At 37.0% G+C, this 69,295-nt stretch overlaps 1 protein-coding gene across 1 annotated transcript; it reads left to right on the plus strand.

The window, feature by feature from the left end:
- Positions 1-79: 79 nt before the first annotated feature.
- Positions 80-43,675, plus strand: LOC107290997 (zinc finger protein GLIS3; the record flags this gene model as incomplete). The annotated part of the gene is made up of 7 exons (XM_015819947.1): positions 80-241; positions 5,411-5,521; positions 16,296-16,437; positions 26,075-26,222; positions 32,497-32,642; positions 41,770-41,952; positions 43,346-43,675. Coding segments are annotated over 7 exons (1,017 nt in total), but the record flags the coding sequence as incomplete, so codon positions are not given.
- Positions 43,676-69,295: the final 25,620 nt, after the last annotated feature.

The raw sequence follows: 69,295 nt of genomic DNA on the forward strand, positions 1-69,295 counted from the left end.
TACAGTAGGCAGCTTGTGTGCAAAAAAGAGAAAAAAATTCCCTTCCTTCAAATCTTAGAAATATTATTTTGTTTCCCAGTTCGAAGGCTGCAAGAAGGCCTTTTCTAGACTAGAAAATCTGAAGATTCACTTAAGGAGCCACACTGGAGAAAAACCTTACCTTTGCCAGCACCAAGGCTGTCATAAAGCATTCAGTAATTCCAGCGACCGAGCCAAGCACCAGAGGACGCACCTGGACACTGTAAGGGAAGAATGTGATTTTAGATAATATTTTGCTATCCTGACTGATGTCTTGCAGACATATTGTTTATTAAGTGCGCATAGAAATGGGGACTTAACAATGGAACCACTGTAGAAGGATGTTTGCACATGTTATTCAGGTTGTTTTGAAATTCAGTTCTTGTTATAAGAAAAGAGATCATTGTGACAGAACTTTCTTTTTATAAGTCTAAGAGGCTCAGGCTGCCTACTATATACAGCATTTTGATACTGTAAGTTGCAGATTAGTTTTGTTGTGATATAGGGCAATGTTCTCCAGTTCGCTCACCCATTTCTCTTTCACAAATCCATCAGCCAATAAACAAAGCTTTCCATATATCACATTAAGGTAGCCTTTCTCAACCTTCCCCTCCCCCCTTGAGGAACCCTTGAAATAATTTTCAGGTCACAGGAAATGCCTGCTTAAAAATATTAATATCTGCAGCTCATGATACATTAAACATAAAAAAGGTTTTCTTCACAATCTCTTGCAGAACCCCTCACAATTTCTCACAGAAGTCTTGAGTATATGGAACCCCAGGTGAAAAAGACTGCATTAGGACATCCAGATACTCACTCCTAAAAGTTCATGGCTGCTTCAAAGCCCCGCATAGGACATGTTTTAATTGCCTAAAGAGATATGCAGAAAGCTTAAAGAGGAGTAGATCTGAATGCAGAAACAGAGGCTACAGTATATTACTGCATAGTTATTAAATAAATAAATGTGACATAGTGCTTCCTCTCATACATACCATGCCAGAGGTGGTGCAAAATTGAGACTGAAGACCATGGGTCCTGCTATAATAATAAACCCTTTATTATCAAAGTATAACATGTATACAGTGAAATTTGGCTAAGCCTCCCTCTGTGCCCTCCCTCATCACAAACTCACGGTGACTACAACCCCCCCCAACTTATTTTATTATAGAAAATAAATTATGCTCTTATGTTTAGAGGAAAGATAGATGGAAAATATAGATGGGCATTTACAGGCATGTAGTTCATAAAACAACAGAAGCACCCTTCTGAACCCAACGCCTTGAAACATTGAGCGCTGTGTCCTGTAGGTAGCCTGATGCTGTCACAAAGATACTCCCAATGACATTTGAACGGAAATGTGCCTGCGCAGAAGGCTGTTCTGTTGAGATTATTCCTGAAGCAAAATGGAAATAGTCCTGAACAAGGGATCTTCCTTTAAGCATACATATTTATTTATTTGTTTGTTTGTATTATTTTTACAAACAACCCAAGGTGGTGAACATACTCAACATATCTTTCTCTATTTTTCCCACAACAACAACCCTGTGAGATGAACTGGGCTGTGAGAGATTGACTGGCCCAAAGACATCCAGCTGGCTTTCATGGCTAAGGCAGGACTTGAACTCACAGTCTCCCACTTTCTAGGCTGGCTCCTTAAATGCTAGACCAAACTGGCTCAAATGATGCAACTGTAGAGTACCTTTATTAGGTCACAACACATCAACACTTCAAAAGCAGTTCTTGGAATGATTTCATACAGCTCTTATATATACTCAAAATATTTGGGAATTTCTATAATACAAGAGTATATAGGGAAACAATGAGAGTTATATATGTATGCTAGATTTTGAAATCCCCAAAATTATTTCAGATGTACCAAATAATTATAGCATAGCCCTTCTTTTGGTTCAATCTTATTACTTGAGGTGTATATTTCATGCCAAAACTTATCTGAGTATGTTGCTTCATGCTGTATCTATGAGATATACAGCTGGGAGCACATTTGCATTAGTGTTGAAATTTTCATTTGGGAACCATAACATTGGCTATCTGAATGGACCAAATTAGAGCTGGCTGTGATTTTGCTAGTGCTGCTTTTTTGCAAAAGCTATATAAATATATCTTTGTGAAAGTAATACTAGAAAGTTGCAGTAAAAAAGAAAAGGTTGAAGATATGTTTAGCTGGGCTTTGATTTAGGCTTCTGTTTTTTTAGGCTTTAGCTGGGCTTTTTGATTTTCCTTTCAGGAAAATAGATATGCCATCAATTGCAATTACAGGAAGAAAATGTATTCTATATATTATGTTATGAGGCATATATGCGCTGTGAGTACATACATCGGACCTAAAAATCAACAGGAAGGGTCTGGTCCAGAGGGGAAAAAAAACCCTGAACAACATCATAAACCAAGGATATAGGGAATGTTACCCATGAAGACAATTGGGACGATAGAAACAACTCTTAGAAATTAAACCTTAAAATGGAGTATGTTCTTAAAAAACAAATAAGAAATGTTGACTTTTTCATTTTCCCCCCAAAGAGATTGTTCATAGCCATGATGTTTTAATTAGTGCATGGATATTTCAAAAAAAGTTTTTATACTTTCTGGAAAATTGTTATATGACTTTTAAGATATTTAAGCTTTAGCATGTAGCATTTGTGCTTCTTTTCCTTCTCACCTGCCATATCCCAGACTAACCTTTCCCCTTCATTCTCTCTTTCTGAAGCAGGTTTCCTCTGTATCTCTATGTCTGGGACTTTACTACAACTTCTTTACCTCAACTTCTAAAGAAATATATTTTCTGACTAAACTAAAGTTTTATATGAGGGATGCATAATTGTAAGTACAAGTAGAGATGGCAGAGAATTTATTTGATCAATATGTAAAATGCATGTCCACAGGGTATGGTTATAAAAGCTAAAATGATGGATGCCACAGTGCAATCGAAACTCTACCTGGCTTTTATATGCATTGCACACGACTCCCATAAAACAGGTCAAATTTCAGTCACACTGTTGGCAGTTACCAATGAGATAACCATTCTGACAACCACTTTTTGATCAGAACTAAAGACCCTGCTGAATGTAAAATAAGTCCTTTCTGCCGCTGCCTTTTTTCACTGATGGCATATTTATTCCACTGGTACATGGTCGTGTAGAAGGTTTATCCTTACTCAACCATATTGAACTTTGTTTATATATAAATACTACATAATAACCCGGCTCAAAATTTTTACTCATCCATTTCCCCAAAATGCAAGCATGATTATATGAGCCATGGTAGCATAGTGGTTAGAATGCAGTATTGCAGGCTGACCAGCTAAAGGTTGACTCATCCTTCCATCCTTCCGAAGTCGGTAAAATGAGAACCCAAATTATTGGGGGCAATATGCTGACTCTGTAACCTGTTTAGAGAGGTCTGTAAAGCACTATGAAGTGATATGTAAGTGCTATTGCTATTGCTCAGAAGTTAAGCACTTTCAATGATCCCATAGTCTGTAGGCTTCCTGGAAATCATCAGGAATAAAACCTTTGGACCTGGAGCTGCAGCAATGAAATCTTCCATGGGATTTGGAACATTTTTCAATTGGTGCAGAATTTAGCTGCACATATAGCTAGAGCATCCATTTTTGGAGACTCTTGTCCCAAGAGATGAATCAGCATGTGTAATGTTAGGACTATGGGTTTTCCATAGTGAAGGAATATATGAATAAAAGTTTTGAATTGAGTTTTCAATGAGGGGGAAAAAGTATTTGATCCCCTGCTGATTTTGTACGTTTGCCCACTGACAAAGAAATGATCAGTCTATAATTTTAATGGTAGGTTTATTTTAACAGTGAGAGACAGAATAACAACAAAAAACCCCAGAAAAACGCATTTCAAAAAAGTTATAAATTAATTTGCATTTTAATGAGTGAAATAAGTATTTGATCCCCTACCAATTAGCAAGATTTCTGGCTCCCAGATGTCTTTTATACAGGTAATGAGCTGAGATTAGGAGCACTCTCTTAAAGTATAAAAGACATTTATCCACAGAGGCAATCAATCAATTAGATTCCAAACTCTCCACCATGGCCAAGACCAAAGAGCTGTCCAAGGATATTAGGGACAAGATTGTAGACCTACACAAGGTTGGAATGGGCTACAAGACTATTGCCAAGCAGCTTGGTGAGAAGGTGACAACAGTTGGTGCGATTATTTGCAAATGGAAGAAACACCAAATAACTGTCAATCTCCCTTCGTCTGGGGCTCCATGCAAGATCTCACCTTGTGGAGTTTCAATGATCATGAGAACAGTGAGGAATCAGCCCAGAATTACATGGGAGGATCTTGTCAGTGATCTCAAGGCAGCTGGGACTATAGTTACTAAGAAAACAATTGGTAATACACTACGCCTTGAAGGTAATACAATACTCCTTGCAGTGCCCGCAAGGTCCCCCTGCTCAAGAAAGCACGCGTACAGGCCCATCTGAAGTTTGCCAATGAATATCTGAGTGATTCAGAGGAGAACTGGGTGAAAGTCTTGTGGTCAGATGAGACCAAAATTGAGCTCTTTGGCATTAACTAAACTTGCCGTGTTAGGAGGAGGAACGCTGCCTGTGACCCCAAGAACACCATCCCCACCGTCAAACATGGAGGTGGAAACATTATGCTTTGGTGTTTTTCTGCTAAGGGGACAGGACAACTTCATAGCAGCAAAGGGATGATGGATGGGGCCATGTACCGTCAAATCTTGGTGAGAAATTCCTTCCCTCAGCCAGGGCATTGAAAATGGGTCGTGGATAGGTATTTCAGCATGACAATGACCCAAAACACATGGCCAAGGCAACAAAGGAATGGCTCAAGAAGAAGCACATTAAGGTCCTGTAATGGCCTAGCCAGTCTCCAGGCCTTAATCCCGTAGAAAATTTGTAGAGGGAGCTGAAGGTTCAAGCAGCCAATGTCAGCCTCAAAACCTTAATGACTTGGGGATGATTTGCAAAGAGGAGTGGGACAAAATCACTCCTGAGATGTATGCAAACCTGGTGGCCAACTATAAGAAACGTCTGACCTCTGTGATTGCCAACAAGGGTTTTGCCACCAAGTGCTATGTCATGTTTTGTGAAGGGGTCAAATACTTATTTCATTCATTAAAATGCAAATCAATTTATAACTTTTTTGAAATGGATATTTTTCTGGATATTTTTGTTGTTATACTGTCTCTCACTGTTAAAATATAACATTAGAAATATAACATATAAAATTAAAAATGTTCATTCTCTTTCATTCTAGCTATCTTTTTCTGTGCCAGAATCTTCATGGTCTTTCTTTTTTTGGTTTTATGAATGATATTTGCAGTATTGCCATTTCAAAATGTGCAACCTTGTAACTTGTTATTTCTTTTCATTTTTTAGAAACCTTATGCTTGTCAGATTCCTGGCTGCACCAAACGATACACAGATCCAAGTTCTCTAAGAAAACATGTAAAGGCCCATTCTTCTAAAGATTTGCAGGCCAGAAAAAAGGTAACCTTTATAGACTTCTCTGCCAAGTGAATCATGTGCAGCTCTAAAAGTCATATGAAAAGCACCTGTAATAACACAGCCATTAACAGAAACAGTTTTCGTTTGCACACTGATAATGATGAATAGAGAACTTACATTCTAGCAGAATAGTTTCTAGCCTGCATGCGTTAGCATGTTGCAAGTGGCAAACTTTTGCATCATTTTACAATTAAAACCCCCCAAAATCTGCCATTGTCCATTTACAATTTTTTCTACTATATGTGTATGTCCCTGTGTGTACATAAGTGTGTATATGTGTGTGTCTATATATATAAATAATACCTTGTATACTATTTCCTCAAATACATACATTGTTGTATGTATAATTTTTGTACTCATCTGTCCTCAAGATATACATTTTATATAATTTTTGAGTCAATATTTGAAGAGACATTGGCAGACTCCATGAATTAAGCAATTGTTTTTGCCACATCAGATTCCATCATACCATTTCATTTCAAAAGAAATCCGCAACAAATCTCTTCAACATTGGCTTCCAATTCTTTCTTATGACTATAAAACAATGCATCCCTTATGTCTAAAAAGTTATTTATTATTGCTTTAGACATGTGGTTCTGCTCTATATATTGAATATTGTTTTCCCTACAGGCTCATGTTAGTTTTTTTTACTATTCTGTAGCCTCTCAGTCCATCAAAGAATGAAATGGGATGGGATAGAAGACTCAGTTTAGCTTCAATTATTTAGGATAATGTGACTTCATTCTTGTTTTGCTTTTGCATTCTTTTAATCTTTCAGCTGACATTCAGAATATATTTGCTGAACAAAAAGAAAAGAGGATTCATGTTAGTGATCAAAAGAGCGTGAAAATATCTTGGAAGCTATAATGTGTAATATTAATGTTATAGTATACTTAATGAAGTCTTAAAAATGACATTTACTTCATGCTTCATTCTTTGAAATATTTTCTTGTATAATAATAAAAAAATGCAAGGAATAATGAAAGTCAGAATAAAAGTTATTTATGTCTTTAATTAAAGAACAAAATTGACTTAATGAAAAAGGTTTTGTTTTTTTTTACAAAAATGGGAATTCATCAAAAAATAACCATAAAAATTCCAAGGTGATAAAAAGCTCAAAGAAGTAATAGATCCAGCCCTAGGGAACCATTCAGCTGAACAGAATGAGATCCTTTGCTGTTACACCCAGTTAGTCATGGATTTGTTTAATATAGCCTGCTTGACTGCCTCTAATCCGCTTTCTTAACCTTCCCTTTGCTCATAAAATGACATTATTTTCTCTCTTAAGATATAGCTTGTCCTTCAAAATGCCATGAACATATTAGAAATTCAAGGATATATGCCAAAACCCATGTTCTTACTTCACGAAATCTTGGCAAGACCTTAATGATAAACATGGGTATAGATTCCAGTGCAGCTGATTTTCAGTAATTGTGTCAGCATGTGGTTATGCTGATATTGCCAGTATCCTAGTGAATCATTATAGCATTTTGCTTTTCCTTCTGGGAATTCAGTTGAGCCTTTAGTAGAAATGTAGAATGAACACCACATACCATGCATAGTTAGGACTAGTACAATGAATGCATACCATATCCAAGGAGATTATAGGAAAGCTAATGAACTTTGTTTTTGCAGGTAATGTGTCTTCCCTATGGATGCATCTAAGAGCCTTTTCAGTAGGGTTAATCATTTACTCCAGTTTTATAATTAGATGCTATGAGAAAAAATAAATGATGTAAATAGATGCAAGCTTATTCGAAGGATTGCCAGCAATTGATTTTTCCTTGATCAGCATCATGTCTATGTCTATGTCTGTTGGTCTGGTTAAAAGCATCAGCATTGCATTCTCTTTTGTAGTGTATTGTGATCTTGCACTAATGGGGGGCAGCTTGTGGCATGCACTTCAAATACCTATATTATTCATCTCAGGCGAACCTGATTCTAACGGATCTTGTACAAGATAACCTGCAACCTGAATCCAGGTCTGTAGAAGATAAAAAATTGCCCTCCAACAGTGGCACTATTATTATAGTCAGTGTTTAGATTAATATCTTATATTTCCTAAAGGAGTATAAGGTGATTTGTTTGTATGTGGATCTTCCTTTATTTTATTGCCTGAACAACTGCATGAGACAGATTGAGCGGAGAGAGAATGACTGGCCTAAAGCTTTCATGATTGCGGGTGGGAGAAGACCTGAGTCTCCCAGTCCTACACTGCCTGGATGGATGAAAGTCAAGCTAGGGAAATTGTTTTGCAAAGAACTTGAAAGATTTGAGGAAGATAGCATTTTATAATTACCTGAAGGAGTGACATACAGAATGAAGCCAACAAGCTGTTGTTCTCTGTCATCAAAGCGCAGGTCGTACAACAGTGGCCTTAAGTTAAGATTCTTAACAACAAAGGCATTTTCTTGATGTGGAACCAAATTCCAAAGGAGGTGGCCAATACTCCTCCACTTGATGTGAAGAAGGCATTGAGCAACAGTTGATCCTATGGCCTCAATGACCTCTTCCAGCTCTATGATACCAAAGGTTTACCATAACCTTGCTAATATCAGATATACCTGCTTAACGCAACTGATACAGAGAAGCAATTGACTACACACACACACAGAGAGAGAGAGAGAGTACAAATATGAACACCTATGCATGTACACATATCTCCTTGCCTGTTTTTTTAGATCAAGAACGCCAGTTCAGGAGTGAAATCTCCTCCTTCCCTCTTAGGTCTGGTGCTTGTTTCAGCTCAAAGCCCTGAATCCTGAAATCTGTGCATTTTTTAATCTATTCCCTTTGCTTCATTCCACTACCTCCCCAACCAAACTTAAAATAGGTGGGTATTTTTTTGTCATTGGTACTTTTATCCAGTTTGAGTCAATGGAAGGTAAAATTATTTTTTTTAAGTTCAACATGGATTAAATATTAAAAGAGAGACTTATCAGTTATAGTTCTTGATGGCATAGTGGTTTCACTATTGTTTGTAATAGCCATATAATTATTTATAATTACATAATTACAATTATTTAGAATGGTGCTTCATATTTTAATTGTGATATAATTTAATCAAGTTGAAATTTATATTATTAAAATGAGGTCATCTGAATCTATCAAAATAGAACAATTCTGAATATACTGTTAATTGCAGGAACCTGTCTTTTGGGAAAATAGGAACATTTTATGATTTTGTGGGCTCACTCACAAAATGGTGAGGTTTGGGTTTGGGCAATCATAAAATACTCTTATATCAAAAGGCAAACTAAATGCTGAGCTGCAGCCAGACATGTTCTGCTTTTAGCAATGCAGAGTATGCCTAAAGATAGTTTTTCATTTTTAATTGAAATAATGTATCATATCATATCAAATAAATAAGGTGTGGTAGAGGGCTTGCTAGGCTGGAATGAACATTTAAAGCAGATTTTCATTCTTAGGCATCATGTAATCTGTTTCTTCTGAGAAAGCACCCATATTTTGAAATTGTATTTGCTCCCATTCCTACTGTAAATTATCACATCTGTAATTTCCAGTTAGTTTATATTATATCATATGTTAATTTTCTGATTCCTGCTGCTGTTTTAGGAGTAGAATTCCTGGAATTTCCAGATCACTTATAAGTTTTAGTTCCCGTACATTGGGATGACATTAGAACAGAGAAAACTGCTACATCTAATTTCAAGAAAGATAAAATTGCAGCTTTTTAAATATATCAACTTTATAAATTGTACTCTCTGCTCTTCAGGATATATATCTGCCATTATTTTGTGGTATAATAATTGTGCTTTCTATACAAATAGCAGAACTCATTTCAAAGTTTGCTTTTATCAATGTTTGCTAGATAAATAAATATTAATGGTGTCAATTTTTATTTTAATGGATATTTTTAATGGTATCATTGTCTAAAGAGATCCAACAATACACCAGATTTCCCTATTTAAATTTTTATACAATTTTAAAAGAAAAAATGATCTGATCTGAAATGAGAGCAACATCCCTTATAAATTTAGCCATTTAAAAAGACAAATAACATTAATGTTTAATTCTAACTGGCTGGAAAGATGTGTCCTCCTGCTTAGATATTGAATTTATTGATATTGACGTTGTGAGCACCACATGGCCCATTGCTTGCCTGTTGCTTGTGGTAGTGACATCCTGTTCTTTCACTGATGCTGAAATAAAACATAGTCCTATTTCTGCACATTAAGTAAGAGAAGAATATTCTTTACCTTGGGCAGTAAAATGCCTTGGGCCAGCCCTGGGGGTGACTCTATGAAAAAAAGGTATTTTCTAGAAACAAAGCCTTCTTTTTAAGCTATTTTTCTTTCACAAAATTAGACTTCTATAGAGGTATAACTTGTCAATTATTTATAACTGCACCAGTCCTCTTTCATATTACTTTTGTTTAGTAAACCATACAATCCTTTCCACTGTGCGGGAGGGGAATTAAACATAAATGAATGAACAATATGTGATTTCCCTCTCAGACTCCACTCATTGCTCACTGATTGTACAAAGCTCTGATTATTATAGCTTGATTTAGATGATCAAATCCCAGCTTATTATATCTGAAACATCATGATTCAGATGCAGCTGCTTCATTCCTCTCTGTCTGCAAGCAGCAAAAAAAATGATCAGACCACATTTAATCATGGTTTTCTGTTGCATCCATGTCACTTTTAAAAATGCTGACTGGGAATTACAGTCTCGGTACATCTGGGGATCACTAGGCTGGGGAAACTCGGTCAGCAGAATCCTTTCCTTTTTTTTTCCTTTTTCCTTTTTTTTTGTTAGTAAAGCCAAGCAGCCATATAGAGTATAAATAATGCAATCCAAAGCGGATCCTATCATTATACAGTCCTGGGTCTACCTTAATGAAGGTTTGGGGTATCACAAAGGGGTAATAAGTTCTTATTTACTTACTAAATCTTACACTATTTTCACAGCCAGGCATTCAAGAGAAAAGAGAATTGAATTTTTTTTCTGCATTAAAATACCTCAACTGGCCTTTCATATGTATGTTTGCTTGGGTAGTTTGAAAGTATAAAATTTTATAAGCAAAGTCCTTGGATTGATCCTTTATCAGAATCTGTTTGATAATAAATATCAACTGCAATAATGTTACCTAAAATCAGGCATAATCAGATCTCCAACTTATATTTGTTTTTTTTTTAATCTTTGTATTTAATTTCTCAACTATAGGGTTTTTTTTTTACTGATCCTTTTCCAGAAAAATAGTCACTTTTTCTTCTGTAAACTTTTTAAATATTAGCTACAAAACTCCCTTTCTTAAAATGTGAGGTAAAATTTTTTGAAAAGATAATAGAATTTCAGCATGATACACTATATAAAAGGTCAGCAGATATGCTTCAATTCACTTGCCTCACCACCACTCTTAAATTATTTCCTTCTTTTAAAATACAGATTCTTCAAAGTCCAAAATCGGCTTTGCAACATTTTTAGTTTTAATTGCCTTTTTTCAAAACTATTTCACATTTCATTGATAAAATTACAAAAAGACACTAACAACAACAAAAGAAATAATTTCCACTCATCTGTTTTCTATGGCATTCAATCAAAATATTTCATTAATGCAAGAGGAATTGCATTTGGAGGCTAAGGGTCACTGAGTAGTGCCCATGGCAACTAAGAAACCATTCTTCACAAAAATGTTGTAAAGAGTAAGTGTTTTAATCCTCAACTTTAATCTCCTTACTTCCTGTTCTCAAAATGGAATATAAATCAGAAAGTGTGGAGCAAAGGACAAGGATGCTGGCGGAAGAGGATTAGTGATGGGGGGGGGAAAGGACTTTAAGGAATGTAATCATGTAGTTGATGCAAAACTTCAGACCAAAATCAACCAATTCTTTTCACTCTGCTGAATCAAAAACAACAAAACAAATGTTGTAAATGATCAGAGGATTAGCCTTCTCCCCTCTATCTTTTTCTCACTAATATTACAACAGTAATTGGAATTATTGCAACTCAAAGGCTATTGAATTTGTACTACAGGTAGGCTAAATAAATTGTGGTAGGGCCTCCACTGATCTGTTTGAACTACTATTGTCATCAATAATTATTCAGTAGCTTACTCCTTTATGATACTGTAGACTCAAGGTATTTCTTGATATATTATACTACTCTGCTTAATATATCAAGAAATATCTTGAGTCTACAGTAAAGTTACCCAGTCTTGTGCAGAAATAAATCTTAGATTTAGAGTCATGTTGATGCTTCTTTATTGTGTGACAGCCATGATAATTACATAAAACCAAAGTAGGTTATCTTAGTTGATTTCCCAAAGCAAAGGATTACAAGTAAAAAAACTCACTATGTCTTATAGTAATTAGCAACCAACTGCAACCTGACCTAGAAAAATGGATAATATATATAATAAATAATAAATATAATGAATAATAGATCATTCACAGTGAGATGCCCAGGTTTGCTGATGACCTTAAATTATTTAGGATGAATAAGAAAGGGACAGAGAAGAACCTCAAAATATTTATCCAGCGTGGATGAATATTAGAATACAAACATGCTGCATTGTAAGTTAGCATAAAGTGATGCTTATGGGGCAAAATCAGTGTGACTTTGAATATACAGTAAACTGATAAATAACTAAGCAGGAAGGACATCTTGCTGGATAGATATCTCAATGAAAATGTCTATTCTGTATGCAGATTCTGAATAAACAAACTTCATGTGGGGATTTAATGGAAAGAGAACAAAAATATAACTGCCAGTATATTCCCTTACTGTATATAAATTAGTGCATACAGTAACAATACTGTTTAATGGCCGTGGGAAAAAATGCTGTAGAAATGGAATAAATGCGGAGGGGGTGCTAAAGCTTTTTCCTCTAAGAAAAAAAATAATATTTGTGATTTCAGCACATAAAAAGGAATCTCATGTTATTAGTCATTTAGTGACTATGAATGATGAATAAGTACTGTACACTTTCAAAAAGAAAAGAATAAGTGTGGCTATTAATCTGGATGTCCTTAAAGGAGTTAATACCTCCTGGTCATAATGGCTACATGCAATGTTCATTAAAGGATATAAAATACCTTTGAATTTCATTTCCTGGATGCTATTGCGCTCTTAACCTGTTTGACAACTTCCCTATGAGGCATCTTCCTCATAATGGGGATAGAATGCTTCCTTTTTTCATTACTTATTTCTGTTACTAGATTTATATCCTGCCTCTATTTAGTGCAACCCACGGTGACATATATAATATTCTCACTTTCTTGTTCCAACGACCCTGTCAGGTGGGTTGGCCTGAGAGACAGTGACTGGCCCAAAGTCACCCAGCTGGATTCCATGCCTCAGAGTGGGGGCCCCAACCCCTGGTCCGTGGACCAGTACCGGGCTGCGGCATGCCAGCAACTGGGCCACACAAAAGCAAAGCCCCATCCGCGAGATGCAGGCAGCGCACAAAACCACGCACCCTCCGGTCCGTGAAAAAACCTTTCTCCACGGAACCAGTCCCTGGTGCCCAAAAGGTTGGGGGCCTCTGCCTTAGAGAATGCCCAGTTTTCAGTTTCTAGTCCAACATCTTAACCACTATACCAAAGTGGCTATGGATTTAGATTAGATTTTATAAAGCATATATCTTGTTATATTCTAATAACCTATTATCTATTAGTTACTTTTTTATTCTCTTTTATTATCAGAAAGAAAAAAAATACATGAGATCACTGGAAAATATGCATAGCGATAGACAAAAGAACTAAATTATGAAAATTATAACAGCTTGTAATGTAGACAAGGGATTTTGAAGATATACTGCAGCGCTGATATATACTAAGATTCAATCATTGAAGGCCAAAATGCCAAAATGTCTTGAAGATAAAGAAAGAAGAGTAGCATGTTGAAAGTTTCTGCTATCTGTCATCATGAAAAGATTTTATAGGTCTACTTAAGAGAGCAGGTAGAGACTGGCCTTAGACTTTCATTTCATAAAATCTGTGTGTGACAATGCCTGTTCATGGAAAAATAGTTAAGAGGTGAACATGTGATCCACAATGCTTAGGAAAATTTGATTGTACAGTATATGTATATGTGTTACCTTAGACCAGACTATCATCTAATGAAACTTGCTTGGAGAACTCTGTATTTTATATTTATGAACATGCATGCAGCAAATATCCAACAAATATGAGAAAATGAATATAGTATTATTTCCTCCACATCTGATTAAGAGTTAGCCAGAAAGGACACCAGAAGTGATAATGTTTGGAAACCTCATATTGTAAACTGGGTAAAATTGGTGTGTTAAAGGTATTGCTCAGTCAGGTTGTGGGTGGAAAAGTGTCCTTGAGATATTTATCGACTTAGCACATCCACCAGAATAAACCTTAATGTGATGTCAATATTTTTTATGAATTATGAAAAGTGCATCTTAAGAATAAGTATTCTGTTGATCCCTTCCCCAATAGTGCAAATTTTATAAGCAGGAATGGTGCATTTTTACATTTTTGTCTCCCGTCTCTGGATATTGCGTGGATTTTAAAGATTTAAGTCTCAATTTCTTTATTATTATGTGACACCAAGGCACTGATTCTGCCATAGATTGTTACCTAATGCTGCAGTGAGAAAATAACATTACCTGGATGCTTTTAAACCTTCTCATTTGGCTCCATAATGCTTATCTAACTCTATAATGTCAGACTTCAGAAGGAATTTTTAAATAATACAATAATAAGAAGTAGGAGTCAAAGTAATAAATGATTCCTTCTAGCATGCTTTTATAACAAAATTATCTGCAAGAATAAACAAATATCAAGTATTTTATTCCTGGCTGAATGTATTGAGAAGCATATTTTAGTGGCATCTGATTTCTACTGAACAATAAAGATTATTTTGAGTCTCCATAAGGTGAACAGAAATCTCTGATAAATGATAAGTGATAAGAAAAATAAAAAGAAAAGTTTTAATAGCTTTTGTGTTGGGAAGTTTGTTCATGCTTCACACCAACTTAAAGCTGTTTTTCCATTCAAGTATAATCAACCGAAAATTGAGAAATTTAAGGCCGTTGTTCCCTTCTAATTACATCTACTTGCTTTACTAAATCATGGGTGATTATCCAATCAAATCTGAAATGAGAAAATGATGGGAATTGAATTTCCATTCATTGTTCTAAGAGCTTATAAAAATTAGAAGAGCTGTCAAGAAAAAAATAAAATAAATTAGTGTAGATGGTGCCTTGTTTTCTAGGATACTTAGATAAGCAACTTTGTTCCTGGGAACTGCTCTTGTTTTCAGATATAGAATGTATTCTGCTAAAATAAGAGTACTTATTCATACCTAAAGCAAAAATTAAATAGACTCTACTCTGCACATTTATCTGGACATTAACTCCATTGACGATTACTTCTGAATGCAATCATAATTTTGCTGAAGGTTGAAGTGTCTTTGTGTGCATATAAGCATTACTGAGGGTTGAAACCAGCATTTGGGAAGAAAAGAGAGAAGGAAGTGAACTCAAAGAAGAGTAGGCTGAGTAATAGACCAAGAGGGGATAAGAATAAATTCTTATCTCTCTACCTACACCCTATTGTCCCTTTGTAGTTTGTAGATCATGAGGAGCTGAAGATTCAGTCACTGGGTTAGGGTGTCCAACCAATCTTATCATTAGAGTTTAGGCTGTCCTTCAAATGCTAAGAAACCAATATTTTTTCTTTTCACAGTATAATAAGTATATTATTTTCTGCTTTATGTTCAGGTCATTACTTTAAAGGATTCTCCATCATGCTTCAATAAAATATCACAGTACTTTTTTTCTCTCTACTCCTTTCTCTTCTCTCCCTCACCGAAATATTTCTAATGCCTCTGGAAGATAGAATCACCTTCATGGTATATAAAATTGATAAATTGCCAGTAAGCTTCAGTTATAAACAAAACCCTGTTGAAGTAAATATGTAGGGTAAATAATATAACCTTGAACTTTTTTTTTATAAAAGCTACCCTTTTTGAATAATATCTCATAGTAATTAAAATTAACTGCAGAATATAGATTAAGAACATGAATAAAAAGAATATGTAGCTTTGACCTCAGAAATACATATGCATGAAAGCGGTAATAGCTGGTGAAAATGGAGTTCATGGTTACAGTATGAGAAACATCTCATTCTGAGATGAAGGATGGAGATAAATGAGAAATGTTGTAAAAAAACTACAACACTTTGTGTATCTTTTTACTTTTTTAAAATAGCTACTTAGTATAATGTTAGACAAAATCCCAAGTATAAAGAATTATTTTGAAGTTTGACAAGTATTAATAATGCTGTTTTGCTTTGCTTATTCTCCAAAATTATAGCAAGGTCTAGTGAAGATATACCCTAGATATAACATATAGCTTTATAGGAGAAAATACTGAAGAATTATATTTGAGGTTAGCATAAACTGAACTGACAGCTGGTAACTAGCCACTGTTCTTTGGTCACAATACACAATACAAACCCTGAATTCTCAAAATTAGAATAGTTTTAAGAGTAGATGTTATTATATCCCCCCTTTTTTTCTTGATCTTTTGGTATGTATGATAGATAATCAATTTCCAGATTTGGACTCTGTATTGTTGATTGTAAAAGGGGAATCCTTAGTATCTATATGTCTTAAGGCATGACACTATGACAGTTCTGGCCTCTCTTCCCCTTGGGTGCAGCTCTGGAAATAAATCAATTTTAAAAAGATATTAGCAGGCCATCTTGTGATACAGATAAACTTCTGCCCTGACCTTCTGTTTTGCTTTCAGTTGCGTGCCACTACAGAACTTGATCAAGACATTCTCAATGACTGCCTGACTATCCAGGCTATTCAGGTCCCTTCATCTCCCCATGATGTTTCTGCCAGCACTGTCCAACAATCACCGGGACATGTCCATGACCTTTACTCAGGTATCGTATTCTTCGATTTTATGTTTATTTATTAATATAAATAATGCTCAAGAAAAATAAGTAAACAAAAATAAATTTTGGTTTCAGAGATGTAAATCACATCTAGATTTCCAAAATGACATCAGATATGGTGTAATTGTGTTTCTTTGTTGTTGCTGAGTTTTAAAAATAATACATGGAAATACGGTAATAGACAAAATAATTCAAAGAAATGTGACCACATTACTTGAAAAATCCCTTCTCAGCTCTTCTTCCAGAAAAAAAGTGTAAATTGTGGGCATTAAAGGATGTGTCAAGTATCTATTGCTGCAAGCCTAATGTAAATTTATCCTTCCAGGTGTAATATGAAAAAAAGGGAAGAAAGTTGCTGTTTTAGCCTGGCTAATCATTTCCTCAAAATACTTAACTATATTCTAGCTTGATGGACCCCCTAAATCATGGGTGTCAAACTCAATTTCATTGAGGGCCGCATCAGCATTGCAGTTGCCCTTGGGGGGCCAGGTGGGTGTGGTCAGGGTGGATGTGGCCTTCTGGGTGGGTGTGGATGGAATGGGTGTGGCCTACTGGGTGGGCATGGCCAGCTCTACATTGTTTGTGTCAATGGTGCCTGTGGGGGCCTGGGCAGGAGTGGGACAGATCTGAGGGTCTCTGGCAGAAGGGGGTGGGACCAGGGCAAGTGCCAAGACATGGTCCACTGGAGGAGCCTCACTGTTCCTCTCAGGCCATGTGGGGGGGTGCTGGATGGTGGTGCGGGCTGCCGGGAGCCCTGGGCAGCAGAGGTCAAACGCCCAGCCTGACCCTCAAGCACCCATGGCACCAGGCCCAGCCCCACTTCCCCAAGGGGGCGCCCAGCTGCACTTACCTCCTCCTCAAGGCTGTTGCTGCTGTGCTTGCTCTCCTTAGCCAGGTTGTTCATGATGGGTACCAGGGCAAAGTCAGAGGGAGACTGAATGCATTTCAGCATAGATGGCCACCACAAAATTGTACATTGGCTCCCGGCCTTTTGGCCAGGGCCAAGGTAGTGGGGGCCGTTCCCTCACTGTTTCCAGGATGGCTTCGCGGACCACATGAAACCACTTCGCGGGCCGCATCCGGCCCCCGAGCCTTGTGTTTGACATGTCTGCCCTAAATCTTTACAAAATTTCACTGGGTATATGCTTGATAAACAGCAATATCTATGGTAGATTAGGTTTGTAACAAAATAGAGAATCTTTATAAAATATCTCATACTTTAAAAAAAACCCTAGTAATATTATTTAATGGATTTGCTTCAAATTTTATGTGATTTGTACACTGTCACCCTGTTTTGCTTTTGAGATTTTTTTAAAAAATCTGTTATTTTAAAACAATTTTATCCTGGAATATAAAATATTGAGAATATTGACAAAATATTCTCAATAATTACTGCTCCAGGATAAAATCATTATATTTTATTCACAAGCTTTTGAGGATGCTTCCAAGTAAAGCATTTATTGCTTAATTACACCATGTAATTAATGAAATAGTCAGGGAAGCCAGGAAACATTGTTTTCCATTTTTAACTCTTCCTCTCTGTCCATATTTTCTTCCAGTTTTTTTCCCCTAAATAAACCTATTATGAGGGGAAATTTGCACTTGCTACATAATGCTTCTTGATTGGTAGCACTAGGAGTTTATTTGATTGGACCCTTGAACAATCAATTTAATTCATAACTTAAATACAAGCTATTATGTTTGCTGTTTAGTTGAATGGAATCCCTGAGACATGTATTCATTGCTACACATTATTACACGGCATGGTTATTTCATGGTATACAGAAAAGAAATACTGTACTTTAATATTGCTTCTGTCTGATTAATCAGGCTATAAGTTTTGTTAGGTAGATATTTCAGTAACTCCTAATATAGAAATAAAGACCCACAATATGGATCAAGGAAAGAAGAAAAGAAGGAAATAGCTGTTATGTGAAGCATTTAATTACTTTGGAAGAAAACAGAACAGAAATGAAATGAAAAGATTTTCCAAGGATATTGGTTTGATAGCACTGAATTACAAGTAGTGCCATAACACGAAAATATTAAGATTATTAAAAGAATTAAAAACAGCGGCACAATTATTTTTCATGCAAATCTTTCAGAAATAGAAAAATCTATGAATATCATGCTTTTTTTTCTTAATGAAAGGTATCACTCTATCTTTCCATGCCATTCTTTAGGTGTATTGTGTTATATATGAGTTTGCATTAATTATATGATAAAATTAAGGAGGAGAAATAACACATCTTTTAAATCAAATAATTGTGTGTTGGGTGTAAAAGTGATTTTGCCCTTGAGGATCTAGCCCAGGGGTAGGCAACTTTGGCTCTTTTATGACTCGTGGACTTCAACTCCCAGAATTCCTGAGCCAGCCATGCTGAGGGGAAAGGGAGAGGTTTCCAAGCTGAGCCATGCTGGCTCAGGAATTCTGGGAGTTGAAGTCCACGAGTCATAAAAGAGCCAAGGTTGCCTACCCCTGATCTAGCCACATGGTTTGGGGGATTTTGATCTTACCTTTTTTGAACACCTTTTTTGTTCTCTTCTTGGCACAATACAGGTAGTCTTTGACTTACGACCACAAGTGAGCCCAAAATTTCCATTGCTGAACAACACAGTTGTTAAGTGAATTTTTGCCCCATTTTATGATCTTTCTCGCCACAGTTGGTTTTCTTTTCTTTTCTTTTAACATTTTATTAAGTTGTGAGGTAAAATACAAACTACAAAGCAAATGGTAGGACGCAAGGGGGAGGAAAAAGGGAGAAGAAAGTGAGGGAAAGGGAAGAAAAAGGGAAAAAAAGAGATTGACTTCCGACTTCCCCTGTTGCAGTAGAATAAAGCATTAACGTCGAACCTCATCTTTTTACTTTTTCACAATAGTAAAAACTAGCCATTTCTGTAACAACAAATCAATCTAATCAGTGAATCAAAGTTTCATTTTTTTCCGCCTCAAACACAAATTCCAGAAGCAGTCTCCATGTAGAAACAAAGGTACTTGTATTCCTTTCTTTAATCAAAACAGTAAATTTAGCCATCTCTGCCAGCTCCATCAGCTTCTGTAGCCATTCATCTATAGTGGGAACTGAAATGTCCTTCCATTTTTGTGCATACAGTAGTCTTGCTGCTGTCAACATATACAGGATCAAAGTTCCAAATTTTTTTCCCAAGTCTTTTTCCATTAAGCCCAAAAGAAAAGTTCCTTTTTTCATGTTTATTATTACTTTAAGGGTTTTTCTGTATCAAAGTGTGTGAATCCTTCTCCAATATTTCTTTATTTCTCACCACAATTGTTAAGTGAATAACAACAGTTGTTAAGTTAAGAATTTGGCTTTCCCATTGCAAAAGATAATTACATGATCCCAGGATACTGCAACCATCACAAATACTTGCCAGTTGTCCAGTGACCAAATTTTGATCACATGATCATGGGGATGCTGCAGTGGCATAAATGTGATAAAACAGTCATAAGTCACTTTTTAGTGCCATTGTAACGCTGAAAGGTCACTAAACAAATGGATATAAGTTGAAAACTACCTGTACAGAAGATGTAATATTAAAAATATATGCATAGGATATGTTGCATCTTATATCTATGGAACAACTTGATTGTTGTACAGCAATGCATAGCCATCTGCAGCTAGCTCCAATGATGCTAAAACAGCTGGCACAATGATGCACACAAATTATGTAAGAGGGGTGTTTGCGTCACAACAGCACAATTCACATGTGGACATCTCCCCACTCCTGGAGCTGTCCCTGTAAAGTTGGAAAATTGTACCTGCACAAATTGCTTCTTTTGTATGTAGAAAACATAACAAAGGATCTTTATTCCTTTGCAATTGGCCCAGATTTAGTAAAGATAATGAACACTCCAATGTGAAAAGAGAAATTATTACATGTAAAATGTGCCTTGTCCATTCGATACACAAGGGACCAGAAATTAATCTAAATTAAGGCTTTTCAGGTTTTTTCATGCTTTCCAACCGGTTAATTACAAAAACAAAAAAATCCCGGAACATTGATCTGGAGAGAAAGATTTATTGACAGAATATTGATTGTATTTGAGGTTTTTTTTTAAATTCTTAGACTCTCACAGACCCCCATCAATTTCCCAGAGAACATGGTTTGAAAAATAGATAATTAGTATTAAAAGATCAGGTGAACTTGTAATAAGACACCTCTTACCTACTTTTAATTACAAAGCCTATTATAACTATTGTGATTAATTTTAATCTACAATTCTTGCAGTTATTTTAATTTTTGAGAAGGAAAAGCAATATTCTAACAGGCTGGTATTATACTTTACAATTATGATGAGCATGCTATGAAACAATATACATGGCAGAGATGTCCAAGGAAAGGTAAAATTCACGATGTAAATCCATCAGTCTTTCCAAGAGGCCATCGCTGTTTTGTTGGCTTACTGATGCCATTTAAATTTGCTTTCAGATATTTTTGTGATTGGCAGCTGGAACAATTGATTAAGAGAGGCAGATGAACATATTGGAAATTCTTATTGCTTTTGTGATTAAGAGCCAGTGAAATCCCCAAAGCAATAAATGTGAACTATGGATTAAAATCTGTCTGGCTAAAAGTGAAGGTCTTTGCATCAGATCTTTCCCTTGCCAAAGAGCTGCCTCTTTCCTAATTCAGAAGACAGTTTCTCATTAAAATTTTTGTTTTGTCCTCTAAAAAATGAAATAGAGATGACTGTCATTATTTGTATTTATTTATGACAGGATATTTTAAATCTTTTATTTCCCACAATATAAGCAAAATACATTTTCCCTTTGTTAGCTGCTTACTCTAGTACGGAAAAATCCTTTAATTGTAAAATGAGTAGTATCACATACTTTAATTATGGATATTTTTAAGATCTTGAGTTAATCAACCTATGAAGTTATTGTTTAAGCAGTTAACAACCTTATACTACACACATCTGGTCAGAAATAAGTCCTATTAACTAGGTTTATTTCAAAGTAAATAAGTAAAAGTAAGCAGTCTTAAGAGTTACCCAATGAGAATTAGCACCATCAAAATCATTAGGAAGTTCATATTTATAAATATGAATCTTTTAAGTTATGTATAACTCTGTAATTAGCTAAAGAGCTATGGATTCTGAAATTCTGTTTTAAGTATTTTATTTTATTTTTAATTTTGGCCCAAATGGCTGCTTTCCTTTTCTAGTCAATAGGAGAAGGTATTGTGTTCCATTCTAAGTTTTCACTCTACATAAGAAAGCATGGTACCATTATTGTAAAAGCTGAAAATATGAAACCCAAAATATGAAAATGCAATTTAATATAAGCCTTAAATATATCCACCATTTTCAAAGTGGGCAGAAAATGGCTGCCATGGGGAACCAATTAGTTACAAAGCCAGTACTTTTCTCTGCTACCCTTTCAATCCTCTTTCCCAGAAAATGGCCCCATCCTTTTCATTTTCTAAGAAAACTTTGATACCCAGATGTATTTAAGGAAATGCAACTTCCCATTCAAAACAACAGCCACAACATATGCAAATAATCAAATAGGCCAAGGAATATGAAAAGACAGGTATCTGTGAGCACATTGGTATGTTTAGTTGCAGTGTTGTGAACCTACTCACTCGAGTCAATAAATACATCCCAAAACATTAAAAAGTAATTTAAATCTTGCTAGTTATTTTCCTTATTAGCAAAGATTTTCCTGAGGGCATATGATTCTTGTCACTATCCTTTTTGGATGTAGGAAGTTTGGGCATAGGTGTTATATTCTCATGCCTTTTCATCTGGTTTGCTTTCTGTGATCAGTCAACGTCTGCTTACGATCCCACCGCTTTGAGCGATCCCAGCACTTTGAGTTTATTGCCTTTCCCCAGTTTTTGAGGTCACTGGATACATTGTATCTCTACCTTAATTTGTCATTGAAACAATGTATCTTATGAATGGAGACAAGGTCTCTCCGGCAATAAGCCTTACCCAAGGTCAGCAATGAACAGTTTAAAAATAATGGAAAAGACAGGGGTATTTTCCCATGGGGATTTCTTCTCACTTCTTAGGGAATTTTCTGGTGGGGGTTTTCATCTAACCTGGGGGGGTAATTTGGGGGGATGTCAAAATAAACTATACATAACCCACACCCCAATATTTGTATTTGTAGTTTCAGGGAACTCTAAAACTGTGAAGGTTCTTTTAGAAATAAATCTTTAAGAAAGTATGCACAGGAGCCATGAAATGCTGATAGGCTGGTAGAGTAGGTAAAAGAAATTCAAAACTTAATAAATTATTCTATTGTAGAGTGAAATAGACTATTCTAGAGGCTGGTGCGACTGAATACACAAAGCAAACATGTGTTCCAGATCTCCTTATTGATTAATATTAGTAATGGTGACAAAATCGGACAACCCACCCCCTCAGTTCAGCATCAGCTTGCCGGTAATGCTAGTTGCTAGGAGATAAATTATAAAGGAGGAATGTTGACTTCATACCTTTTAGCTGGCTGTTATTGGAAACACAATGTTGGACTCTAGATGAACCTTTGGCTTGTTCCAGCAGTTCACTGCATCAATTTATGGTCCTTCACCATGACATAGTAAAGCTAGTTAGAGTAAGTATACAAAACATATCTCCTTACCAAAATAGTGGCAGTAATTATTTCATACAAAATCATATCAAAACAGTCTCAGCATCCTAACTGGCACCAGTCACATTCCAATAACCAAAGAAAAATTTCCCGTGACTTTTTGGGCAAACATAAAGGACAATTTTCTTCCTTCATATTAATGCTGTCAACATGTCCATTACTATTATTCTTCATTATTCTTTTAACCACTCTTTGTCGGAGTGTTTGATTACAATGTTTTGCTGTTCAAGTGACAGTAGTGATTACAATTTTCCACCAGTCAAAATGCCTTGTTCTTTTAGTAATCTTTAATAAGCAATGGTTATATAGGGAAATCAAAATTTATCTTATGTTTTCATAGTGGTTTGTAATACCAGTTTCCAGAAATTTGTTATCTCTAGAATTAACATCATAGTGCCTCTCTCATCCCCGAAGGATGCACTTGAATAATTTTTATTAAATTATTGAAAAGGGGACTCATAGAAACTGAGGGAACTTTTAAAGAGAGTTATGGGCCAGAAAAAGGCATTTTCATCACTCATTAAGCTGACTGAGTTATGGGGGGTAGGCATTGTGACGACTGTGAGAATATAAGGACCAGAATGAGGTGTATGGAAAATATTAACTGGAGAAAGGCCATGGGACTAGAAGGAAGATAAAAATAGGAAACAAGAAGGACTGTTTTGTATACATATCTTGAGGTTTTATGCTTTTTGTGTGAGATTAGTAGCTGGGTGTGCATTTTGTGCATTTTGATACTGACATCCCTTTATTAAATTATATAAACCTTTCCCTTAAAACTAATTGAAAAAATGAGTTTTAATCCACAGACACTCTAGGAGTGAAGTCTTCTGCCAAATGTGAATTTAAATCGATTGTCCATTTTAACGTGTAACTGTTCCATCAGTCCATATCTTCAGCCAAGTTTATAGGACTTTAGCATAGTGACTTTATAACTTTACATTTTAAGCAGCTCTTCAAATTATATCTCTGGATTTCTGTTATGATGTGACAACTCATTTACAAATATTTTAATTCTAGGATAAAACTATTTTTTCCCTAGTTCTGCAATTGTATGGGGGGGGCGCCATTAGGTGGAAATCTGCATTTCAATATCATCCTTCCAATATTTGCTTCTTTTAATATTTTTAGAGAATGCATGACGGTACAATTATGAATTTGAATTATGGAATCCTAGATAGGACTTTAGGCCAAGTCCTACTTAATAAGTGGGAATTCTAGCCAAGATGGGAGGACATTACTTTCAGTTAATTTCCACTGGTTTTTATGCGTTTAAAACTATAAATGCTTGTAGAAGAATCGGTAAGCAGAATAACTTGTATCTTCTTTGACTACTAACTTTGGAATTTTGGGGAGGAGATATAGCTTGTAACACAAGAAGTAATGGGTGCTATATCACCCATTGAGGAGTATTGTAACTCCTGCTTGAGAGAAAAAAACCCCTTACATTTAATTGTTTAAAAAGCTGATTATTTCTGGTGATCTTGCTCCAACTGAAATATCAGCTGAACTTTTTCCAGCTCCAAATTTTGATGTGGAATTGAGCCAAGTATCATAATTGCAGCTAATTATATGTAATATAAGTACTGTATATCCTTAAAGCTGATAAACACAGGTGGAAAGTTGACTCTATGCAGAAGGAAATTAAATAACATAATGAAAGGATATTTTGATCTTTTGGGGTTAGGGTTAATTTTCAAAAAGGGCAAGCATATCTGAGACGGTTGTATGTCAAGAAAAACTCATTCAACTCCAAGACATTAATTAAGGAAAAAGTTCTGAACTTTGAGTATTCCTTAAGCAGTTAAGCAAGATAAGTAACTTCTAGGGATTGTCCTGGGAAAATGTTTTTCAGGGCTGTTTTCTCTTAAAGACACCGAGTTTTATCAAAGTTTTGTAGCAGCTAAAAGTGTTACTGTATGCAGATAATATTTTGAGACTTATTAATGATTATTAAAGTTCTTTACCAAATTTAATGAAGGCTACACAACATAATTGTATTGTTTGAGATACATATGCACACACATACACACACACACACAAAATAAGCTGCACTAAATCTATTTTTTTTTTTACCAGTAGTAGAACATTTCTATAGAAATCCCTAAAAACTGAGTTTTATTTTAACATTTGGATAACTTGCAGGAAGGGGAGTAATTGTTTTTACAATAATATCATTGTTAATAGAAGCAAATATGCTAAATTGTTTTATCAACAAAGAATCTTTCAAAGATAAATTTTGATATTGATAAATTACAACAAATTTAAAATAAATAATTTAACTATCCTATTCTAACTAGCAAATAGATTATAGTTAAAAAGATTATAAACATAGTTCTTATATTCTTCAAATTCTTTTGGAGCTTTACTGGACTCCTCAGGGGATGTTTAAAAAGAGTTGCTTTATCTACCTTTCCATGCTGCATGTACCGAAGGGGCTGGATGTGCTCAGTGCCGTCAATAATAGTTTAATCAGGGAGATTAGATTTAAATATAATAATGTATTGCAAAACTAAATCCCTAAAATCCTAAGCGAATCTGTGAATGGACTGTAGCAAAAAAAAATGTTTTTAGAAAGATATTGGCTTGATGAAGTGTACTTTCTTGGCTTTTAAACTGGCTCTTATTGAACAGCAGAAGTACTAGATGACATAATTGTTTAAAAGTTGTTGTTTAAAAATTGAGCTGCACCACTGTTAAAAATATATATAGTTATGCGTTGTATTTCATCTAGGTACAATGTGCTTTTTTTCTTTTATTTTCATACTAAGCATGTTTGTTTTCCTTTTTAAAAATTATATTAAAGCCTTTAAAAAAAAAGGATCCAGATAAAAGCATCCCATGCAGAATAGCTCTCTAGCCTCTGTTTACATAGAACTGTATGTAAAGGAAGCTGATTATGTTTCTGGGATTTCTTTTGAAAATCAGAATCATCCATAATTGAATGACAAATCTAAATGCGCCTTTCATATTAATTGTGAATGCTTTTGCACGGGTTGTAGCTACCATGTTCTCCAGCACTCCTTCAAATCAAAGTGGAACTGCTGTGGGCAATGAACCTGCCTCACATGCCGTGAGCCTCCCTTCGCCAAGGCCCAGCATTCACGAGAGCCCCCGCAACCCATCCACAGGGGACCCAGGAACAGAGAGGTAAGGCCATTTTCCCGACCATCCAACCCCACCCTACCCACTCCTGCTTCTTGCATCTGATCATTTTGAATAGAAGAAGTGGTCTGAGGATTACCATCTCAAGGTTTCAAAGATAGAAAGCCATTGGAGTCTACATCAGTGGTTCTCAACCTTTTTAATGCCGCGACCCCCAACCGGTCGTAAGTCGAGGACTAAACCGGTCGTAAGTCGAGGACTAAACCGGTCGTAGGTCGAGGACTACCCAACCGGTCGTAAGTCGAGGTCTTTCCCTGCCCGGGAGCACCACGCATGCGTGGTTCCGCCCCCTGCGCCGGCCGAGGCGTAGCTGGCAAGCGGCAGAGACGGAGCAGGCCGACCACCAGCTGGCCCAGCTCAAGGGAGGTAAGGCACCCGCCGGAAAAGGGGAAAAAATGGTGGACAGCCTTGTTTGGCGACTCCCGTGAAATGGTCGATCGACCCCAAATGGGGTCGCGACCCATAGGTTGAGAACCGCTGGTCTACATGAACAGCGTACAGCCAGTTTCCTAGTGAAATTCAAATGTAAGAAATCCTCAGGTATCAGATATGTCTTACAAGAAAAATCTCCCTGAGATACTGCCTACATTATATATTCCAAAAACATTTTCATTAATAACTGACTGTGGGTACCAAAGGAATGATTTTATAAAACCAAGCAGTAGCTCCTGCTCCTCAGAGATGAAATAGAAAGGACTTTTTTGCAATGCGAATCCACAGGATGTGTCTTTGCAGCATTTCCTAGTCTCTAAGACAACGTTCAGTGGCTTACATGTTTTTACACGGTTTTGTTGTAGCAGTCCTATCCTTTTGTCTTCAAATATTTCAAGGTATATGCTTGTAACAGAAAATAAGGAAGGAATACTCACTCTGCAGAAAAAAAATGTATACAAGAGTTGTTAACGAACTACAAGTTTGGGAAAAAAACATTTCAGATTTTATACAGAGGACAAGACCAACTAAAAATCAAGCTAAAATAAAGCATCTTTTTGGATTAACACTGAACTAGATGTTAATATAACACGCATGAATACAAAAAGTCCAAGCTACCTTGCGTTGCCATTTCTCTTCTCTTAAAACTTTATTTTAAATAAACTTAGTCCTTCGTTAAGTGCAATCTGATAAATGGTTCAAACGGTAAAGGTAAACCTTTTAGCTTTTACTAGTAAAAATTATAATGCTGTTTTGATTGTTCTGTTAAGTAATATTCAAACCACCCCAAATATAATAGAAATAAACATTGAAAAGCACTACATTTAAGAAAATCTACCAACAATTGAAGATGCCTTAAGCTTTCTCCCTCCGGTGCCTTTTATTCTGACAAATTTTTCTTTCCATAGTTGTTGGTTGTCCCAGAGTTGGGAAACAATTTTAATTGTTTTTATTCTCTTACAGAGCAGCAGCCAGCCATAAATGTTTAATTAGCGAGTGGTTTTGGGAAAAGATTTAAACTCTTCCTCTCTTGTGCCACTGTTTTTCATTGAAAAATAACATATGACAAAAATCCAATAATACATCTTCTGTATCACATAAAATTGAGCTTCGGAAGTATTATGTTTCATATGGACAAGATTCGAGAGGGAGAGAGGGAAGTCCTCTTATTGGGGGGGGGACATTCACTGGTTGTTCCACTTGGATATGCAGAAAATTATTCCTTTTGCAACAGAATCAGAAGAAAAACAGAAGATAGGTTCAGCCTTGAAAACACAAAGTAGAGTCATTTTTGCGCTGCTATAATTGCCAGAAATGCCGAACAAAAAGGGCTTCTGGGAAAAGAGAAACAATTTTGAAGAATAAGAGAAGTTGAGACAAAAATGGAATGCTCTAGCGGCTTTCTACCATTGCACGAAAACAAACACCTCCCCCCCCTCATCTTCACAGTAACAAATATAATGAAAAAGGATCTTTTTTTTTCCATTTCTTGTGCAATAAGAATACCTGCTCCTTTTGACACCTTTTGTATGAACGCATATAGTTCTTCTGATTTTTAGGGAGTAAATTGGGTGGGGAGGAAAGTGCTGTCAAATAGAACTGAAGTGGATGGATGCTGTAAGGAAAAAAAATATCTACTCTTCACTGATAATAAAATTGAAAAGTCCAAATCTTCATCACAATTGCGAGATTATTCTATAATACTACAATTATAGAATTATATCATTTTGTTATAATGAAATACCCTTAGTGCTAAAGACACATGTGCTGAGGAAGAGTAGGGAGGGAGGGAGGAAAGGAAAGGAAAGGAAAGCCAAATGGGTGCCAGAAACATATGAACAAGCTTCTGACAATTCTGACAAAGTTTCTGACATAGCAATGAATCTGCGAACACCTAGAGGCAAACGAAGTCATAACCAAAAGGCAACATAGGTTTGTCAAAAACAGATCATGCCAGTCAAATCTTATTGCATTCTTTAACAAAGTGACAAAATTAGTGGACCAGAAGAATGCTGTGGCTATAATTTACTTGGAGTCTAGTAAGGCATTTGATAAAGTAGACCACAACTTACTACTTGATAAAATAGAAAAATATGGATTAGACAGCATCACCACCAGATGGATTCGTAACTGCCTGAACAGTCGCCCTCAATGTGTAGTCCTCAATGGAGCTGCATCTACATGGAGGGAAGTGTAGTGGGGTCCCCCAGGGCTTCAACATCTTCATCAATGATTTGGATAAGGGGATAGATGGGGAACTCATCAAATTTGTAGATGACACCAAGCTGGCAGGAATAGCCAACACTCCAGAAGACAGGCTTAGGATACAGGAGGATCTGGACAGACTTGAACACTGGGCACTATCTAACAAAATGAAATTCAGTGGTGAAAAAAGTAAGGTTCTACATTTAGGCAAGAAAAACCAACTGCACCGGTATAGTATAGATCAGGGCTTTTCAACCTTTTCACCCATTGTACCACTTTTAGGATATGGCAACATCCGAGTACAACCAGTCGCCTAGCAAGGTGTCAAAAACTTGATGATCAAAAAAAAAAAGGAAAAAAGTGATAAAGTACAGGTAGTCCTCAACTTACAACAGTTTTCTTAGTGACTGTTTGAAGTTACAATGGGACTGAAAAAGTGCCCCCCAAGCCACAGCCGAGCAAGACACCTGCATGCCCACCCGGCCACGCTCTTCCTCCTGTCCGAGGTTTTCATTGTTGTGAGCATTTCTGTTGAGGATTGGCAGCAAAGGTGGGGTGGGGGGTGTTTGGTTTTTATTCCCCCCATCTGCTGGGTGGTTGCAGCAGGTTTTGGTCACTTCACATGACCCTGGGACACTGTGACCATCATAAATATGAATCAGTTGCCAAGCATCTGAATGTAAATCACAAAACCCTGGAGATGCTGCAACATTCCAGCTGATCGGCGCTTCTTCTGGGCTCAGCAGAAGCGCCAGGATCAGTGCTGAGCTCCAGCTGGAGCCTGGCGCTGATCCTGGCGCTTCCACTGAGCCATGACAGTCCCGAAGTGCCGATCCTGACGCTTCCGCTGAGCCCTGACAGCCCTGCAGCTCCAGCCATCTCTTGCTCAGGCTTGTGTGGTGCTGCCACCAGTTCAGCTCATTCCCCTCCCCCACTACCACTTTTCTAGGATGGTCGTGTACCACCTGCCAGGTGCCAATGTACCACAGATGGTACCCGTACCACTGGTTGAAAAGCCCTGGTATAGATGGTACCTGGCTCAATAGCAGTAACTGTGAGAGGGATCTTGGAATCCTAGTGCACAATCACTTATTTTTTTATTTATTTTTTTAAATTTATATCCCGCCCTTCTCCTTGCGGACTCAGGGATATGAGCCAGTAGTGTTGCTGCAGCTGCCAAAAAAGCCAACACAGTTCTAGGCTATATTAACAGAGGGATAGAATCAAGATCACATGAAGTGTTAATACCACTTTATAACGCCTTGGTAAGGCCACACTTGGAATATAGCATCCAGTTTTGATCGCTACGAAGTAAAAAAGATGTTGAGACTCTAGAAAGAGTACAGAGAAGAGCAACAAAGATGATTAGGGGACTGGAGGCTAAAACATATAAAGAAGGGTTGCTCGAACTGGGTATGTCTAGTTTAATGAAAAGAAGCATTAGGGGTGACATGTTAGCAGTGTTCCAATATCTCAGGGGTTGCCACAATGAAGAGGGAGTCAACCTATTCTTCAAAGCGCCTGAAGGCAGGACAAGAAGCAATAGATGGAGACTAATCAAGGAGAGAACTAAGGAGAAATTTCCTGATAGTTAGAACAATTAATCAGTGGAACAACCTGCCTCCAGAAACTGTGAATGCTCCAACACTGGAAATTTTTAAGAGATTGGACAATCATTTGTCTGAAATGGCATAGGGTTTCCTGCCTGAACAGAGGTTTGCACTAGAAAACCTCAAAGGTCCCTTCCAACTCTATTATTCTGTTATTTTCTGTTATTTTTTTCTGTTTTTCAACCTGGTAAAGTTTTTTAACTCTGCTATTCTGTTTTCAGTTAGAAGCTAATGTGAGCTAACCTTGCCTCTACTTGTTTCAAAGAATCAGAATAATGTAATCAGATACTATTGTCTTGAAAACAATTAAGTGAGGCTTAAAAATATATATGGCTGTTTCTACATTACAGTAAAGATCTGCCATACTTGATAACATTTAAAGGACAAAAGTCTTTATTTGATGATACGAAAATGGGAGGGGACGCACCATGCACATTGTTGGGACTGATTTGGCAGAGTTAATTTGAGGAATATTAACAAAATGATGTAATCTTGTTAAAAGCTTGGGCATATCTTGCCTTTTATTTATTTGATTATCCTGTTTGATGCTTTTTCTAGGTATCTTAAAACTATAGCATATAGACTAATAACTCCAGTCAGTTCTAAACCACCTATAATAATTCACTAGGAGATTACCCAACCAGCTTATGTCATGCTACCAAAATGTAAGGAATTCAAAAAGTAATGGTAATGCCAACTACACAGCCAGGCTCTGGGCAATGAAAAAATGAACAGTACATGAGTTGATCTCATCCTTTGAAGGCAGAACTGCTTTTTTAAAACAGCAAATTGTAGTTTAAAATATACTGTACTGCAGGGCATAGACATGATTTCAGGTGGCAATTTCCTAGAGGTTACAGGCTGGTATTAATCACTGTATATGCAAAATTTATTTTGCTGTTCCCTCAGTAGCACTGTGATTTATTTAGGCACAGATCTTGGTTGAAATAAGGCCAAGTATCTCTTTTGTAAGAGGGGTAGGCAATATAAGTAATGCTATAGTCACCAACTGGAGTAACTCAGGAATTCATGAAGCAATTCATAAATCATTAAAAAAAAAACCCATCCACTAAAGTCTATAAGAAAGGAGACCTGTCTGGCAATACAAAATGCGCTACAATCAATTGGAAGTCTTTCTTAGATTAAAAGATCTAACTGCACAATAGTTTGTGGAAGATTTTGTTTTGTCTGTTACTGGGTGACAGTTACAGCTATTCTTCATGAACACAGGTAAATTTTGTAAAAGAAAAAACAAAAAAAAACCCCAAAACAACTTAAAAGAAAATGTTCAGCTATTAAACTGAAAAGAAATTCTAGAAGTTTAGACAAGAAAGCAATCTATCTGCAGTATCCTGATCCCTCAAAGCTAACAAATGATTGTATGAATGCAGTTAAAGTAGATGTATAATTGTGTATTTGTACAAGCTAATTGAGATCTTAGCTTCTTAGTCAAAGCACTGGGAGGCAAGATGTACATTCTAAAGCTAAGTGAAGATCAAAACTAAGGATATGACATTTCTCTGCTCACGGCAGTGAAGAAATATATGAGTTTTTCCTGAGGATTTAGCTCTTCTCGGCCATGTTTGCAAAACGAACATGGGTTTTTAGGGAAAGCTTCACAGCCTCCATTTCCCCTTGTGCTCTGCTCTGCTGTAAATGGTGTGGCCTTCTCTTCCTTCTCAGCATTTTTCCATGGAGCCAATCAATTATGCCATGTAATATTTGGAGGAGAAGGTAGATTCCCAACCATTTCAAATATATGCCTTGTAAAATACGATCTCCTTTAATAAATAGAATGGAAGGTCTTAGTTTCCTTTCTCTGAGGCACTATACATACTAATATTTGAGAATTTAGCACTTTTAAAAAATATTTTTCCCCGCACTGGGAGAATATATTAAAAACTTTAAATAAATATTACCTTTTGAGCAAGACACCTGACTACCGTTCGTGGTGTATTCTTTCTTAATATCTCAGGTTTTCTTCTGTTCCTTTTTCCCCCTCACCCTATAAGCCATGGGAGAATTCCTCCTCCCCTTCCTTTCATGCAGAAAAGAACATCACAGCCTTCAACAACCCAGCAATTTGGAGAAGTGCATTTGAAGACGAATGGTTCGCTGAGCAATCCTTCTTTCCAGCCAAACAGCATCCAAATCCAAGGTAAGACAGAAAGCTACCTTAACACATTCTATTATTCGTAGGGAGGAGATAAAATGAAAAGCAGTTCCTTCCCTGCAGTGCCGCAAGATATAAGATGTCAAAGGAATCGCTGTGGGCCTCTGAATGCTCCAGATGAATAGTTGCATTGTAACCAATACAAAAAACAACAACAAAATTAAGTAAAGGTAAAAATATATAACTTATGGAAGATTTCAATGATTTTCCCTCGGCATTTTGCTTTGGGAAGGTTGGAAAAATTAAACATTGCTGAAGAATGGACTTCTACTTTGGAGGGAGAGGGTGGGACCAGCCTTTCTCCTTTTCTTCTAGGCTGTTTGCCTTCTTTTGGAGTACAGGTAGTCCCTGTATTACGACCACAGTTGAGATCAGAATTTCCATTGCTAAGCAAGGCAGTTGCTAAGTGAGTCTCACCTCATGTTTACAACCTTTTTTGCCATGGTTTTTAAGCAAATCACCACAATTATTAAGTGAATCATATAGTCCTTAAAGAAGTCTGGCTTCCCCCATTTTACTTGCTTGTTAGAAGCCAGCAAGGAAGGTCACAAATGGCGATGCGGCCCTGGAATGCTGCGACCACTGTAAACACAAGCTGGATGCCAAAGCCTGAATTTGGATCACATGACTGTGAGGAGCTACCACTCTTGGTAGCTCTGATGGCATTTTCCTTGTGGTTATGTGTTCACACTCCGAGAGATTTCTTCCAAGTAACAGCAACGTACAGCCGAAGCTCTCCCATTGCCTTCTCTGGAAGGGAAAAGGGACTTAAGCCCTGAATGACGACATAGAACAGTTGTAGGAGATTCCAGACAGTCTTGTTTCTCCAAACTCCAGATCCAATATATTCACCGAAAGATGCCAATCTTCATTATTAGTCTTTAATCAGGATGTGTGGAAAATGGTCTTAAGAAGTACTTGAAATATTGATTTATTCAGAGTGAGGTCAGGTTAGCCTTTAAATTTACACAGGTGTTTCATGAAATTATAAAAAGAATGTGTGTTTGTGCAGTGTGGTGTGTGTGTGGGGGGGAGGGTGGTCTACATGTTGCATGTGGACTGAATGTTGAAGCAGTACACATTGAAGTCTCTGGTTAAGGGACACCGTTTTTCTGAAACGGAACATAAACAGTCACCCAATTAGTCTGAAACCTGAAAGCGTTCTCCAGTTCAGATTTGATTTTACCCTATAAAAACTGATAGGTGGCATGGCAAGCTAGTGCAATTCCATTCTCTAGGTGAAGAAAGGGAGAAGCTCATTGTTTAAAAAAGGTAATCGAACTGAGGAAAACTGACTTTACCTAACGTCATGGAATATAGAACACAAAAGTATTGGGAGATAATCAATTTATTTCACTCACTAGAAAAACCAGTTTGCATTACAGGTTGGTTTTGTTCTGCCAAAGTATAGGCCATTGCCAGTTCAGATCCTGGGAATTCTCTCTGAGTATGCCTAGAAAAAGCAATAATGATGAAGTTTTCCAGGAAAGGAATTGTATAGAAAAATAGGTTAGTTACTGAAGTTAGTCCCAGAGAAGGAAGGAGTTTAGGGGAAATCAAAGTTGTCAACATATTTCAGTTTTCAAGGGAAACTTCCTTCCTTAAATTCACATTTGGTAATACCCCAAGATTAAAGTATGCTGAAGATGAGTGTATTCTGTTTTTCCTTTCACCTGAGAATTTCAGTAGGAATTGCAAATGTATCTGGAGTCAGTATTAGAATTTGCCCAATAATTTTTCCAAGCAAAAAGGATATTCTTCAGTTAAACAAAGCTTTTGGGACTTAAAAAGGACAGAGAATCTTGCTATTCTGAGGTTGGGTTTTGTCTGTCTGTCTGTCTCTTTACAGGTGCTTGGGTGTGAGTGAGTGAGTGAGACTTTGTGTTTCTTTAAACTGTTTTAAGATGAAACTTCAGTGCAATTCATTCTCTACCCTAATTCCAGAATTAGGCGGACTTTTTCTTCCCAGATTCCTTCTTTCAAATGGTCATACTGTTTTTTCTGTCTCCAGTCCAACAAAAAGCGGGGGTCTTCTACTTTTAAGTAGATTTCACATATAGTAAACTGTCTAGACAGTGAAGAAATACCCTTTCGTGGCTAATCACTACGAAATTATCATCTTAAATCAAGGGTGAATTTCTTCTTCCTGAACAAATCCAAAATTACAGTTCTCTTGCATATCCCTTGAATGTCTTTGTTTTTCTATCCTCTATGAAATCTCTTTTATGAAATCAGACACCAATTGCAGCGACTGACATTTGAATGCAATTATTTTATTATTAGAAGTGTGTATGTAGGATAATTGAAGCAAGAAAAAGGTTAATATGCTTTTTATTCTTTCCAACCCAAAGAAATGTATGAAAATTATGTAAAGAGGGTCAGGACTCCATCTGTCTGTCAGCAGCATAACACTCAATAGCAGAACAGAATAGGGCCTCTTAATAGCAGCTCTTCTGTGGGTCATAGGCAGTCTGTCCTGGGCTTCCCAGTGTGCATATTATGTACATGCACGTACAGACAAAACTCATTACATAGTTCCACAGAAGACATTACAGACTCCTTGTATTGGTATGGCTGATAAAGGGGTTGAAATGAATCCCAGAAGCCATGCTTTGCATGAATTCCCCACCTTGTTTAACATAGGTTTGCTAGAATGATATAATAAATACTAAAATTATATTCCTTAGATTTGAGTTGTACTATCCCAGTAATATTAGGCTGCTTCATTGTTTGGTTGCTCTGCTTTAGACACATCAACACTTTCCTTAGCATGGAAGATTTCTAATTCCAACTAATAAGCTTCCTTGAAGTTGTTTCTGAGTGAACATCACAGGATTGCATTTATAGCGGTAATTGGAATAGAATAACTTTACTTAACCTATATGCGGATCAAGAAGCAGCAGTGAGAACTGGACACGGAACCACTGATTGGTTCAAAATTGGGAAAGGAGTCCAGCAAGGCTGTATTCTATCGCCCTGCCTATTTAACTTATATGCAGAGCACATCATGAGAAAGGCAGGGCTAGATGAATCAAAAGTTGGAATTAAGATTGCCGGGAGAAATATCAACAACCTAAGATATGCAGATGATACCACTCTAGTGGCAGAAAGTGAAGAGGAACTAAAGAGCCTCTTGATGCAGGTGAAGAAGGAGAGTGCAAAAGTTGGCTTGAAACTCAACATTAAGAAAACCAAGATCATGGCATCCGGCCCTCTCAATTCCTGGCAAATAGATGGGGAAGAAATGGAGGTAGTGACAGATTTTATCTTCCAGGGCTCCAAGATCACCACAGATGGGGACTGCAGCCAAGAAATTAAAAGACGCTTGCTCCTGGGGAAGAAAGCTATGGCAAATCTAGACAGCATACTAAAAAGCACCCTGCCAAGAAAAGTACATATAGTCAAGGCCATGGTTTTCCCAGTTGCAATGTATGGTGCTGGAGAAGACTCCTGCGAGTCCCCTGGACTGCAAGGCGATCAGACCGGTCAGTCCTAGAGGAGATCAACCCTGACTGCTCTTTAGAAGGCCAGATCCTGAAGTTGAAACTCAAATAATTTGGCTACCTAATGAGAAGGAAGGACTCAATGGAGAAGAGCCTAATGCTGGGAAAGATTGAGGGCAATAGAAGAATGGGACGACAGAGAATGAGGTGGCTGGATGGAGTCACTGAAGCAGTAGGCGTGAGCTTAAATGGACTCCAGAAGATGGTAGAGGACAGGAAGGCCTGGAGGAACGCTGTCCATGGGGTTGCAATGGGTCGGACACAACTTCGCAACTAACAACAACAACAAACTTTCCTTAATGTTACCTTGGAATCTGTTTGCTAGTTTATGAAGAAGTAAACTATTTAAAAAATAAGGGTGAATAATTCTGTATCGAATTGCTGAATATTCTATAGCTAAATAAACTTGAAAGTATTTAAAAAAGAATTTTTTGATCATCATAATGCACACACACATAGAGAGAAAATACCCCAGATTTTAAAAAGAATATATCTTACCCAAAACATGGGGATTGGGTAATAAAAAAGTAAAAAAAATATGTATGCTTTTGTACCTAATTGTGTGTGTTCTCTATCTATCTATCTATCTATCTATCTATCTATCTATCTATCTATCTCTCTCATGTGCATATTATTGGATATTGAGATTTACTACTTCTATATGTGCAAAATGAACACGTTAAAGAATAATCAAACACATGGAAGAATAGGTTAGTTATTTGTTAAATGTACACAGTGCTTTTTTTGTAAAACAAAAAGGTGCCGGAACTCAACACACGTTATACAACCTGCCTTGCCTACCCTACAAGGTTTCATCCAAAAAAGGTGCCGGAACTCCGTTCTGGGCATTCTATGACAAAAAAGCCCTGAATGTACATCCCACCTTGTTGCCAACATTTTGAGTTTGATTTCCATATCAAAATAAGCATCTAGGGTCAAGATAACATTGTACCAATATAAGAGGCATTAATGGCTATGTAATGCTAGAACCTGCTATATCTCTGTGGAGGAAATGACCTTAGTCAAACTTTAAGTAAATTACAAAACATGAAAAATGTTTCTCAGGGAGATTATATTTTGTTCAAAGTTCTGGAAGCCAACTGCAGCTTAAACAATGGCCCCAAAATCAGGAAAGCTGGTAAACTCTGAATTTGAACTTCTGCCAAATGAGCTTCTTTTCCCAAAGCTGTGTGGGCCTAGATGGGGAGGAACTACATCTGACTCAATTCTATTTGTGGAAATCAGTTGGAACTGAGGATTTTTCATCTATATTCTTGTATAACACTTCCCCATTCAAGAGTGGTGAGCAACCTGAGGGTCCTCTTAGACTCAAAACTCCTTCTGAAAGAGCAGGTACCAGTTGTAGCCAAGGGGAACTTTGCACAGCTCTATCTGGCGAACCTCTTCCTGGATCAGAAGGCCCCCATGCCCCAGTCTCCTCAGTGCTCAACTGTGTGCTGCACATGAAGCTGTCCATGAATACCATTCAGAAGCTTCAGTTGATCCAGAACACAGCTTGGGCAATGATGGGTTTGCCGTGGTGTGCCCATGAGAGATGCTCCCCTGGCAAGAGCTGCAAGTGTGTTTCTGGATGTCTTTTTATGATTTATTGTGGGCTGCCCTACTAACTGGAATTAAGAAAATAAAGTTTAACTATGCTGAGTCTGGGTCTTAAGTTAACCTATCTATTTCTGCCTTTCTTTGTAATCTGCTTTTTTTAAAACAATTTTCCTATACATTTCTTCTGATGCACATACTATTTTAGGTTTCATTAATCCATATTTCTCCCAAAGGTGCTTTTTCACAAGACAACTGGACTTTCTTGTTTTTCTTTGAAGATGTTTCACTTCTCTTCGAAGAAGTGTCTTCAGCTCTGACTGGATGGTGGGGAATGGAAGGATTTATACTCCTTGCAGACAGCTGGTCATTTGCGTTCTTTTAGAGAGTTGTTGAGGCCACCTGGAAGCTTATCTGTGTCATCAGACGGGAGGTAGATGATGTCATATCCCTCCCCCTATGTTGAGAGAGGACTGTTCAATTTTCATAGGCCATCTATGTCAAAATTGAACAGCCGTCTCTCAACAGAGGGGGAGGGATATGACATCATCTATCTCCAATCTACAACACAATCCTTTCAGAAGTTCCAAGAAGGCTCCACACCTATTTGCACTACTCAGGTGACCCTGACAACATAGACTATGACCTGGATGACTGTAAATCTCCATAGACAGATCCATATTTCCTAACATGTTTTTATACAATGTGTTTTTCTGCACATGGTTTTATACATCTTGAATTGCAATAATCAGGAAATGTAGAACAACCTACAATTGAATTCTGGCTTGTCTTTAGACTGGGCAGTATGACTTAGGTAAGCATGCAATGAAATACAGACCAAACCAATTATTCCTCCTTCCAGGGATGTGGCTGTTTTTTTCAGAATCCAAAGTGAGGACAGTTCAGGAGATACTGTATTTCTAGTAATGCAGTCATCTTCACAATTGTAGAAATTGTAGAAATCAAGAGAAGAGATCAATTTTTGTAAAGGTCAACATAGCTGTTCTCTGCTGCTTCCCTTCTATTCCACTGCAGCAAGGCCAACAATTTTCCAGCCCCTATAATCTCTATTTCCCATTCTAGCTCTTATTCATTTGATATGGCACGGCGCATGATGGCATTTACTTAAGGATTTTTTTTCTAGCTTGCTAAGGATGATATTTGCTTGTACACTTTATTTACGCCTTATTCTTGCATCACAAGGCACCTAAAATTTATATTGGTAAACGGAAACCTGACTACTGATTATTCCAAAGTATTTTTAAATGTTTTCGTTTGTTCTTTTATCTGTGCAAGGCTTTTCAGAACAAAGTTCCCAAGGTGTGCTCTGCAGTAGAAGATAGCTTAGAAATAAGTTTAAATAAAATTGCTTGGTGTTACAGGTTTTGAGTTCATTCAAACTTTACTATTTTGTTATTGACAAAAGGATAGAGTGAGTCTATTCTTGCCTGTCAATTCTTCTCCCTAACAACATCTTTAAGGGTTACCGGTAAATGAAAGAATAACTCCAGTAGATCTAATATTATGTTATATGAGAGAGGCAGTATGTTGATTAGAATGTATATTCTTTCAAATATACCGGTAGATACTGGAAATATTTATGAATGGTCAGTAGATAGAAAGTTTTAAGCATTGTCCTTTGATATGCAAGGGTCCCCAACTAATATTGGAGAATATTCATAGAATTGTATATGCACTCAGCTAGTATACATTCTACGGCTTTACTTGACTGTATGATTCTATCTATCTATCTATCTATCTATCTATCTATCTATCTATCTATCTATCTATCTCTGTCTTTCTCTCTCACACACACAGACTGCATTTAGGTTTCTTTTCAATCTGAAAATCATTGATTTTTGACTGCAGCACTTGGGGAAAAAAGCCTATTTTTCACCTGTAAAAATGAAACAAAGTTTTAATTTGCCTTTTGTGACATAAAAGTTTACTTGCAGCATCACTAATGCCTGCGCCTGGGTTTTGCCTTGTAAAGCAGGTAAAATAATGGCATGAATATTTTTTTTTTACAAGGGTGAGTTTAAATGGGTGATTACTTAAAAAGAGCAAATGAACTTCTACCTTATCTAATACAATAACGTCAGTTCCCTAAATGAAGGAAATACCATAAAAGAAAACATTGATTTCTTTGTCAGGATGTGAAGCGTTATTGAGAGGCGACTTTCATACTGTATATATCATCCTCTTCTAAAAAAGCAAGTGGAAACCTGATGGAAGTTTAATTCAATATTAGAGGGGCATTAATTCTGATAAGATGCATAAATTACGTTGTCCTCAGAAGATTGCTGTGAAGTAACAGAATAGGCCTCAGCTCATATGCTTAAAGTTTTAATAATAGTAATAATAATAATAATAATAATAGTAGTAGTAGTAGTAGTAGTAGTAGTAGTAGTAGTAGTAGTAAAGTTGGAAGGGACCTTGGAGGTCATCGAGTCCAACCCCCTTCTCAGGCAGGAACCCTACACCATTTCAGACAAATGGCTGTCCAGTCTCTTCTTAAAAACTTCCAGTGTTGGAGCATTCACCTCTTCTGGAAGCAGGTTGTTCCATTGGTTAATTGTTCTAACTGTCAGGAAGTTTCTCCTTAGTTCTAAGTTGCTTCTCTCCTTGATCAGTTTCCACCCATTGCTTCTCGTCCTGCCTTCAGGCGCCTTGGAGAATAACTTGACTCCCTCTTCTTTGTGGCAGCCCCTGAGATATTGGAACACTGCTATCATGTCCCCCCTCGTCCTTCTCTTCGTTAAACTAGACATACCCAATTCCAGCAACCGTTCCTTATATGTTTTAGCCTCCAGTCCCCTAATCGTCTTTGTTGCTCTTCTCTGGCTGCTTGTCTTACTAGTTGCTACATTCTGAATCTTTATGCTGTCATTCAATTCTATTCATTTTTCCCTCTGGCTTGATTTTGTTGTCCATTGACATTTCCACGCAATAGATTCTTTAAGAGAAGATATCAAGATAATATAATCTATTGGCAGAAAAGCATGAAAAAGGCCAGCCAGGATACAAAGTAGTTTTTAGAGAAAGGCGTTAAGAAATCAAGGCCATAACTCTTTTCCTTTCCCAAGCAGTCTTCAGATCCAGATATTTTTCCCCATGATATCTGAAATCCACTAAACAAAAGTCTACGAAATAAGAGTTTACTAGACTGTTCCAACAAAAAATAGCCACACTGTTCAAGTTTACAACTGAGTCACAGTTGTGCCTGAAGATGGTTGACCATGAGCTAAGTTGAGAAAGGGCCAAGCTCATCCCCACATTAGGACTTTCCACAATACTTTTCTTGAACCCCAAATGATCTGGCAATAAGATGTATTTATGCAAGATCATCAAAGTTTTTTTTTAAAAAAAATAAGTAATTGAGCAATTCCTTCAGCTCCACAAATAATAATGTAAATTATGAATATGTGACTATACTTAGTGAGACATTCTTTCCGAATCGCTATTTTCCAAGTACATTTAAGATTATAAATATTACAATCGTATTTTTAGGATTTTAATGCACATACATATTTGCACATCCCAAATGTGTATTTTATTCATGTTGTTAAAAAAAAGTTATAAAGAATAGCACTAAATATGTTCTCTTTGCTCAGCAGTATTTTTGGAAATTTGAGACACGAGAGTCCAACCTTGTGCTAAATTTGTTTTTTCCTGTAAATCTGATTAATTGACTGGAACACACTCAATTAGTATTATTTCATTTCACACAACAGTGTTGGAATTAGAAGAAAATAAAAGAAGCTGTGCTGAATTAGCCAAATTCTATTCCTTCAGCCCTAGCCACCTGATAATAAGGAAAATATTAACTTTCAAAGATTAAACTAGATATAAAATTAATGTGATTTATTTTTATGTATAATTCTCATGAAAACAGCAATTAAGTGCTATGATGGCACACGAACTAGGCCCTAGCAAAGATTTAAAAGTAGGAGGGAACGGTGTGCTTGAAAATGTAAAATCAAATGAATACATTGGTTTGAATGGAAATGCATTATTTAAGCACCTTTGTTACCTTGTTACTTTCTTTTTAGGTGTTTATGGGCAACTACAAACTTTCTGCTCCCCTCATTATACTGACAATCAGAGAAATATACAACACATTGGAACATGTAACATGGTCCCTCCTTTTGAAGATTGTTTGGTACCTACATCTATGGGTCAGGCGGGTTTTGATGTTTTCCATAAAGCATTTTCAGCACATTCTGGTATTACAGGTATGACAATTACAATATTGTGATAGTGTTATTTACAATAAATACATGTTCTCTTATACATTAGTGGTTTCGTAAACAGTTTCTGGAGACAGATGTGATCAAATTATGAATTGACTTTTTTTCCAATTGGTAACAAGATATACAACTATCCAGCTCCAGAACCTTCATCATTGGAAACGTGATTCAGTTTTAGTTGAGAACAAAATCACTTCTCACATTATTTTAAGTTGTAGGATATTGCTTTACTTCCATATTTCCATCTTATTATTTATATCTCAAATGGAAATAATTCCTTACACTGAATAGATCATAGTTTATACTGAACATTATAACATTTCCTATGATAATTCGGTATCGCCCTATAGGAACTTTATGGCTACTATAGTGGCCCTCAAGATGCTTGAAGCCTTATAGACTTTAAATCAGGTTCTTGTGTTAACTCTGAACATTATGATAGAAAATAAATAAATGAGAGGCTAGATGAGATTTTCTATTTGCACTTTCATCACATCACAGCAGCTGGTATCCTCTCTTCTGGTTTTTAAAAAGGCATCCAACAGACTAAAGACAGCCTCCATATTTTAAGATTGGTCCCAAATGTATAATGTTTATGAATTGATTCAGTCACTATCTTTCAAACGTCAGGTAGCAGGGATATTTATGAGAACCAATAGAAAAAGATACTTGATAAATACTATTAATAACCAAATATCTTGATTCTATATTTACATTTAATACTTCTAATGTTTATTCTTACTTCTTACCTTTGTAAGATAAATTGGTTTTATTCTCGCTACTATAGATGCATTAATTGAGGCTGACAGAGTGTAGCTTTCTTCAGATCACCCAGCAAATTCAGGGCAGAGTATTCTGAAGGCATAGCCTTCTAGAGTCACTTGCTGTCACTGTCACTTGCAATTTTCTCTTCACGGTTCTATTAAAGATGAAGCATATATGCGTTCATTTTATTAATAACCTTTCCTAGTATTCTCAAGACTTCCATAGGCTTAGAGGGAAATACAGGAAATTTTAACGCTTAACAATAGAGCTCCAATTTGCTAAACAGAGAAGGAACAGGTACAGAAAAAACCTAAACATCAGTTGAAGTTAGAGCAGCGAAACAGAAAGAAGAGTCTTCATCTATTCCTCGATCCCCTGTCCAATCTGTTTCAAATCACTGACAAAACACTTTTCCTCCTTCAGTTCTGACACAGTGTTACTTCTCTTAACATCCCTTTCTCTCCTAACACATATTAGATTTCCAAATATGCCTAAGGAATCCCACAGTTGCTTCTGATTCATGCTAAGCTGCCATTTTTTCCCCTGTGTAAAATCACTTTGAGTTTTTCAAGTTAAGTTTGACTGCTGTCTAAATATCTTCATTTTTCTCCAGTTTATGATTTTCCAATGGCCTTTGGTGACTCACTGCGCAGTGGGGTGGAAGATGCAAGTTTCCTCCATATAAATGCTGTGGATCGTTGTCCTAGTCAACTGTCTTCACTTTATATGGAAGGCTGAGGAAGCACAGACTACATATCATCTCAACCATTCAGCCTACTAAAGATCATCTTCTGTTGGTCAGCACAACAGCTTGCTCAAGAAATAAAGAAAACATCACCAGAAAGATCCCAACTTCACAGCTGCAGCTAATATAAGATGTTGCAAGATGTTGGTTGACGTGTATTTGCCAAATGTGAGCAATTGCTCTTTAATTTGGCCTTTTCTGTTGCATAACCATTCCCAAAAGAAAATAATTATTGCACTGCTTAGTATATTTTTAAACAAATTGTTGGGATTTTAAGTTTTTAAAACCCTCTTGGAGGAATTCAAAAAATGGTCAACAACAATAAACCTCTCACAAAAGCAGATTTCTAAAATAAAGAACCTCCCTTGCAGTGCATTGAAATCTAAGCACATAAACTCATAGGATGGAGGGTGAAAAGGGAACGTATTTTTTGTGATATGATATTGGTGACAACAGTACAATTTGAGCTTCTTTTCAGCATCCAGTATTAACAGTTAGCTTAAAGAGGTGTGTGCTGGTGATTTTTTTTTTTAGCCATGCTCACTTGAAGAGAATTTATTCTACTGGATTTATGCATTATAATTTAATGTTTATGTTTCACGTGATGGATTCTCTGTAGAAAATTTTAAAACGCAGATATACAGATTTAGAATAGATATTCTTTATTAGTGCTAGCAAATAATTCATGCCATTTGGATAACTTTCACAGTGTTTGATACGCATGTAAGAAAGATAAGAGTACCTTCCATACAGAATCAGAGAACTGAGCTTCAGCATTTCCAGATGCTCCTCTCCTGCATATTTTGGGGACAATTTGTCCATAAAGTGGGTGACCTCCCAGGCTCATGTTTTTAAAGGCCAGGTGCGGATGGGGTAGGGCAGTGATCTGAATTAGTGCTGTGTTGCAGGGGAGAGGAAGGCCAAGTCTCCCTTTTCTATCAGTCCTCCCACTGAAACTGAGTTTACCTTTCCTATCTGCTATCCTCATTGTATCAGTCAAATGGAGGACCAAATACAGGAACAGAGATTGGGAGAAAACTGAGGATTTCCACTGAAGAAGAAGAATTAATATCCTCTCCCAAATTTGAAGTTCTAATCGAAAACATATCACCCTAGCACAGGGGTCTTCAAACTTGGCCCTTTTATGACTTGTGGACTTCAACTCCCAGAATTCCACAGCCAGGTCACGCTGGCTGAGGAATTCTGGGAGTTGAAGTCCACAAGTCATAAAAGGGCCAAGTTTGAAGACCCCTGGCCTAGCATGTCATTTCAGATCTTTGAGGTTACACATACAGTAGTTACATTCAGAAATTTTGTACATCTGTGAGAGATCTTTTGTACTTTATTCATCATGTATTTTAAAGGTTTATTTTCCCCCACATTAACATTGCACATACTGTATGCTAATATATAAATCTGATGGTTTTTTTCTACTTTCTATCCTCTTTTTGCTAAAAAAAACAGTTAGCACATCAGGTATTAACTCCATTGCAAAGGCTTTTGTGTTGCTTTTGAATAGTTATAAATATGTTTGGGAAGTAAAATGTGGATTTGCCTTTCAAGGTGTGGTCTTTGTCATAGATACAGAGTCATGTAATTCAAACAGCAGCCTTCTTTATTCATTATTTACTTGTGGCTTGTTTGGTCATATTGTGGCCAAATCATTTGAAGAATTTCTCACTCTGCATGGTCTTCGGTAATGACCTGTTATCGCTAAAGAAAAAAAAATCTGTGAAGATGTCAGCCAAAGGAATTATTGTACATAAACTATAGTAAGAACAAGTAGAAAGTTTCTAAAACCATCATTCAAGCTTCCAAAATCCTGATACTGAATTATATTTACATTTATTAAGGTGCTTTGTGAATTTATGGATACAGTGTAGCCACCTTTTAAAATATTCACTACTAGTATAAAAGCAAAGTATGTTTATTCTATTTCAGCAAAAGAAATCTGTGTGGGGATCCCCTTGCTGAATCAGATTTTGATTGCACTTTATTGTCATCCTCTGCAGGATAAAAAGATTTTGTATCTAGTGATGAAGGAGGCTGGATTATTTCTATAAAAGTAACAGTGCCAAAGCCATCTGTTTGGAGGATGGAGTTTAGGCTCCCTTCTCCCGATCCCTACATAATCACATCTATCCATAGCCATTTATTTAATGAGAAAGTGCCTGTAGATTCTTGCAGCAGCTCATATTATGGGGAGGATTGAAAATGGGTATACAAAATAGATATAGATGAGAGAGGGGGGGAGGGAAGGAGGGAGAGAAGGAGAGAGAACTACATAGCTGAATCTTTACAGTTAGGCTTACAGTTTAGAAATGAAGTTGTCCTTCTCAGATTTTATTATGTCTTGGTTTTAATTTTTGAAAAATGCTCTATAGTCCCCAAAGACTATTTTATTCTTGGTAGCTTAGCAATACGAGCTGCACCTGTTAAGAAAAGGAGCTTTTTGCTTTTATTGAAAAGAAGTACTTATACTTGCATTAAATGCCACTGAAAATAGGACTTCCTTTCTTTAAGAACTCTTTTTGTCAGAAAAATGGAGCACAGGGATACATGGAAGGTCAGGTTTTAGTAGCGAGCCTATTCCCCCGTTTCTATCCACCTTTCTACCTTGCTCAAGCCCTTTTCATTGGCACTGAAAGCAGCAAATCCAAAAGTCCTGTCCAGAAAGACCCAATCCCCTCCCACCTCCAAGCAATCTGATCCCATCCAGGGACGTCAGCAAGGCTTCATTTGGGTGGCCACAAACAGGATTTCCTCTAACCTTGAATTCTGAAAAGTGTGAACAAGCCTCACATCTCAGAATTCAAGGTTAAAGGAAATCCTACTTGTGGGCCACCCAAATGAAGCCTCGCTAATTTTACAAGAATTTGACTTAAGTTTCTTGAGATTCATTACAACAAATTACTGCAAATGTTCTTCTGGTAAAAAGTTAAATGTGCTATGGAAATCACCATGCTTACAAAGAGTGTTTCATTTTCCCTAAAAACCCTATGCCTTCCCTGCATCAAATTAACATGTCTACTTCACATTTCAGTATCACGAAATACATAAGACCAAATCTGATGACAAAACTGGGGTTTTTCATGGTAATTAGATCTCCCTTATTTGATGAACAGCACCAAATAGAACAGGGTCATGTTACAATACTAATATTTTGCAGCTCTTAAGTTTGGGAAAGTTGGATTTACTTACCTGTATAAAGGAGTTTGATATAAACTATTTTTGTATGACGATGCAGCTAATAAGTATCACTATATTAATAAATGTAGTTTACAAAAAGAGTTGTGCTATGTTGTGCAACCAACCAACTCCCTTCGCACCTTCGTGGACTTTAATCTGTATAGGAAGCAGAATTTCCACACACAGCCCAGAGGTACCTGCTTTCTGCACAGCCATTCATATCTAAACAATGAGAAGAAAACCACTGTAAGATTGAATTGTAATTATTACCTCCTTTCTACTACCCTCTAAACCAGGGATCCCCAATACTGGTCCATGGCCCATTAGGAACCGGTCCATGCATCTGCCCATGCGCGGGATCCAGGTACTGCACAAAACCATCCTCCCACCGGTCCCTGGAGCCAAAAAGATTGGAGACTGCTTCTCTAAACTCTTGCAAGAAATTAATGGTTCTTTGGAAGCTTAAAAATAAGCAAACTTTCTTTTCCAGGCTGGCTGGGCTAAATCAGGGATGGGACTGCCCATCTGTTTTTCAAAAGTATTTATATCCATGATAGGGAAAACTATACACTGGAGTTAATATAAATGTCACCTTTTTAGTACTGTTGAATACCATTATTACAAAACTTTTTAAAAAATGTAATTGTGTTTATTGCCCAGTTTTGACTGTGCCATTTCATAGCAACTTGCTTTTTTTGTAACTTGTAAAACCAGCACTTTTTATGTGTATTTAAAAAAATACAGATAAAATCAAAGAAATTAGTTTTAAAGTTAACAGGTTTTTGAACACAAAGTAGAGTGTCTTGTATAATATTGTTAATGCAAAGCACTTTGAGAAGAGAAGAAGGTATATGCGAATGTGTTTTCTATCAATCTTAGATTTTTTTGTACATATTTTTATATGCTCTTTTATAGAGAGTTGAATTTCTTATACCATGTTGTACATTTGGCTGATTTTGCTATAGTTGGCATCTATTCATTTTATATCATAGTCCCTAAAAAAATAGTGTGACTTTTTCTATTAATATGTATGTTTTGTGATTGGTTACAATTAATTTTCATATAATGGTAAGTTATTTTTTGCCTTATTTCATGAAGTCTTTTTAATATGAAAGGTGAAATGAAGGGTTTGTGCACATAATAAACACAATAAAATAAAACTGAAAATGTGTAACACACCAACCTGACTCCAAAACTTTATTTCAAGATCTAGTTTAAAAATAAAGTTTGCCTGACCATTATATTCCATCACAGGGATTGATCGTGGTTTAGCTCATTTATACAATTAAAGAAAGATAAAGGAAAATAGAAAGAAAGGAAAGATTTGATACCTTGGTGCTCTCTGAGCTTGGTTGTTTTCTTGCAGACATTTCATTACACCCAACTAGGTAACATCATCAGTGTTAGAAGGGAGTGGGGTTTGCGCTCTGTTTTTATAACATATTCCCTTCTAGCACTGATAATTTAACCTTACTGGGCAGTGAAACATCTACAAGAAAGCAACCAAGCTCAGAGAACACGAGGACTCCACAGTTTAATCCTGAGCTACAAGTATTCTCTTCTATTGCTGTATGTAGTATGTCTTCAAAGTGTTTTGGGCAAGCATTAGGATCATATAACAACAATTATGAAATTCAGATGAAGAGGAAGAACGGAAAAAAGGAATGTCCTTTAAAGTAATTTACACTTTGGAAAACTATGTTCAGAAAGTCAATGGTGTATTGCAGAGTATATTTTAATGTTGGTCCTTAGGTGATTATCTATCTATCTATCTATCTATCTATCTATCTATCTATCTATCTATCTATCTATCCAGTGCTTTTTTTCTATATAAAAAAAAAGGTGCCGGAACTCACACACGTCATACAACCCGTCTTGCCTACCCTACAAGGTTCCATCCAAAAAAGGTACCGGAACTCCGTTCTGGGCGTTCTATGAGGAAAAAAAGCCATCTATCCATCATCTATCTATCTATCTATCTATCTATCTATCATCTATATCCAGTGCTTTTTTTCTATTAAAAAAAAGGTGCCGGAACTCACACACGCCATACAACCCGTCTTGCCTACCCTACAAGGTTCCATCCAAAAAAGGTACCGGAACTCCGTTCTGGGCGTTCTATGAGGAAAAAAAGCCATCTATCCATCATCTATCTATCTATCTATCTATCTATCTATCTATCTATCTATCTATCTATCTATCTATCTATCTATCTATCTATCTATCATCTATCTGAAAGAGAGACAGATGTTTTGCCCCTGCCATGACCTTCATGAGAGAATAAAGTGTTGGCCTATTAGAATTTCCTTCTTAGCTCATGTTTTAAACAGTAACTAATATGCTAAAAAGATATTTGTCTGAGACATAACTTCCTTATCATAACAGGACAAAGCATGATAGAAAATACCTCACGAAACAACCCTGAGTTGTTTCTCATGTGGATCTGAACCCATGCCTGAGATGCTCTTGGGTATGTTTGGGTATGTTTGGGAAAGGATGAAGAAAAGCTACCCAAATCGATGCTTTCCTGAGGATCCCATCCTTGTATTGTCTTCATGATTGCAGTTAGACACACTCTGAATAATCTTCCCTTTTAAGATAGTAACAAAACTCAATCCTTAATGTTCCTTATCTCTGTCACCATAACCACATTTTAACGGATCGTTTTAAATATCGAAATAAACTGGCCACAGTGCTTAAAAAACAAAGAGACACCAGTGTACTGTCTGGAGAGAAGGACTTTGCCTCAAACTAATCAAGGTTATACCTTGTCATAACATCATTGCTTTAACTGACAACATGTTGAGTAACAGGATATTTCAAGTTTTTACAGAATTCAATAGAAGCAGATATCATATGTTGAATAATGGATTTCCATAAAGATCAGTGCTATCCCCTGCTCTTTTTAACTTGTACATCCATGACTAGCCTGAAACATTCTCGGAAATGTATTTATGCTGATGAAATCAATCTCACAATCCAAAGAACCAACTTCAGTGATGCAGGAGACATCCTCTCTCAAGATCCCCAAAAGCTGGATAACTAGAGGAATGGAGAGGGGAATAGTCCAAGGTACCTTCTTGTGGCCTGACCATTAGTGATCCTTCTACCAAATTACCTGGTTTTGACCAGCCTCACTTTTTCTGGTCAAAAGTGAACAGAATTAAGTGTGATACTAGCAGAAATGCCTCTGCCCTGTATCAGTGGGGATAGAAAGATTCCCCTTGTTGCGATTGTGGTGCTGATATGCAAACTATTAAACATATTGTGGAAGATTTCCCATAACATACCTTCTCTGGTTCCCTAGAAGTTCTGTATCAAGCAACGCCAGAGGCGATCACCTGGGGAACTGAATTGGACATTCAGTTATGAGGCCGCTGCCATACTCCCATAGAAGTTTTACTTAGAATTACGTGGACTGTGTATATATATATATGTTTACTTCTCTTTTATCATGTTCTCATCATATGCTAAATAATAAACTGCTATACCTAGACAACCTAAATAGAACATACCTGAATGCAAAGAATATAACATGATAATAGAGTGACTAAACCATTATTTAATTTTTACTGCATTTATAAATTCATTTACTGCATAAACAAATTGATATTTTATTTATCATATTTAAGAACCACCCATCTCACATAAATTAAAATAAAACTGTAAAGATCAGAAATCAACAACCGTATCAAAACAAAGATTATCATGTCCGCAGTCCTTCTATAAGATTAAAAAGAGATAAAAAGTCATATTTGATCAAAAAATCCTAATAAAAGAAGGTTCTAAATAAAGCTAATGTCAAATTTCCCAAGTGATTTTTACAGGTATAGGAGTGTTTATTTTTTTTCACCTTTTACACAGTCAAGCCCTTTTCACAATTCTTAATTTATCTCTTCCCTCTACCTTTTGTTCAGTCCAAACATTCTTATTTGAAAGTCAGATACAGAAATCCTTCTACCACATCTTCTCATGCCATTTATAGATTTACAGCCAAAGTAAATTTCCCAGACTGTCAGCATTATTAATGATTTACAGAAGGAATGGACTAGCTTAGTGAATTGTGACAAAGCAATTTTATGTTCCTACTATGTTCCCAATGTACCTTTGAAGTAACTAGAAAATAGCAACTCATATGTTATTTCAACTGTACAATATGTGTATATGTGGGTGATTTGTAAATGAGAGGGGAGATGGTACAATACATCTCAACATGACAATACATTTAATTTTGAAAACATTTTTTATATTTCTTTATGCAATGACCCAAATATAGCTCATGAATCTTCATCTCATCTGAATGGTGTCACACCAAGATCATGAAAAGGAGATATACAATAACACATGGAAAATAGAAGCACATAATTCAGGCAATTTTATTATGTAATACCAAACAATGCTTCTGTGACTTTATAGAAAGATTTATGCTGGTAGATCCAAAAATGGAGATGATAATGTGTCTTTTTAAAATCAATAATACTGTAGTGTCCCTTTTACCATTCCCAGAGTACTGAAGTGTTGTTAAAGTCACTTTTTAAAAGTGGGTTTCAACTGGATATAAAACAGGGCTCTTCAAAGTGGCCAATATTAAGCACCAATCATCAGTGGGACTATTGATGATGATGAGGAGGACGACAGTTGGTCACGCAGTCAGCTACTTGCTTAGACTGGATTTGGCATTTTTTGTCCACATTCCTTCTAACAATTTGGGACAGGCAGATGTTATTGTTTAATAATATTAAAGCTTTATCAGAGGATGTAAGCTGCTCCAAGTAAAACTGCCTTTTGCAATTGACTGGTGATGATTTTGTCAATGCCAATAGTGCTCAAGTGGTGCTCCAGATGTTTTGTTTTAATGGCTAGTGGCATTACAATATCTACTTATTCCTGGTCCTTGGGAAGGACATGATAGGTGGATAAAATACCAAATCTAGTCTACAACATCTGGCTAGCTGTGCAACCAACTCTTAGCATTGAGCCATTGGATACTTCCATTGATTCTTTGGGCCAATGTTTGGGTCAGGACTGACCACTTTGGAGAACTCTGCTCTTAGACCCAACTTGAACACTACTTTTTAAAATGACTTTAACACACTTCTTTTTAGAATGAGATGACATAAAAGGCAGCAAACACTGGCAACATTCCATAGGCTTGCTGGTCCCATTCTGTGCCTACCCTACCCAGTTCCCTCTCTATAAACGTTTGCCAGGCAGATGTCAGAAAATGCATGACTGCACTGGACCTATTGGCGGGTTCCCGTTTTTTATTATTCACAATTGTAAGCAGGCATTCCAGGAATGCCTTTTTGAACCATGACTCAAATAAACTAGCAATGGACCTAAGACAGAGAAGGAAGGGGAGGGGGAGTAAAATGCATGGAAAAAAGACTGATGCAATGACATGCCTCCTCAAGAGGCCACATTCTTTTGTGGGTCTTTGTATTGTTTTTAGAGTGATGTAGCGTGCTAACCATGCCATGCTGGAGAAGGTTGGGGATGCTGCAAATATGAAATAGCATTATTCATCATACAAAAGAGGCAAATATGTCCATAATCAGTTACTTGCCTGATCCTAATATTATCTAACTCTTTCCTCTCCCTTTGCTCTCTTTCGAACAGTGATTTATCCATCAGGAACAAGATGTAAAAACTCTAAAATAATGTTGGGGAATGTCTTGAGTGTATTAGGGATGAAGCAAAGTACGGTTCTCCTAGCATGGCTGCTCTACCCAGTCTGGACAAAGTCCAAGAAATATGTAAATGTCTTTAGAAGCCAAAGACCCAGTAACATAATTACTATTGATCTGCAGATGAACATGTGACTCTGCCGTTAATTAGCAAACAAGAAAAATGCAAAGAGAGCAGGACTTCAGGTTTTGCATCACGATGAGACGGGATGCAGGAAGGCAGAGCTCTGCTTTCCATGCCCAATTTTGTCCTGCTGGGGGCCCTGAAAAGAGTCTAACGTCACCCCGAAGAGGCGCTGAAGAAAGAGGGATGCCTTGTCGATCACGGAGAGACAGCTGTATCTCCAATCCAAGAAAAGCCCTCTAAACTGGCAGAGGAAAGACTGGCCACACCTCTGCGGCTGGCCATTAGCTGCTAACAACCGAAGAACAAAGCTTTAATTAGCACATCGTAAACAGCATATTTGGACTGGGTGAGAATATTGATCCTTTCTTTACTATTTAACAACTGAATTTCCTGGGAAAGTCTTCCAAGAAGCCTAAAACCTCAGGATGTGAACATAAGTGGCATTTAAAATTTGTTATGGGGGACAGAAATACATAATACTGAAGTGAAAGTAATACAAAGCTACTGTTTTGATAAATCTGAGAACTGAGATAATTGTTAAGATTTTTTCTTTGAAAAAAAATTATTGAGGTGAAATATAAGAAATCAACCCTTTGTTTTAAGAATGAAAAATGGACTTTGAATGACATAGTGGTAGATTTGAGTACAGCACCATAACTAGCTCCTTGGCTGCTTGGTACAGCTGGCAATAAAGGAAAATATTTGGGCATATTTATCATCCTGACCTTTATAAATACCTACTGAGGTTGGATTTTTAATCTCAAGAACTATTGGGAGAGAAAGAAAAAATTGACTTTTGAATACGTCTGGCTGCAGGGAGGTTGAACATTATGAACACATGGAACATTGTGGATTACAACCTTGCCTGACTGATAATTTTCAGGATACTTGAGACAAAGGATTACCATAACATATTGCTATTAGAATTGGATTATAAAGATGATATATAAAGATCAGAAAACTAGAGGAAATTTTGTTCCACTCTTACTGAAACTGGTGATACCAGAGGATTTCTAGGAATGATGCCTCAAGAAAAAACAAATACCTTTCAGAAGGAAATACTCTCTATGTTACAGCAAATTCATCAAACAATTGTTGCACAAAAAGAGGACATAAAAAGAAACCATAATGAGACTAAAAATAACCTAGATGATATAAAGGACCAAGTCTCCAAATTGAAGCTACAACTGGAAAGCTCCCAGACAACGACTACAAAGTATGAACAAAGAAACCAGAAATCAGAGGATGAAGCAGAAGAAATGGATCGAGAGATGGAGGGGAGAGGAGAAGTGAAATATGGACTGCCATCTATATAAATAAAGATGTAAATGTTCGTTTGTTCAAAATCTTAAATCTCCGAAAGTTCTTCACCGATTGCTTTGAAATTTTGACACAACGTTGCATTCGAATACGCGCGTGTTTTTATATACCTACTATTATATAGATGTCACACCTGTGAAAGGTAAAACATGTTTTTTTGAAAAACAGCACCATGTGTTGGATGTAAATTTAACCAGACTGAGCCACAGCAACGCGTGGCCAGGTACAGCTAGTATACAAATAAAATACTGCAAGACCTACCTATAACAATGAAAATACAAAAGACCCTTTACTCCTTTCTCCAAAATACATCTGATGACAAGGAAGAAGATTTTAGAAAATGGAACATAGAGCAGGCAGGGAAAATGTCTATGGAATATGGATGGACAGAGTCCCCCCCCCCAAAAAAAATACTCTACCTAAATTACCTTTCTCATGCCAAGCAGCTTGCACAAAAATTTAATTGCCTTGCTCTGGAAAGCTACTTGGCAAAGAAAGAAAGTGAGAGTTAGACTTAAAAAACAGAAGATTTGATCTATCAGAGAGGGCACTCTCTGTTTAATATATCTGTTTGAATATGATTAAAAGAACGGATGACCCTTAGATATAACTAGAGTTTTATAATGGAAGATATGATTTAGAATTAAAATAGCATTTTTTTTCCTCTTTTTGATATGGGAAATTTGAAAATAAGAGAAGAATTGCTATGAACATTTTTTTTAGCTATAGAAATGTAATTAATATTGAGAAAATCATAACTGATCAAATACTGTAAATACTGATGGGAAATCAAACTTTAATAAGAGCACGAAAAACAGGATATTGACTTATGAATTGATATTATTGTTATTTCTATAATATTAGTAAAATATGATGAAGCTGTCTATATCTAATTTTGTATACATCAATAGTACTAAGAATTGCAATTGTTTAACAAGGGGGAAAGGGAAAAAAGATGGGAAAGAAAGGAAGATCAAGGAAAAAATACTGGAGTGTACAGTACTGAATAGATTTATATTGAAGAAGTTAATGTTAAATATGTAAACCCAGACAACATGTTGTTTACTAAGCTCTAAAGATTGTAATTTTTAAAAATCAATAAAACATATATATAAAAAAAGAATGCCAAGATAGGATAAAATGTTGTCCAGGGTTTTAAAGCATCCCCACAGCTCAAGAAATTTCAAAATTCCTGAATGAGAATGAGTTCTGCAGATCAGAGGTTTAGTCTGAACCAGTATTCCACTGTAATAAATATGAGTAATATCTACCTTTGCTTTGTCTCCATTTCTTTGCTCCCTTTTGCTTCCTTGGTGTTGTCAATGCCAAGTTTCCTAGTAGAGCCAATTTCTTCAACATCATTGGAGGGGATGCTGTAGGACTGGATCCTTTAATGGGATATATGCAGCTTCTGATCATACTACTTTGGATTTTGGGCCAAAGGAATTGCCTGCACTGCTGTAGAAATTTTTTTGTATGTGATTGGCCAAATAGAACAACAGGTTTATCAAGGCTCTTAAGTTCTTCTGCCTGGTCATAGGCTATCCAAAGAATCTTACAGATATTAAGAAAAGCAAGAAGCTTCCTTTCCATGTTAGAAACATGACGTAGAACTAGAAGATAGATTCCTGGCACAATGAGAGAGCCCATTTGTATAAATAGGAAGCCCAGGAAGAGTTATAAATGTTCTGGGCATTGCTGAATTTCCCACATAAAGAAACTGAACTGATTTTTTTTTCCTGTGCATTTTAGCAGCTCTCTGACTTTGCCATGCTCCTGAAGACTGAAGTAGAACCAAGAGAAGAAAGGCAAGCAAAAGCCTAATATTTGATTTCTGTTTAAGGATTCAAATAAGAATTGCACTTGACTTTCACGGACTCAGAACATTAGAGGAATAGTTTGGGCCTGTCTGCGTGAATGACCTCTGTTGGGTTGAAGTTTAGGTTTATCTGAGCCCACCACCTCCATTCCTACCCCAGCCTTGTTACTGGAACAGTGGACAAATAAATATTTCCTTTGGCTCTTTGTGAAGCTGCTATCATTGCACAGAAAGGTAGAATGGCAACTCTTAATTATGATATCCCACTGAAAACTAAGACTTGTGTCTCATGGCTCTTTCATTATTAACAGCCCTGCTTCTCGACTTGACTTGTTAAAGTCCCCTAATGTCACCATAAATAGAAAAGACTTTTATGGCACTATTGCAAGTAACAGGTTTGGCAGCTTTTCCCAGCTAGTAGCTAATCATTAAACCCACTGGCATCATCCTCTTCTTAACAGAAGTGACATTGCTCCTGAGATGTTTTTCCATGGAAATGACTAGAACAATTGCAGTTTAAATATGTGAATGAGGATGCTCATACCCAGCGCTCATTCTTCCTAAATTCTAGAGGGAAAATTCTTCAGGGTCTGAATACACATAAATCAACCACTCTGAATGTGCCAGAGATTTAGCTTTGATTTGTGCACCCAGAGACAGGTTGAAGTAAGTTTGGAAGCCTCTCTCCTTAGCATGAGTGACATTTTAGTTTGAGAGGTCGGCTTGAGAAGGGTGCCAGAAGGAATTTGGGAAATACTTTGAAGAAAGCCAATCCAGACTAAATTGAATTGGTCAGATGTGTTTGTGTGCAAAGGAAACTGGACAAAATAGCACAATCAGATGTGATGGGGGTGGGGGTGGAAGGGGCTGTCCATTACTAAAATAATCCCTAGTATTGCTAAGGACAAGTCTTCATTTATTTTATACACATTCAGTTGTATGCAGCTTCTTCATGGCCAACTGTCAAATGTTGGGATTCCGTGGTTAGAGGAAGATGCCCATCCCCACATTTCACTCCAGCAATGAGTGAATATAAAAAGATCTGCCCTCACAAATTAGCTCCAATTTCATCATAGTATTTTAATAGGGCAATGTGTGGGAGGCTGCCCTTACACTGAGGCTATCCAAGACTTTCCTAGAAGCAACATCAAAACAAGTACACTATAACAGTGGTTGCACTGATTCACAGCTGAAACAAGGATTATTTACACAAGGAAGGTTGTTGCAGATCCAAGATGAATGTAAAGTACTTTCCTTTCCTGCTTGGGGGATATGAGGATTTCAGACGTAGAGTCCATGGTACCCTAAAGACAATAATTCCCCAAAAAGGAATGATCACATGCAAATGGGCAAGTCAATTTCCATGTTCATTATAAGGAGAGACAGTTTTGAAACTCAATCAGGTACTTTTTTTTAGGGAAACAGGCTCAATGACTTCTTTAGAGATTAAGCCAGCCTAATTTGTAGGGTCAAACTCTCCAACACATTTCTATAGAATTAAAAGCTGAAGGCCTTCCTCCCACCCCTTCCATCCATCCATCCATCCATCCATCCATCCATCCATGTTTGATGTTGCCCATTCCTAAGCCCAAGTTAACCAGGCATTCAAGGGGTTTCTGTCTGATGGGACGTATCTCAATTGCTGAGGCGTGATCAAGCCATGAGGTACACACTTCTAACCTGTAACTGAACTTGGATTCCTTACTCTGATCTCAACTCCTGGATTCAGGACTTGTGGAGGTAGCAGTTCACGGGATCCCCGTGAAAGAAAAGAACTGAGATACACTAAGGTTTCAGCAGAGATATTAAAGTTTATTAAGATCTCCCTTCATTGTCAAAGTTCTTGGGAAAAAGTAGGTTCTGCCAATTCTTTTAAAAGCTGATTTTGTTCCTCAGTTATTTGCACAGCCTGACATTCATTTTCTATCACAGGGCTCTTGAGATTACCTTTGACAGGGTGAAAAGAAAAGTTGGAGAAAAGAAAACCAAAAGATTAATATTGCTGTTATTTTAAAAATATCACTTTTTAAAAAAGAAAGAAAAGAAAATGGTGTAGGGAATAAAAATAATAAAAAACAGCTTAAAGAAGCTGTGAGTTTGGGGTGCATGATTTATTCTATAGCACAATATACCAAGAATTTTTTTTTTCTGTCACTCCCAAAGAATTTTCAGGGTATGCCAGAAGATTACAATAGAACAATGGTTACCCGGGAGCTTGTTTCTCTAATCCACAAAAAAAGAAATGAGGGTTTTAGCCTTCCTCTTATCCCTCAGGAAGCAGAAAATAAGCAAAATGCAATGAACTTTTCAAATATATTAATGCTGTTTTTCTGTTTTTCAGTATGGTTTTTTTTATGGCACGATTGAGGGGGGCAACTTTCTTCTGTGGTCTGGGGTCTACTAATATTTAGGACCCTGTTTTCTGAGCAAAAAATGCTAAAGGAGTTTCAAAAACTTCTGAAAACTATCTAGGCTAAAAATAATAGACAAGAGAGACAATTGTTATTCATTGTACTGTAGCTTAAATATTCCTAGGATAACACCCCTGAAGAGGGATGTTTTTTTAAATCTGCTTTTATCAAGAAAATTCCAAAATGCCAGTATTATTAATGGCAGACAAGGCAGGACATTTGGCTTCTTAATTCTTTCCCTAACTGGAGCAGCACTACAAAGCTTCTTTGGATTAGGCCAGTCATTGAAACCTTTGATGGTTATCTTGCAAGGTCATGCCTAAGAATAGCTAAGGATTATGAAAATTAATGTAATAAACAGGTAAAATACAGAGAGCTGTTGAGTTTCTGCTTATGAATATCTAGGCTGATGACAATGTTTCATACTTTGCCATGAGAAAAAGCAGACTCTCGGACTGGAATTGTTGAGTAATAGCCCATTAATTCTAGAAGATATTTGAAACCACGGAGAGAGAGGATACATAAAATGGAATCACTCCAATAAGAGAAAAGCAGACTCATAATGTGAAGAAATCTGAACAATCAATTGGGAAGGAGTGCATGCCAAAACAACCAATCCTGGCTGAAATTTGTTCATTTCTACCCATATTTTATTTAGATGTTTATTGGGATTCTGATTCCTTGAATTCCCGGTAAGCATGGGTATCGGCTTGGTTGAATTTGGGAGCAACTGGAGAGCAACTGGAGAGCAACATGGTGGGGAAATCCAATTTGTAGATACCTCAAGTTTTCTTTAATGGATAATTTAGTAAAATGTATAGGTCTCCTCTTCCCAAAGAAGCAATATCATAAATCTATCCAAATCACTATTCCATCCATGATGAAGCCGGAATGGGACAATTTGCCATGGCCAACTCTCTGCAGCCAACTCACCACACCATACACGCCACAGGACAACTTGCCGCAGAACAATTGAACAATTCAATTTATTTAAAATAAATAAAAAAATTCATTTTTGTCATTCACATTTATGTCCCCCCTTCTGCATTCTTTCTTTAATGATTCTATTCCACCATTTCTTTGGTATTAATGTAACAGTTATCCTGCAGCCAGTTGTCCCACAGCAAATTGGCCATGCTGAGCTGACCCACGACAGAGTTGGCCACAGCGAATTTTCATAGACCCTCATGAGGCAGAATACAAAAAAGAGTTATATCCAATTTTAATACTACCGTATTTTTCCGTGTATAAGACACACCCTTATATAAGACGCTCTGACATGCGAGTTCCAAGCTTACAGCAAACAAAGTCAGCGCTGGGAGCAACCACCTCCCAGCGCTCTAAATAGATGCCTCCCGGCTGGCCCCATCCCCCACCCACCTAACCAGCATCCGGCACAATGAGCATGCATAGTCAGTTCACAGCAGCAGCCTTCCGACCCTGGTAAACAAGCTGGCATGAGCACTGGCATGACAGCAAGGCAAGGGAAGCAAAGGCAGGCTTTAAACTACCCGTTGTTTCTCCATGCCGATCAGCTGTTTGGCGGAGCATCAAACAGCTGAGTCAGCAAATCCAGAAGTTCGGCCGGCTGCTATTATTGAGCAGGATGGCCCCACAGCTGCGTTCCACAGGGTCCCTGGCCAGCATACAGGTACGAGGGAGGGAAAGGGCTGTCACTGCCATCCATGCTGCTGGTCCTATCCGCTGCCTTCAGACGCCGCCATCCGAAGATCTTGCCCCTCCCCCTCCCATTAGTGGCAAGCCCACAGGGGCTTGACATCTACACCAGGCAGCATGGCAGCAGCATGTAAAGAACCCACACAGGCATGTCCTGGGCTGTGGAGGTTATCATTTTTTTTTGTGTATAAGACACACCTGATTTTTGACAGGGTGTTTGCAGGAAAAAATAGCGTCTTATACACGGAAAAATACGGTAATTTGGGCTTTTGTAAAAGTTGTCATCTCTCTTTTTTACCTTCTCCTGAGATCTCCAACAGTAATCCAGAGAGTCCCCTTGTCACTGAGGCCAGATATTGGACAAAAATGCACCTGTAGGAGGAAGCCTATCCCATTGATAGATACAGTTTCATCAACAGATGAATCCAGCTGGATCCATCCTATTAAATTCAATGTATGCTTCCATGGGGTGTTTTCATCATAAATTGGTACTTTTCTCAACAGTAGCCCAGTGAATGTATGCCACATGCTATTTTAATTGAATGGTTAAATAAAGCAAGAATAGCTGAATACTGGGAATTTTTAAATCAAGAAATGATTCTTCTTTTGTTAGGAGGCACTTCATTCCTAAGTGTGACCCTATAATTTTGAAGAAAGGATAGCTCTGACTAGCCATGTGAGAAACTTTTAGAATTAAAGTACTGATTTGATTCAACAACACGTGCCAGATATGTTTAGAACAAATGTGCATTTGCAAAAATTTCCCTTGCTGGCTAAATTATAAGTGTTCCTAGCTAGCGAGCACTTTTCATAGAATCATAAAACATAGAAGGGGTTGGAAAGGAGATTGGATATCACCTGATCAATCCTCTGCCCAGTACACCATGGTATCTCTGAACACCTCCAGAAAAAAAAGACAGTCTGTTCCAGTGTTGAACATATTTTACCATTAGGAATTTTTCCCTGATATTCAACCAACTACTTCCGTGTAATTTAAACCCATGTTGTCTGCTTCTATTACTTCAAATAAATCTGAACACTTCTGACCCATGTTCCATGTGATAGCCCTTCAGATGATCACAATCTTCTCTATTCCAGCCTAAACATACCCAGTTTTCCAAATATTCCTTCTGTTTTTTTCTTCTTTCTCCCAGTCCCTTATCGCTGTTAGTTGTGTTTTTCTTGAAATTTCTAAAAAAAAATATTCCAATGTTCTTCCTAAAATGTGGCGCCAAAATCTGGGCTCAACAATTTGAACACGGTCTGAGGGCACAAAATCAAGAAAATGTGACACTTTTAGTTTTATTGATACTTGAATTGGATGGCCAATAAATTTAAATAATAAATACTGTCTAGAATTGTATTTGTAGATTGTTGATTTTTTGCAGTTCCCTCACATTGTTAGCTCATGTTCAATTTATCATCTACCATTCTACCACAATGCCCAGAATCTATTCATATGGCTTTCCCCACTCTTTTCTTTGATTTTTCCTGTCCAAATGCAGAACTTTCCTTTTCTCTCCACTGAATTCAGCCTGCTAGTTTCTATCCAGTGTTCCTGATGTTCAAATTCCTAATGACTCTTGATACCTCTAATCTTGATCTCTGCTATCTCCCCATCTTTATATCATCTGCAAAGTTCATAATCATATTTTCAAACCCTTCTTCCAAGTCATTTATAAATATAGTTCGGGGTCTAGAGAAGAACCCCACAGAACACCAATCAACAGTTCCCTCCTGGTTAACAATTGTTCAAGTAATCCATCTAATGGTAGCCTAGTTCAGTCCACATATTGCCAGTTTTTAAGAAAAAAGCCACGAACATAGAAATCTGTATAAGGAAGATAAGGGTTTCCTCAACTGGCTGTTCACCAAATGTATTAGAATTAGTCTATCAATTCCATCGCTATCAAGTAACAAAGTATGATAAATGTAGTGAGTGTGAATTTCAGATAGATGCTGAAATCAGATTCCTCATTAACTAATAGAAACATCTGAAGTATTTCAGGTATACTGTGGACTGGAGAAGATGTCCATCTCCATAAGCCTTGCTTATGACTTCACTCAGGATCAAGAACTTTTTAAATGTTTAGTCTGTGATCACTGGTTATAGAGATCTATATATCAAGATCTTTGTCCTGATTCAGAGATTTAATGTTTATGTTTACATGATAAAAAAAAAATCCTACAGACAAGATAGATCAGCCTCTCAGGTCAACTCATCTTTAGATCTGCTGGCCAGAGAGAGTAAAAATGCTAGACTAAAACAGTAATTGAGTGGCAGAAGAAAAGTTTTAAAATCTGCTTGAAAGAAAAGGATGAATAAAAAGACATATGCAAATTCCCAAGGGTGACTTTCACAGATATGGAGCCATCACTGAAAGGAAAAATTTCCCAACAGTATGTATCCATTTAATGTTTCTTGACTAATCCTTTGAGGTTTATCCCAAAGCTCATCAAGGCTCATGTTAATCCATGCAGCTCTGCATAAAAACTGTTCCCAAAACATTTAAGGTTACAGTTCAGAACGAGAACTTTGCGTTCAACCTGAAAACAAATAACTGACCAATGTGACTAGCCCAGAACTGGTGATCCAAGCATGGTTCAAATATCTCATTGATCATCAAGCATCCTGACAACTGCATTCTATACCAGCTAAAAGAAAAGCACCATAATTTAATAGAAGGATATAGAGGCACTTTCACAACCTCCCGCGCCCTAAGTCTTTTCTATTGTACAGTTGATGGATATGGCAGTTTCCCAGATCAAGGCAATTGTTTTTTCTTATTTGGCAAAGTAGGAATGGGATGACAAAGTAGATATGACTCTGGATAACTTTCAAGAGTATTTTTTTAATTCTCCTATGTCCTGGTCATCAGCTATGGTGGAACTGCAGCTCCCAGAATTCTCAATGCAGCTGGAAGATAGTAGGCTAAGGAAAATTATGGCAGATATTGTGCTGCCAATGCTGCTTAGTTAACATACAGTTGATTGACTAAGAGATTCATTTCCCACTTTGAAAACCGTGGGAGAGAGTCAACAGTTTTACCTAAGTAGTGCAGAAAGCAACACTGACTGCTATGGGAAGAAAAAGCATGCACTAGTTCAACAGATCAGCTTCCTGCTAGTGGGCCAATGCTAATCATCGGAAAGAGGCATTTTAGAATCTGGTTTATGGATGAGGAATGGCTGGAGACAAGCATGTTAAGTCTTAGCCATTTCTTAGATATGTAGACAGTGGGTAAATAAAAGGTTCCTTTTTTTCTGAAGTCATTTTTTTGCCATATTTTTTTTCTTAAAATAGAGGACAGATGAAATAAAATGTCAATTTCTTTTTTATGTATGCCTAACGAAAAGGGCATATTGCTTTTCCAAGTTTATAATACTTGGGGACTTTGTCACAATATTGTTAGATAGATCAGTCTGAAAATAAGGTAAAATTAATGATCTTTAACTTTGTGTGCATTCATTTATTTTATAGTCACAGTGAATTCAAACTGGAGGAAAATATAGGTTCTGTAAGCCTTTTCTGCCAATGTTCATCATAGATTCAGATTAAGGGTATGGATAAGTCTATTAGCTTTGCTTTTGCAAAATTTGTTATTTTGATGTGATGAAATCTTTTCAGCCCCGCTGCTTACTGATTTGGCAAAAACATGCAGTAATATCTGTAATTTATGTTGTGCAAGACGCCTCCTTTACTCCTTTTCTCAGTGTTTGCATTTTTGCAAATTGCAGAGAGAGCAAGATAAAAGGTGGCATACTTACTTGTAATACAGTATAGGCATTTTTTTAAAAAAATTTTTAAAACAATGGGCTGTATTGCAACATTCTTGTAAATATAAATATTGGCATGCAGAGGTATTCCAGGCTGTTTGGTATGAAAATGATATCTGCCTAAAATTTCATCTGTATGAAATGTCTTATCTGTTCCAATGTATCCAAAGTCATGGTGATGACTTTTTAAACATACACGTTAAACCTATTTCTCATGGAATGTTTAATATTGAGAGGTAGATATGTAACTAGGAAGAAATGCACCTTGATCCAAAAGCTGCTTTTCACGTTTCTTCTTTCTTCACTGAATGCAATTTTTATTGCTGTCAACTTTATTAATAATTTGATACTTAACAAAAAGAACCTTTTGTCAGAATCACCATTATCATCTTTTGTAGCAGTGCTTAAAGAATAGTCTGCAAAGTGCAAAGAAAGTATTGCTATATGGTGAATATTCAAAATAATTCTTCAATGTATCTATAGAACTGCAATTGATTGGCATTGAAAAACCCTAAATGCTAATTTCATATGGAAGCTTGGAGATTTTTTTTAAAAAAATATATTAGAGTCAACAGGTAGACAAAGAAAATTCAGACCTTTGATGACCCCTGGTGAATAAATTTAGCACTGCATTGAAATAATAGCTTTAAAATGTTTCTCACAATAAAATCCTGTACATTCTCTCAGTCATATAACAAAGAGAATGTTTTTTAAAAAAAAAAAATAGTATGGGTGCTTATACACTTTTTTAATGTTTAGTCTATGATTACTGGTTATAGAGATAATCTTTTTAGAGATAACAATAGCTCTTCAGATAACAAAACTACATAGACTATTTCAATGTAGATTTTAAAAGGTTTATTACAGAGAAAAAGCCACTTATATAATAACTCTCATTTGCTAAAGAGCATGATGTTTTATATCTGGAATTCTTCAAGTATTATTCTGTGGAAAATGTCTTTATTTAAACTAAAGCTCTATGTGCGAGAGTAATTTCACAGAGAAGCACTTTAGCAAACTGGTATTTTTAAAATGCAGCACACACAACACACTAAAAATATATCCGTGTGACATTTATCTGATATAAAAAATAATTTGACAGTAGAAAATAGGATTATCACTGTTTTTTTAAAGGTGAACGAGCCAAATATTGCTATGCACTAGCATGTCAGGATGAATCGCCAGTTGTAAGTCAGATTTGTGCAAAGAAGTATCCTTTAGATTTCTAGATTGTACACATAGTCGTGGAACCTTATGGATGGCAGGGAGGTTAGAGTGCCCAAATTACATTTACTGACCCACCCTCACACTCCTCTCTGTCCTGTCCCAAATCAGAAACTTAGAAGTTTTGCTAGAGCAGAGGTGGAGAACGATAGCCCCTTTATAACTTGTGGACTTAAATTCCCAGAATTGAAGTCCACAAGTCATAAAAGAGCCATCGTTCTTTCCTCCCCCCCACTCCTAGAGGAACATGGATCTGTAAAATGACTGAAAGGTCACATTTCACAATTTGCTGATGATGGAAGCAGCATATAAACTCATAGTAGCAACCAAATAGTTCCAATAATTTTGGCAGTATAAAAACACATATGGAAAGATAAACCCTTTTTTTGAGGGGGGGGGATTCTTCAGGACAGCCTTGATTTCTGGTGACCACATGGAGAAGTCTGCAGTTTTCTTCACAAAAGTTTTGGAAGTGGCTTGCCATTGCTTTCTTCCTGGGGCTGAGAGAGTGACTGGCCCTAAGACACTGAATTCAGTCCCCCCTTTCTTTAATTCAGCACCAAATACATATACACATATGCATACATTATTTTTTGTTGGATTATGTGCTATCAAGTCATTTTTTTATTACTAGAGACCACATAAATAGATTTTCTCCATAATAATATGTCCCTAACCTAGTCCTTCAGTTTTTCCAATAGTGCACTTATCACCACTTTTATTGAATTAATCCATCTTGCTGCTGATCATCTTCTTCTCTTTCCTCCCTCCTTTCCCAGTATTAGTGCCTTCTAAAAAAAGCTAGCCCTAATGTGTCCAAAGTAGGATAATTTAAGCCTCACCATTTGTGCCTCGAATGAGAACTCTGAGTTGATGTGTTCAGTCATCCATCAGCTTATTTTCTTGACTGTCTGGCCTGTTCTCAGGAGTCTTCTCGAACCGAAATTCAAGGCACCATACCATATAACCATCACAGATAATGATTTTAGCTATGAAATTTGATCCTGACTACTAAGAGCACTCAACAAGATGTAGCACCTTGAAGAGTTCCACCTAGCACTGTACTATAGTGAATAGTGATAATGTTTCAAAAATGCTCCGAAGTCATCAGATCACTCTGCATGCCATGATTCAAGCTTTAGACTTCTCTGCAACTCTGTGTAGGCATTGACACATACCTCCGCTGTGAAGGGGCTGATGGGTAAGTGTAGGTTGCAGATGTTTGTAGATGAACCAATGTGCACACCTCCCAAATCTCAACAGTTTGTTGTGTGGAGATGTGCGTCCTGCATGCTGTTTGATGGATCTGACTTCCTGTTGGGAGGCAGGTGGAAGGTGAGCCACATTCAAACACCAAAATGTAGAAGTCAGAAGAGAGACTTCCAACGAAGTATAAATGTAACTGCTATGCAACCATCTCCAAACGAAAGATGAATAGTTCCCTGACATGCAGCGATGCAGAAGTCTAAATCATGTCTTAGTCTGATCCTGACAATTCTCTAAAGTAAGTCAACATCTCCCATACTGTAGATTTCACAGTTGGTGGGGAATGTTCAGACTATGGGAATGGCTTCCTACGGCCGGAGGCAACACGGCCTCATAGACATCACTTTATGAATCATAAAAAGTAGGGCAATCTCATAATACAACCGTTTGTAATCTTGCTCCTTCCAGATGTGTTTGGACTGCAACTTCCAGAGTTCCTGGCCAGTATGCCCTGCTAGCTACCTTTGCATCAGCACATCTTGTAGGGGCCATATGGGAAAGACTGTCATAAAATGTCAAGGGAAGGAAGATTAAACAGCAGATGAGATAACAGACAAGATAATTACACAGCATTAAAGCTTCAGATTTATTTTTAAGACATTTAAGCTCTTTTTAGAAAAGGCCTTGCTAAGTTTTGTGAAACCCCCCCCCAAAAAAAGTCCTTGATGTGGAAGGAAATGCAAGAAGAAATGTGAATATTAAAATACTCTGCTGATACCAAGATAAACCAGCAGGCAGGACTGATGTAAAGTATAGGAATGGAGGAACATCGGATTTCAGGGTACTAGGGAAGAAAATGTTTATGCATTTTAATGCATATTAAATTGATGCTGGTGGAGGAGAGGGAGATACTGTAATATAAAGCAACTCATTTTCCTGCATTTGTGTGCATGTCCCCAAATACTCAAATATTTTGGCCACCTAATGAGAAGGAAGGACTCACTGGAGAAGGGCCTAATGCTGGGAAAGATTGAGGGCAATAGAAGAAGGGGACGACAGAGAATGAGGTGGCTGGATGGAGTCACTGAAGCAGTAGGTGTAAACTTAAATGGACTCCAGAAGATGGTAGAGGACAGGAAGACCTGGAGGAACGTTGTCCATGGGGTCGCGATGGGTCGGACACGACTTTGCAATTAACAACAACAACCCCAAATGTGTAGTTCTGCATTGTTGGAAACCTTTGAAAGTAGAGCTTTACGTTAAATAGAGAAAAGTTTTCCACCCAGATGCACATATGGCCAAAGGGTCATTATTTATGCAATATTTAGATATATTCATTTGCATTCTGAAATAAAGGAATGTTGCATGGAAGCAGACTTTGCTTGGGAGACGCATGCTTTCAAGCAATGCTCTATAGAGAGCTATGAGTGGCAAAGTTTGTGACCCTCTAAATTAAAGGTGTCGGCAACCTCGCAACTTTACGATCTGTGGACTTCAATTCCCAAAATTCCCCAGCCAATATGAATGGCTGGGGAATTCTGGGAGTTGAAATCTACAAGTTGCCAAGGTTAGACACCTCTGCTCTAGAGAGAGCCTTCTGAATTGCACCCATGAAGAAATATATACAAATATATACACAAATCGAATGTACACAAGTATGTCTACCTAGGCTATATTCTATCTGTATTCATGGAACACACAAAAAAGATTTATGTACATAAGAAAGTATACAAGTGATGTGTAGGATTTGTAACTATGCTTAATGCTTCTAAATGGCCGTGAAATGTCAGCGTCTCTAAATCTTTTTCACAGGGGAAATACATTTCAAAGTTGATGGCTTGTGAGCTCCCACATTCTTTGTGCAGATTCCCTCAAGAGTTCTTTCTTTTCTCCAACCCCGAGCATTAGGTGATTGTTAGCAGAAGATTGGAAGGATATTTCTTGTCTTTGCATTCAACCATCATTACAATTTTATAGATGTTCATTCAGCATCTGTGTTGAATAGGGAAATGGAGGACCGAGGGTGTCCCAGAGCAATCTTCAGATCAAAGTAGAGCAAACCATGGTCTTTAGTGTGTGAAGATTTTAATCAGAAAGAAGATGTGCTAGTGATAGTTCAGCATCTGGACAGGGGATGACAGGGAAAAGGCCGGTTAACATTATAGGTAGGGTCTCATAGCACCTCTGTAACACTTCAGAAATGAAATTTAAACCAACTTTAAAGTCATTTATGAGTTTCTTGTTCCTTTTCTTACATACTCTTCTGACAAGTAGAAAGTGTTGGCCTAGAATGCAATGGATGTATTTTCAAATCACTTCTGTTGCTCATTATAATTTATGACTGCCTTTACAAAATAGCTTCCTTGATGAAGTTGAACTGAGGACTACATGGATGCTATGAGATTCTGATCAACGCATGACCTTGGTTGCCTGAGATGAAGAACAAGATGGTGTCTCTCTCTGTCTCCAGCCCATTTCAAATTTAGTATCTAAGATCTTCTATGATAGGCAGTCATCCCACTCTGCCTCATGGTAGGGCTAGAACTGCGTAGGAAAACATCAACTCCAATGTTCACAACGAATTATGAAGGCTGTCATTCAAAGGGACATAAAAAAGTAGAGATGCAGAGACAAGGATGGTTGTACGTAAACACATAGGCACACCAATTTTTGCTCTGGCATTTTTCTCTCCCATCTGAAACATCGCAACAGTGTTTTATTTTCACTTCTGACTCAGGAACACTCATTTGGGAGCCAGAACATTTTGTATCGTCAGCTGGCTGACTTGTTCTCCTTACTGTTCTCAAAGCCAGAGGTTCTGCATGGCTCATTCATTTGGATATGGACTGATTGTGCTCGCTATGGTGGTTGAGATCCTGCACTGAACCAGCCGGAATATTTGGGAATTGTGCACCCCTGGATAGTTTTACTTACCAATCTTTGTTTGCAGGAGAATGTTGTGTATCTTACAAAGATAAAAATAACTACAACAAGGATGTATTGTATAAACCTTGGAAAAGCCTGTAAAAACAGTAGAAAGGAATCACCATGGCAACAACTAACAATGTTGCATGCTAGAAGGACTGAAAAATAAAGCAAGGAAATCAGCAAAACAAAACCTGCATATATTTGGTTTATATTAAACAAATGAGGTAGAATCCTTATTCGAGACGTTTATTTTTTTTAAAAAAAATAACTAAATTAAAATAATATTTCTGTATTTTAAATAAATCTTTCCAGAATAAAGATGTCTTTAGGAGAAAACTGTAGTGTATAGAATAAAGTACCCCATGTTATTCCAATTTATTAAATCTTTTAAAAGAGATTAGAGTAATATGATAAGATGTCAAATCTCTACCATTTTAGATAATTTGTATCTAG

The sequence above is a fragment of the Protobothrops mucrosquamatus genome, unplaced genomic scaffold (assembly GCF_001527695.2).
Source record: "Protobothrops mucrosquamatus isolate PMUCROS unplaced genomic scaffold, P.Mucros_1.0 scaffold1024, whole genome shotgun sequence".
Taxonomy (NCBI): domain Eukaryota; kingdom Metazoa; phylum Chordata; class Lepidosauria; order Squamata; family Viperidae; genus Protobothrops; species Protobothrops mucrosquamatus.